Below are 72,089 nucleotides of genomic sequence, written 5' to 3'. Positions count from 1 at the left end.
CAGAAAAATCGGCTTTGAGCAGCGAATGCTAAGCATGATAAAAATAACTAGGCTTACATAGAGCTGCGCTTGCGGTGTATAGCACTGCCCCAAATTTTGTAATGAATAGATGAATTGCATCACGTAGCTGTGATAAAAATACAACGTGGTCCTCATGGCAAGACGCTTCTTAGTCGAATTGCACATTAAGGAAAGTAATGTGTTTCTTCTGTATATATTCAGCAGTGAAAATGGTACTGTGCCTTTAATTGTACATTGAGCAATGAACAAAAAAATTTCTCATCCACCCGAATATAGCCTGAAACTGCAAAGGAATCCCATGCAGGTGTCATTTGGAGCTTCGCAGTTGAGAAATTCTACCAGGACGAATTTTTTCTAAACAGCGAAGTTTCCTTTTTGCAAAGCCAGTTTGGGTTTTATTCATAGCTTTGTGCTACATCGGGTGAACCCCACAAATGTTTATCAGAAAGGTAGCTTCCCAGTTACAAAGAAATTCGTCTTCCACGAATTTTTCCTGAAGCACTAAACTTCTTTTCTGATAATCTTTAATTAGTTATATTTGTGACTTCATGCTACATCGGGTGAAATCCATACAAGATTCTCAGAAAGGAAGCTTCTCAATTTCAAAAACACGCACCTAATACCAATCTTTCCTAATGTAGAAGCTTGCTTTCTAAGAAACCAATATGGGTTTTCTCTGTAGCTAAGTGGGGAATTCGTGTACATGACAATTTTCGCTGTCGTTACCTTTCCTGCGCCTTACGGCATTCCGCAGGACTTGTTTGCCACCGAGAAATAATTGATTAATAAAATATTTTTTTGGTTCTCTTAAATTGCTCCAGGGGGTGCTTATTCCTATAATCACATTAGCATGCCATACAGAACTCACCATCTTTGTTCGCTCCTGATTTTGATGATGCTCGGCAAATCGCTGGAAGAAAATACCGTTTGCAGCAGCGGTAAATTTGACAGGAATCAATTCACGCAAGTGGAAAGAGGCATGTGGTTTCCAAAGTTATATGCCATGATCATGTCAGGTTCTTTGCGACTGTTGTCGCCACTATAAGCAAGGGTATATTTGTCTGCGTTTATTTTACTTCTAAAGCAGCAGAGAATTTTATGCAGACAACCACACAGCAAGGGCTTTAGTGTCTCTTTTGTCCGCATCTGTTTTTCCTGTCTCTCAGTGTATTAAATAGAGACGTTAATTTTCTATGAAAGCGTTGCTGCCCGTGTTTGCTAGACGATAAAGTCTAAGGACGGCAGTTGCAAACAGTGTCCGACATCTGTGCCGTCGCAAAAACATTCTCAGCTTTTCCTTTCTTGCACAAGATGGGCAATCGTTAGAATATGAGAAGAAAACTTTATAATAAGGTACCTGTCCGTGAGTAACAAAAATAGATCACCGATGCTGCCGTACTACCGCAAATCTACACTTTTATCATGCGCTAACATATCAGGAGTTGTGCAAACCATAGTTTGCGAATGGAAGCGCTCGAGCAGGTAAGCGTGCTGCTTGTTCCAAATGGCTCGAGAAGAAAATTCCATATACAATCAGCGCGCATACAACAGAACTACGTAAGTGGATAATTACCAATATTTTCTAACTTTACCCTTAAGAACAATGGTCGTAGACCACTTCCCGATGCCATTTATTGTGCCACTTCTAATTTAAATAACTTAAAACGAACGTGCATGCGTCACTTTCTTAATTGAGCTTTCGCAACTAATACACCAGTAAATAGAACATGCAACGAATTCCGATGTGAGGGAACTCGCAAATCATTATGTCTACATGATGGTCAAATGCTTTGGTTAGGAACAAGTTTAGCGCAGGTGTTCATAGGTTTGGTTGACTGTTCCAATACATTTTACATAGGCTGTCATATATTAATTTGGCCTCGATACGGCTAAGTACCTTTAGTAATATATCAGTTGAACATTAAATAACGAACACTATGTTAAATGTGGGAAATATAGTGTCTGTGTAGAGCAAATAATCGAATACGACTTGAAACTGTATATCGGGCAAAATAACAGTCACTTTTCCTGCCTCGAAACTACTGTCATGAGCGCTGATCGACGTTCGTATATAGGTTGAGACACACAAAATTTAAAACGAATTTTAGCTGTTCTGTAATCAGAAGTGCAAATTATCGCCATTGAAAGTGAAACGTTCGTATTTTTAGGTATTTGAATAAATTAGGATGCGCAGATAAAGCAGAAAAGCACTTAGGAGGGTTTGGAGGTGAGCTCCTTGGTATGCATCTGCGGCAAAAAAAACGAGCCTAAAGGCATGGGCTCGTACGGCGAAGACCCCCAGGAAAGCGCTTGTCTTCTATTCCTCTTTCTACTCCGTGCCTCTATCGCTGTTTTCTATGAGGTAATCACAAACTTGGAGTTCCGGTTTCGGTAAAATTTTGACACTGCTATACCCTGGTTATATGTTTCCTAAACGGCCTTCTTGCAATTATAGCGCAGAAGATTTACATGCTACCGCTACATGCTACCACAGAACGCTCTGCAATGGCACTGCACCGATAATGAGATTTGCATCCTTCGGATACTTTGCGAACTTTTGTGTAGCTTTCTATAGGCGTATCCAACCTCTTTCACGCCAATCAGTCTCACCTGGTAGCTGATTTCCTAGTGAGCAGAGAATCGGATCGCTAACCGGAGCGAACCTGGACGCTCAGCTGAGGAGACTAACCATTGAAAAACGTGCGACAGTACGTATGTGGCACTGATAATCGTCCACCGGTCTTCAGTAAACCTAGTTTACGATAACGTGGATAATTGGAGGCATGCGGTATGTGCCGGTCTTTAATAAATAAAGGTAAAGCGACCCCAATGTTTGGCAAGGTGTCTCTTAGTCGCACTCACGCCTCGTCGTCGCTTTGTTTAGGCTAAGACAGCGAACGTGTTACCCCTGGCACGATATGCGGGCGAGGAGCGAGTGAGGGCGACGAGAAAGAGCAGCGTGCGCCACCTGGTGGGGCGTAGCCCCCTAGCGAGCGGAAGACGAAGCGCACCTTACGGTGCCGACGTCAGAGCATGTAACGAGTGCGCGCGCAGCTGTTGTGAGCAAGCGAGCGAGCAGATGAACGCCGCGAGAGAAGGGAAAAAGGAGGGGCTGACGTCACCACCTCTCTGCTAGCCATATGTTTAGTTTTTGCCAGGCAATTATTTTCAATGAATTAGCGTGTAAATGTCATGACACCTTCGTGTGTAAGACGTCGCTGGCGACGTCATTACGTCTGCTTTCTACTTGCGGGGTTCCAGGAATTTCTCCAAAGTCGGGCTCACGTGGCGCGTCTTTAACATCTAAGATTCTGTGATTTGGCGTGCGATAATCAGGAACTTCTAAATGATAAGAATTATTCCAGACACTTCAGTAACTCACTTTGTAACGTATGTTCTGATATCATATATGTAATGAAACACATGAACTTCGTACTGTGGTATTCCTTGCTTCTTTTTATTTGCTTTTGAATATCATCCCTGGTCTTCTCAGGAGATGGACCGAAAGTATTGCGCGTGTAACAACAGCTTCACTCGATCCTGCTGCTTCTAAGAAAAAAAAATATTTAAAATGTCGTCACCGCTGGGCAGAATTCAGTATGCCTTCTTTGTGTTCATATCGTGCTTTCAGAATATATACTCGCACATGTGCCATGCTAGATGGCGCATTGTGTCCAGTGGGATGCACCTGAGGTGAAACCGGATGTACGAACCTCTTTATACATGGCGGGTTTCAGCAATGGGAGTACGGTGTGCCGCTGCGTCGCTTCCATATATATTACGTACAATAACGTGTATATTAATGGTGAAATGGGCTCGGCCATGTGTTTAAAAGACAGGTGTGTGTGCGATGCACCCCCAACTACCATGGCACGAGGCACTACTGTTTAAAAGCCTTTTAGTATATTCACGTAAAGGAAACACTTAAAAGAAAACACCCAAGAAAAAACAAAGAGAAAAGACCCATTCTCGTAAAAGAAAGATACAACGTTAATCACTTAACGCTGCCACTTATTCTGCCTGAAACGGACACCCTTTGTGTGGCCAGCAGCTTGCGATTGCATGATTAACAAACTTGGGTGGCGTTTTTTTTTCTTTTACTCTATATTCTACTTTGCTCAAGGATGTTCAATAACGAAGAAAATCGTGAACGTAATGGTCTCTCTGCCACAATAACTCAATTTATTTTGATATTAAGCTTTTATTTTTAATGTGGGGTCAGATCCGTGCCAGCAGATCTACAACAAAACTAAATGTGCTCATGCTAATAATGCTATGTTATACACGGTGTCTCTGAAATCCCTTAGTCATCACTGTCTCTCTCTTCACAGCGTAATAGCATCTGTAGCACAAGAAATATCGCGAAGCCTCGCTTTCTTTCTATCCCATCCGGATTTTCCGGACAATATCTGATGAAGGCTTGTGCTGTCTTGCTTATTGCCTCATCTCGCGGATAGCACATATTTCACTGAAGAAGCTGCCAATTAAGCTTCTCGAAGAACCAGCAAGACTGAATCGGCTCATGCAGCCTGGAACAATAATGCTATTAGGGCTTTGTTTATTGCAATTATTTTGCCGTTTCTTAGCTGCTTTTCTCAGCACACATAGGAAACAGTGCTTCCATAAAAAAAAGTTCTTTTTTTTTTGCTGCCTAGGGAGCTGGACAGAAAAACTACTGAATGAAACACTTGGTAAACACACAAACAAGAAGACTGCTTTAGCAATCAGAACCAACGCGTCAAGTAAAATTGGCCCTTGCGGACTGGGCCAGGCACACACGGCGGGCAGTGAGATAAACATCCTTCTCAAAACGATCCTAAATGCGCATTACATTGTTTGTGCCCCGCCAAATGAAACGCTTGTGTGATGGTACGGTGAGCCACACATAACAAGTTGTGTGTTTGAACAGAAAATCGTGCGAGTGACTTTTGGAAAATTCCCGCTCGGAAGTAATGCAAATTCTCGTCCGGAAAGGTGGGTACAAGCGGGTGGCGACACGGTAAACGCGGGTTACGGCTCAGATTATTTGCTACCCGTGCAAAATACGCTCACCCAGCCTAACAAACGTCTTGCGAACAATGTTCTTAACGCAAGAAACGGCAAACTTATCTCTGCAGAGAAAAAGAAACACCTTACTGCACGAACGAGGGGGCGCGTGGAAGGCGCGGTGCGATGGGAGTAACCAGCGGCCGGTGACCGGAGCAGCATCAACGTCTCGATGGGAACGGGATGCGCGGATGTAACCCCGCAGACGTATGATAAGCTGTCTACGTTTGAGGTAAAGTGGAAGCGCAAATCGCTACGCAGCCTGGCGGGCGGTCACATCCTTACTGGCTCGTCCGCGAAACAGCTCGAGTGTCCGGTCCTTACGTATGTTTCTCTATGCGTATACTCCTATTGTGCCAACGTCAACTCTCTCTTCAAGATGATGGCCGCGGCCATCGCATAGCGCAGAACAGGTGCAGAAGAACGCACGCGTGGCCGCCAGTTATTTTTTTAGTCACGTCGCAGACGCCAGACTAAAACGAGCAAATTTATAGCATACCATTAGACGATCCACGGTTTCTTCACTTCAAACTGACTGTAACGTGTGCACTCTATCTGCTTAAGCTTTTTTTTACGTTGTCATTGGTTCATGGCTGCCATATTTAGCCCAGCGTGACCGCGATGCAGTGTTTGCTACGTCCCTGCCTGGAGCATGGTCGTTGCTGCTCACATCACGCATATTCACGTCTGCTTTATAGTACTTTTTTTGTAATTGGTCTTGCACGGTGACATCGCTGTTACGTAGAGTTGAGACGACCAGAAGTAACACCTAATAAATATTCGGACACAGCTCGTCTACGAAGACAATGCAAGTGCACGCAAATGCTGTTACCATACGAGCTATAGTGACGTATGGCACTGCCAACGATTCGTGTGTGAAGACTTTGTTGCACTCTGGCCGCTCTCTCGAACTCTTCCCTTGACTTCCTGCGAATTCCGGTTGTGCCTGAAGTTATGTGTGAACATACTTAGTGGTACGTGGCTAGTGAATCACGAGAACGGATCACATTTGAGAGCGCACAACCTTCAAGGTCGGTACACATTTTTTACTGCACAATCTTCACGATGATCTCACATTTTTCGTGTTGATTGCTGGTAGATAGGCCGAAAGAAAATGTGGTCGGATATTGCCAACAACACTTTTCACAGTAATAGTTACCACGCTGTTCTGTTACCTGTTTCGTCATTACTATGTATTTGTTCCCTTTCGTAGCCTACGCTTATGTGCTTGCCACCATGGTTTTCCATATTTTGGGGCGCGTACTCAGTCAAGCCTTCTCAGATTCATTGTTCGTGCCCGAACATTAGTATCATCATCATCATCATCATCATCAGCCTGGTTACGCCCACTGCAGGGCAAAGGCCTCTCCCATACTTCTCCAACAACCCCGGTCATGTACTAATTGTGGCCATGCCGTCCCTGCAAACTTCTTAATCTCATCCGCCCACCTGACTTTCTGCCGCCCCCTGCTACGCTTCCCTTCTCTTGGGATCCAGTCCGTAACCCTTAATGACCATCGGTTATCTTCCCTCCTCATTACATGTCCTGCCCATGCCCATTTCTTTTTCTTGATTTCAACTAAGATGTCATTAACTCGCGTTTGTTCCCTCACCCAATCTGCTCTTTTCTTATCCCTTAACGTTACACCTATCATTCTTCTTTCCATAGCTCGTTGTGTCGTCCTCAATTTGAGTAGAACCCTTTTCGTAAGCCTCCAGGTTTCTGCCCCGTAGGTGAGTACTGGTAAGACACAGCTATTATATATTTTTCTCTTGAGGGATAACGGCAACCTGCTGTTCATGATTTGGGAATGCCTGCCAAACGCACTCCAGCCCATTCTTATTCTTCTGATTATTTCCGTCTCATGATCCGGATCCGCCGTCACTACCTGCCCTAAGTAAATGTATTCCCTTACGACTTCCAGTGCCTCGCTGCCTATTGTAAATTGCTGTTCTCTCCCGAGACTGTTAAGCATTACTTTAGTTTTCTGCATATTAATTTTTAGACCCACTCTTCTGCTTTGCCTCTCCAGGTCAGTGAGCATGCATTGCAATTGGTCCCCTGAGTTACTAAGCAAGGCAATATCATCAGCGAATCGCAAGTTACTAAGGTATTCTCCATTAACTTTTATCCCCAATTCTTCCCAATCCAGGTCTCTGAATACCTCCTGTAAACACGCTGTGAATAGCATTGGAGATATCGTATCTCCCTGCCTGACGCCTTTCTTTATTGGGATTTTGTTGCTTGCTTTATGGAGGACTACGGTGGCTGTGGAGCCGCTATAGATATCTTCCAGTATTTTTACATATGGCTCATCTACACCCTGATTCCGTAATGCCTCCATGACTGCTGAGGTTTCGACTGAATCAAACGCTTTCTCGTAATCAATGAAAGCTATATACAACGGTTGCTTATATTCTGCACATTTCTCTATCACTTGATTGATAGTGTGAATGTGGTCTATTGTTGAGTAGCCTTTACGGAATCCTGCCTGGTCCTTTGGTTGACAGAAGTCTAAGGTGTTCCTGATTCTATTTGCAATTACCTTAGTAAATACTTTGTAGGCAACGGACAGTAAGCTGATCGGTCTATAATTTTTCAACTCTTTGGCGTCCCCTTTCTTATGGATTAGGATTATGTTAGCGTTCTTCCAAGATTCCGGTACGCTCGAGGTGATGAGGCATTGCGTATACAGGGTGGCCAGTTTCTCTAGAACAATCTGTCCACCATCCTTCAACAAATCTGCTGTTACCTGATCCTCCCCAGCTGCCTTCCCCCTTTGCATATCTCCTAAGGCTTTCTTTACTTCTTCCGGCGTTACCTTCGTGATTTCGAATTCCTCTAGGCTATTTTCTCTTCCATTATCGTCGTGGGTGCCACTGGTACTGTATAAATCTCTATAGAACTCCTCAGCCACTTGAACTATCTCATCCATATTAGTAATGATATTGCCGGCTTTGTCTCTTAACGCATACATCTGATTCTTGCCAATTCCTAGTTTCTTCTTCACTGTTTTTAGGCTTCCTCCGCTCCTGAGAGCATGTTCAATTCTATCCATATTATACTTCCTTATGTCAGCATATGACATACATGTCAGCTGACATGTATGTCATACATGTCAGCAGAACATTAGTATGGTAGGGAATAAAGATTTATGAATTAATTACTAGTTGCACGCGCACAGTGTTCCAGTTCTGCGACTGGCAGCAAGGCTTCCTTTATGAAGGTTGGAATCGTGTGGATGAGCGCATTGACTTTAGATTCCAGTGAACCAATCAGGATGCATAATTATACGGCCATGCGAAAAGGTCATAATGCAAGAACTCTTGGTATTGTCCCCCCCAATAGCCTAGATCACAACAGCGAACCTGATTCCTATGCTTAACAAGGCTTACAGATAAATCAATATTATGTCATCTAAAACTGCAATTCAAACTGGCATAACCAAGCTCTTTATTTCAAGAGCCAACTTATAGAGATTTCGAAGTTTCCGATGATGTCGTGTCGCTGGCAGGTAAAGTGAAATCAGCTGATAATTCTTAAAACAGAAGTGGTACGTACGCGGCGAAGTCCTTTAAAAGATGCTTGTGAGAATGAACAAAGCACACGCTATTTAAACTGAACACTTTTGTTATAGGAAGACTCATTCCCATAACCAGTAATTGTTTTCACAAACCGCATGGCTCAAAATTTAGAGATGATTCTATTTTCAGATTAGTTCAGATTTTCTCAGTTGCTTTGCCTTTGTTCCACAACATGGTGGATTTGCTGTTAAGTTTCCTAAGAAGCAGAGTAGTGGCAAAGGTAATCACATGAATAAAAGTACAGACCAGAGGAGCACCAAAATTGCTTTCGTCTTGTCTATCTTTCCCTGTACTTGTTCATATGAACCAGTAATAAAACAATGTGATGTAAAAACAGCGCGAGCACACTGGAACGGGTCTCATTTCTTTTGTTTAAATATTTCATGTTCTACTCCAACTAAGACTTAGAAAATCCTTGTTCCGTACACGCTACGGTTCATTAGAAATTAAAAATTAAGTTCGAAACTATAGTGAGTGCAGTAAATTATGAACATAATGTAAATGAAACTATGATAAATGTTATTTACCAATGGCTATGTTCCAATAACAAAGCTTCGGTAGAAGGCTTCCCATGTTCAAGTGACAGACTCCTATAAAGCAACGAAAAGTAAGCCGTTGTAACGATCTAGGTTAATAATTTTGCAGTTGGTTGAAAGAAGTCAGAAAGTGACGATCCAATTATTGGTGAAAACAATAATCATGTGTGTCACTTGTATGGGCTTACGTCAAATGAATTTACTAAGGTTGTGTATGGTGGTTCATTCATTGTAAATGATATATTTCACTAGTTGCTTAAAATTAATAATTGAAAATTAGGAAACATGCGACTTAGGCACGAGAAAGAAACTAGCATTGAACGGAACATCCTTGTTGATCAACTTTTAGGCCTACAAAAATGTCAAGTGCCTTCATTTCGCAACTCCGTCAGCATATATGTGGCTGTCGGAGAGACATTCCTTAAAATCTTGGACGCATCTGACCGAGACATCAATGGCGAACTTATATAAAAAGAGTTGCGAATACGAAGTGCGGTTCACATTTTTCACAGGAAATATTGTTTTGTTAATTGATTTAAGATGAATTTACTAGCACCATTGCTGCGCGATACAAGTAAAAAAATCTGATCGAACCGTCAGAGAGGACCTAGCATTGCTGCTCCGAAGTCGGGATAACGGCAGTTCCAACACGAAAAAAATATTGCAGTGCATTTACATTGCTAACGTGTAGACAAAGCACACTTGCGTATGCCACTTGTCAGGAAGTTATACAAGCGACAGTTAAAAAAACATAAAACTGCAAAGCGAAATATACAATCAACAAGATTTCGTACAAACGTAAATGAGTTTATGGTAAAATGTTATTACCTGTAACTCTCTCTGTAGCGCAGTGAAAGAAAGTAATGTGCGTAGCAAGAACTGTAGCATTATTTTGCCATAGTTTTTACGCACATGTAAACATTTGTGCTGCACTGTGGTGGGCACAATCAATAATGACAAAGTCAGGATCCTAGGATAAGGCATTTAGGTTAACGAAAATGTTCAAATAAAAGCACTTCGATACATTTACCCTGTTTGAAACCAACTTCCTAAGTTACCAGAAAAATGGCGCTTGCCTTATAAAGCTAAGGTGATTCGCGGCTATTCAAGTAATTAAGCATTCATATAGACACGGAAAGTAGCTTAACAATTTTTGATAACATACATCGGGGGTGTCGTTGACAAGTGAGGCGCTGAGGTAAATGCGATGTACTAATAAATATATAACAAAATAGACTCAGCGTACGTGACATGTATGCTGAATAGTCGACCTAAAAGAAGAATATTTTGAGAAAACTCGAAAGGTAAACATTATTACATTTCTGTCATAAGATTGCAATGGCAAAGTAGCGTTAACATATTTTATGAAACGTTTCTATTATGCTGAAGACTGCGTTCGATACCCGTGAAATTTCTAAAGGGAGGTATGCTCAATAAAGGCAGTGTTGCTGGACATAGCCCATTATATTTCACGAAAACAATTCTTCGGCTGTGTGAATACAGGATCGAGCGATATGTTTCGGTAGCGGAAGATAAAAGCTTCACGGTGTCATTGTTGCCCAAATGTGCTGTTTAAGGTGCATTTCTTGCTCTTACGTATATTCTAGCAGCCAGCGTCATCTTCCCCGGCCGCCTTTTGTATGCGGCGCTTTCCAGCTCCTTGTTTCGTGCCACAAATGCATTGGCCAGCCACAAGGTATCTTTGCATCTGATACCCCCGCGCTTGTTGAAAACCCGGCGGACGATGCGGCCCACGTGGTCCCTCGCCTTCCTGAGCTTCCCTATTTCTGTCTCGGACCGGCAGTGTTGGCGGATGAAAAGTCCGAGGACTCTAATTTCAGGCATTCAGGCATTGGATCACACTCCAGGGAGAGCAATTTTGGACGTGCATCTGGGTGAGCGGCGGAGATGTACGAATTCAGAATTTTAGGGGGAGCTCCGGAGGCTGCAATCGTTGGCATGTCTCTTCACTATGACCGCCGCTTGTTACGTGTTGGCCTGCATGTCTCCCAAAGAGCCTTGCGTGGCCCAGATGCTGATGTCGTCCGCATAGAGTGCATTTTGCACCCCGGGGACAGCCTCCAGCTGGGCAGGCAAGTTCTTCATAGCCAGATTCAACATTAGGGTGAGAGGACAGCGCCTTGTGGTGTAACCCTGGAACCTACAGTGTATGGGACGTGCTCGTTGTCCCGTATGCGCAAGTATACGTGTCTTTGTGTTAGAAATTGTAAGACGTACTGAAGAGTGCTACGCCCTCAGTTGGTTTGAGAGAGATGAGTTAAGATGATTTCAAAAGTTACATTGTCTAATTCTACCTTAAGATCAAGGCCAGGACCACCTTGCCGGTATGGGGACATTCAATGGGGTGTAGGATTTCACGATTAAGTTAGAAGAGTATATCCTGTGCGGATTTGTGTGGGCGAACCTAGAACATGATATAGGCGAATGTGTTACGGTCTTCCATGAAAATAGACAACCGGTACCGCACTATCGTCTCCATTAACTTACCCACACAAGAGGTGACAGAGATTGGATGGAGGTTGTCCATATTCATGGCTTTGCCAGGTTCGGGAATAAGTGTGACAAGTGCTGTTTTCCAATCAATAGGGATGGGCACTTCTCGCAGCCAGATAGAAGTGAAGTATGCCAATAGTGAAATGTACGTTGACTCTGGCAGGTTTGCCAGGAGTTTGACTGTAATTTCGTCCCGTCCTTGTGCAGTCCCACGTTTCATTTTGGCCAGGGCTGCCTTCAGATCGTGGAGCTGGGAATGTTGATTCAGCTCGGCTTTCTCAGAGCCTGCATATCACTATGCCGGCCCTCGGGCATCCTAGGTAGTGCACAGGTATTCGTCTCTGACCAATACCTGTGCGTTTTGCGTTTCTGCGTCTCTGTGTTTCAGTGCGGGTTTGCGTGGGTTCAAGAAGGGCGCGAAAGAGACGTCATGTGTTTCAGCTGTACATTTGTCGCGCAACTGTTTTACAGCGGCTAAACCAGTTGGAGTCGGTGGTTAAGACCGCATAGTCTGCCGCCTTCTGGGCAAGCTCTGCTATGCGAGATTTTAGCTTCCTATGGTGTTTATGGTGGCGCCAGGGGCGGACGAGATCGTGCCAGGCTTCCCAAAGGTTTAAGCGATGGTTGTCCACATCGGAGACTGCCTCTAAGAGCTGGATCTCTGTTTCCGCAGAACGTAAGCTAGCATCGATTGCTGGGACAAGGCCTCGTAGCCTTGGATGTTTATAGGAACAGTGTCCTAATAATTTTGCCTGAATTTCTTCCTGTCTGAGATTCGGACTTGTTTGATGGGTCGTGCCATGGGGCGTGTGCGAATGGTTGTGTTAATGATGTAGTGGTCGCTCCCGAGGGTGTCTTCAGAATTGACCGAATGAGCGAACTGAATGTTGCGTGTAAAAGTGAAATCCAGACAGGTGTCTCTGGTAATGGAGTTACCAATCCGAGTTGAGTGAACAGAGTCAGTGTGAAGAATAAGGCCTAGCGTGGACATAAGCTCGGTCAACTTGCAGCCACGCTTCACTTCACGGCGGTACCCCGGACCACACTGGAGGCGTCGAATTCGCCCACAATCAGGAGGGGATTCCGGCCCGCAACTCTAAGCGCCCGAATAATGAGGTCCGCGAATGAGACATTTTGGAGCTTGGGGGAGAGTATAGGTTGAGGATGGTGAATGAGTGGGTCCTCCTTCCGGAGTGGGACGAAAGTTAGCATCACGTAGGGATACTCGGTTTGGAGGTCAAGATCCACGTGGTTAGCTGTATAATTTCGATGGACGCAGAGACAAGACGAGGGGCCCTGTTGGAACGTTGAATAATTTGTGAGGAGGGCTCCCTTCGCTGGCTCTTGGAGGGCAACCACTGCGGGCAGATGCTGAAATGTTGAGAGGAAAAGTCGAAAGTCCGCTCTCTTAGTGAGAGGGCGGAGGCCGCGGCATTTCTACTGGGTTATGGTGGTAATAGAGGCCGATTTGGATAATTAACTTGAGCGTCAAGAGTTAGTGGAGCTGCGCCAGAGCCAGAAGGCATGAGCAGATATTTGACTTCCAGGCCTGCCAGAGCGCAGTCTTCATCATTGTCAATGTCGACGATGCGATGCGAATACTTGGATGGGCGGCCAGATACGTTCTTAAGGAGACCCGCTTTGCGCAGCGTGCGGAGCTGCGCAGCGATGGCTTGGTTAACTTTAGTCGTGATCAGGTCATCAGTTTTCGCGAACATCTGGGCCATCTCGGGGCTGATGACCCGAGATGAAACACATGGCGTCTCTTTCGCGCCCTTCTTGAGCCCACGCAAACCCGCAATGAAACATCCATCCGGACCTCCATTTCTGCGCTAAGGCACGCCTCCATGCCCTCAAAAGGGTCATGGCCCAACGGCTTCGGCAGCGTAACCTAACTATCCATGGACTCCGCATTGGAGGTGGAGGGGGAGGTAGCCGCAGACGGTGAGTTGGAGAGTTGAGTCTCAAGGCTCGCAATTTTAGCGCGGAGAGGCTCCATGTGCTTTCAGATCTCCTCAGCAGCAAGAACAGGAGAGGGAGGGGAATTACAGAGGAGAGGCTGCTCCACCCTGACCGCTCACCTGTTGGCCATATTTCACTGCGTTCGCCCAGGCACCGGCTTCCGCATCGTGACGCTGCTGTTGCTGTTGGCCGCATTTCCCCTTGGCGTCGAGTAGTGACGCTTGCTGCACCACTTGGCCATTGACGTCACTTCCACGTGGTGGCGTCTGCTGCGCTGCGACGTCGATTTGGCGTCATCGTTCACGCTACAATGCCGTGTGATCACGTGTCTTCTTGCTCGCACCCCCTCCACTACCTCAGCCTGCTGTCCACACAGGGGGCACTTTGAACTGGCAGGGTTGAGACCGAAACCAGCCCACTGTCCAGCGGCACCACACATTCCGCAAACCCGGGCGGTCCGTTAATAAGGTTGACCGAAGGGGATTTCCGAGTTGCACTTACTGTAGCGAACCTTGTTCGATGTGCCGAATTTGCGGATATCCAAGAGTTCACCTGTGCGCCACTGCAGAACCTGGCGTAAGGTGTCGATCGTCTCTTGTTTGGCGAGCGTGACCACGCCGTAGCAGACTTCCTCACCATGTTGCTTCAAGTGGCCGTGGGCGGCCACCTTGCCTTTGTCGGTTTGGAGCTCGAAGTCGCCAAGCAGCTGGTCCGCCGTCTGGGCCTCCCTATGAGATTTTGCTCCGTCGAGAGAAGCAGGCTCAGTTTCGCCGTCTTTTGTACTCCTAGGAGAGGGACGAGGTGTCGCCGAGCGCGCCAGGTTCAAAGAAATCCCGAAGTGGCACAGGCTCACGAGGCTTGATGATGAGGACGAAGTGATCTGGGTGTGGTATCAATTCTCCAGACAGAGGCTTAGGCTTCCATGTCGTTGCAGGCTTCCTACACTTCGCGGAGGATCCTTTTGCAGCGCGCGTGGCCGATCCTGTCTGGGTTGAAGGCGACTCGCCGACGGGCGGTGCCGATGGAGCCACCTTCGTATATTTGCGCTGGGATCGGCGCTCAACCAAGCGAAAGGGTTCTTCATTACGGATGGAGTCTACAGCCGCAGATTGCTCTCCCTCGGGGACCGGGATTGTCGCCCACGCCATGGCGTCAGGATCGCAACCGTGTTGAGCAGAGATATCCGCGATCTTGCAGGCCGAGCGGTTCGCTCTTGCCCGTGCGCTGGGTTAGCCGTTAGGCTTAGTATCGGAGCCGCGAGGCCCGAACGGACAATCGCAAAGTTTGCGAAAAATGGGCACACTTGCATGAGACTTGTGTCCTCGGATGCCGGGCAGCTTTAGGAGTCAGACGGAAGCACAACTCATGGCCCCATGGCTCTCGTCAATAGTTGACGGAGCCGAAGCTCCGCACCACGCAAGAGGCAAATGCCAACCGCGTTCCCGCCACACGAAGGCTTCGGCGCCGGGGGGTAACATGGCGCTGAGTGTTCTCACCGAAGCGAGAAAGAGGAATCACGTTGCAGTAAACGGTTCATATATAGGCCGTTTCTACAGTGGTAATATGTTGTCTCCGAGCATTAATCCAATGCTAAACACATTAGCGTCGAAAGTCAGCGTGGGATGGGTTCGGACGTTTTTTTTCTTATGATTTGCCTCCACGAAAATAGAACCACTGTGGTTTGGGTCGAACGAACCAGCTCGTACTAAGCAACGCGACCACACAGTAATTAAGCTAATGTAGACTGTTATACCCAATCTCTAGATTCTAAGATAGTTTTCTACCGAAAGTAGAAGTACTTACTTGTCGTGCGTCTGAAAACAGGAATATGACTTGCAGATTGGCACACAGCTACATCTTTTAATTGGCAGTCTAGGAATGTAAATTTTCCATTCAGAAAGTGGGAGAGGTGGTTGTGAAAACGCCGTAAATACGTCAAAGACGCTCTGGAACAGCTGTAACGGCTAACAAACACGCCTAATGAGTACGTTTTGACATGCAGCATTCTTGAAAGGACGCGCGTGGTATGGTTTATGAGCAGATTAGTGCAGTGCTGCTGAATTCGCTCTTGAGCTTCACATCCCAAGTGGACGTCCAAAAGGCAGAGGAAAACATCGCCTGAGTGAACCCCTTCGTGGTTTTATGCAACATGATCAGGCGGCAAAGCCTGATCTCCAAATCGATTCTCCTTGATCTCCTCATCAAAGCTCATCAATTTTTACCGCCTGGTATCCTTTAACGTCCATCCAGTAAAGGGTACCCACGCGTTTTTGCCTTTCGCCTCCATCGAAATTCTGGCTTCGCGGGTGAAATCTGATCCCGCGACTTCGTGCTTAAGAGGACAATGCCACAGCCACTTGGACACCATGAATGATGAACGATGTGACCTAATATGAATTCTACTCGTCCTATTGTAAATTGAAACTACATGGCAAGCGATGAGAGATGCATTGAAGTCACACAATAAACTGATGTTTTTTAGGCAATACGCATCAAACGTGTTCGCGAATAAGCACCCATTTCCGTTTCGGCTTAGTAGATTTCAAAATAACATCGGCTGCACAGTGGCGGTAGGACGTGGTGGCAGTGGCAGCACTATCAGTAATATTAATAGCAATGCGTTTTGCAGCGACTATGGAAAACCCGTTGCTTGCGAAAGGCCCTGGAATGTCATTAAGGGCCAGTGCGGCGTTCTGCTAACACAAGAAACCCAATTCAAACGCCACTCTGCGGCGTTCTCGCTTGTAGCTTAGATTAGTGCAAGGGAATGTAAAAATTGTCTAAATATGGCGTAGTAAAATGTGTTTTAAAGAGCAAGCCAACGATTCGGGTTAACGTCAGTGCCCATTATCGGTTTTCTCTGGAGTTTCTGAGAGGTCGTGCCATGCTGTGCTTTAAAAAAGCGCTAGGATAGGCTATCGGTTATACGACAGCCTATCCGGCATATCACAATTTTGACGCGACCTGTCTGCTAGAATTCTTGCATAGCAAACGGCAAGTGCCCAGCCATATGCAATTTTCATAAATGCAAACCGCATGTACATAAGTAGAAATCAACAGGATTATGATGTGTAGGAACTATTAGTGATCATTAGCGCTAATTAGTTTACCTACTACACTTGTAGCGATTTGTGATCGACTATTAAGGGACCTGATTTCGAACTTTTATAGCACATATAGCTCACCAAAACAAGGTGGTAATTTCTGCTTTCGGAGAAGCAACGTCTGGTAGCACAGTCTCAGATATAGGTTGAAGTTTTGTAACGAAACATAATTGCCTATTCAACGATTCACGTCACTAAAACATAAAGTGACGCACTAGCTACCTGTCAGAGTGGATTGATAGACCTCGCCGCTATCGTAAGCTATATGTATTTCGAGACGCTCATTTGCGCAAACTTCCTGAACTTTTCAAGCTCCACTGTAGTTCGTGTGAGTGGCAGTGTAGCAATAGCAGATTCAAGTAAATTCCTATTTGACGTCGATGATATTGCGCTCGTTTTCAACAAAAATACTGGATTTTTGACGATTTTACTGAAGAAAGGCTTCGAATCCTGATCATAATACTCCTGAGAACTTACCGCTAGCGCAAAAAATTACAGTGAATGCTTATAACTCTCTAAGTATGTGAAGTCGAGAGCCTAGTTGGACCATCTGGCGTTCTGCTGTTGAACTTTCTGTTGAACTTTCAGATGAACACTCTGCCTATGTGCTCGTCGGCCGCTGCCGCATTTTCATTCATAGCCGCTTCCTCCCGACGGCGGTTACGAGGAGCGGCATTTAGAACTTTTCTGGCCTCTTCCACCGTGGCATACCTTCTCGGTCATCCCCTCCCGTTACTAGGGCCGGGCGCGTCGTCAGGCCTAGCGATGTGGAATCAAGCTCTGAGCCCACGCAGCGTCGTATACAAGGCGCTCGAGCGTGTTGCCACCGTTCCAAAAGTTCTACAGGCGCCGTCACTGGCATTTCCCTCCTCCTCCATCATATCACCTCTCTTGTTATTGGGGATCAATTATGTGGACATGGAAAGCGCAATTTTGCCGTCGCCGTCGCCGTGGGGTTCGTATAAACTCCAAGGGCGATAACATTGCCGCGCGCCGTATACTGTATGTGTGGGCGAAAGCGTGTGAGAGTGAGCCGGCTATCGCGGCTCAATACCGAGCATGAAGGAGAGGAAGTATGAGGAAGGGAGAGAGGAAGAGGAAGGGAGAGCAAGTATGCAGCGTTCCGTAACGCCCAATGCACCAGGAGAAGGTGGGTTCGGGGCGCTTCGCCTCTGGCAGACACATGCACCCGCGTGTGACCGCTGTATCCTGAAAGAGATCTGCGACGGGGACGACGTCCGCAGTGGGTAGGGCAGAGGGTGGGGGGGGGTGTTTTCCTAGTAGCGGCGCGCCGAGCCTGGCCCGCTGTGTCTTGAAAGCCAACTGTGACGCGTAGAGTCCGCCGCGCGCGAGCACAACTGACAATAGCGGCTCAACTTTGCGAGCCATATACGCAGGAAAGCGGGAATGTAACACGGAAGGGAGAAGGGGCCGCTTCGATCCCGCCAACAAGGGTGCGATCGGAGATCGTTGTTCGGCGCGTTCGTTAGGCTAGTGGCGCGCGCGATTGGCCTACTATGGGCCGACGCTGCCAGTTGCGGGGCGCGGCCACGTTTTTAGTGACGTCGAAATGACGACATGCTCCTGTCAATCCTCTTTAAACCGACCACGGCGTCTGCTAGGCGCCGAACGCGGCGGGAGTTGGGAAGTTTGAGGCTGTCATACGCTCTTTACCAGACCGGCTTCTCATGGCACGTCGGGTGGATTTGATTAGGCCCAAACGGCGGCTTCGGCCGCGGAATGAAACTTTCTTATAGAATCCATACCCAGCATCGGGAACTCCATCGCTTCCATGGCAAAGGTAACTCCGCCTTCCATCAAGAGGGCAGGAAAGTAAAGCCCGCGCCCCTCCTCTCAAATCGTCTCCCCTTGTCCTCCCACAGAACCCTCTCACCTTCAGCTGTCTCCGCGCGCGCGCGCCTGCGCAGCAGGCCCGAACACTGTCAAGTTCGACAAATTTGCACAGAGGGCGAAAAAATCGACCGCGCGGCGCTGCTAGAAAAACGGGCATAGTAGACCAATTAAGTAGGTCCCATCGTGAACCCAATATCTCCCGCTAGAGGCACCGTAAGCCAAATTTCACCCACACACTTCCTTCAGCAATAAAGGAAGCGTTTTTATTACATGACAAACAGTACAAAATTCTCATTCCTAATTATGCATTCTACTCTTTATTACTAAGTTTGCTGCTTTTTTGCCATTATAAACGCAAAATAGTTCAGCATCATCGATTTTCTACGTTACCTCTGTCTTGGATTTAAATGTTTACCCGTGTGTTCATGCGCACTGCAGGTGCGGATTAGTTGTTTCTTACATCGGTTGCTTATTTTATGCTAAAAGAAGCTTAATGTGCTTCGATACCTTCTATTATTTACCATGGGGTGTAAGCAGAGCCGGATTAAGAAAAACAGGTGCCCTCGGCTAATGCGCATGCAGTCCCCCTTTCCATATACTGACCCCCCGCCCTCCTTGTCACCTTCTACGCTACTGGAAATATTTCATGTTTAATCTTAAGTCCACCAAATTGAAAAGAACGAAGTGCGATCAACAGGATTATTATCATTGTTTTTATTATAAGGAAAACAACAAAACATTCTTGGAACGCGTGATGTGGTAAACACGAGCACGTATGTTCACTTTGTGATTAATCCGGGCTGTGTTTTGAGCAAACGCTAGGTTTAAGGAAAATTTTAGTGCACTCAAGATGAACAAGAACGCAGAAAAGACAACACAGCTCAGATGTAGATCGTTCTGAAGCTAGGCTTTGTTTGCATCACTCAGTTTAATCCCATGAGGAGACACATGGTTGTATCCAAAACATTATTAAAATTCAAGCATCAGACTGCAGTAATCGTTATCCATATTACTCTATAAATATGCAATAGATGCATACAATACTTAAGGGAATCCAAACACCATAAAATGCACTAGAATACAGATGAAAATTAGCAACTAATTACAAAACATTATTTGAAAATACTTTCATTGTAAGACAAGCAAGGACGGCACCAAATAAACATGGCACTATAAAAAACAACAGAAATACAGTTCTTTATAAGCACGCTAAATATCACCAGAAGAACAAACAAGAGACGAACAACGATGATTTGCATATCTTGAATTACACTGCTCAGCATTTCATCGGCAACGTGGATGCTGGGAGGTGACACAACGAACTTATTGGAACTATTCATGATTAGCGCAAACACCCGTCCTTTAAAATGTAATCTTTCGCACCTTCGCTTTGGCGAAGTCAGATATAGTCTGATTTCCTTGTCCTCACCTTGTCGTCAAGTAGGCTCGAACGAAAGTGATTTTTATCAGCGACAACATGGAAAACTATCGTTCGGTCTCACAGTTTGCCACGGGTATGATTAAGCACATTCGCAAAGCAATACAAAGGTTCGGAAACACATCAATATGCTTTCTATCGTGAAGCAACTTCATTATTCCTAGGGGACTGGTGTCCTGACACACTGAGTTGTGCAGAAAGTTCGCAAACTGAACGATTTCCGCAGAAACTGCTGGCTCGAAATAAGTTTTGTAGGTTTTCACCAGCTGCTCAGCCTGCTGTGCCAGAGAGGCCTCGCTCCTAACTTCTGTCAGCAATTTTAAGAATCCGAACCTTTCGCAGAGTTCACTGTAGGCAGCCTTTCGCACTCGCAAAGCAGACCTTAGACTGTCAAGTACAGCATTGTAGGCCTCTAAGATAAACTCAAAACGATGCGTTTGCCTTCATCCTGATAACATTGATTGGTACCTTAACGTGCGTGCTCTCTCTTCGAAGGTATCAAAGAGAGGTCGCAAATAAATACCAAGCCTTCTAAAGAGTTCATCACGTGTACAGCAGTTGAAATGTCTAGGCCTGGTTTCTGAAGTGCTACGCTCGTTTTGTCAAAGCGCTCCAAGATTTCACTCCAGAAATCGCCATGAATGCCCTCTCTAGTTTTGTCATTTTCTTGAAGAGAGAGTGCGCTTCGTTCCTAGTGCCACCGTTTTCTTCCTCGTTCTTTGATATAGTTTCAAGGCAACACAAGACTGCATTGAAATTTTTCAGAACGGGCTTACATGATTCAACGTGTCTTGACCACCTGTTCTCGGAGAGACTTTACAAAACATGCTGCTGGCCAGTTTCGCCCAAACTGTCCAAAAGATACCTCCATTGCTTAGGTGAGGCAGCAAAGAACACATACAGTCTCAGAATTACAGTGAAAAATTTTACTGCCTCAAGCCAACTGTCAACGCTGCACGCACCAACTTAGTTCAGTGAATGACCAGCACACGGGACGTAGACTGCCAAATCATTCAGGTGTTTTAATTGAACGTGCAGTCCTTTGTATTTGCCGGACGTATAGTCGCATTATCACAAGCTTGGCCTGATCAATTGGACTCATCAGCTTGGACTCATCAATTGAGATGACATTGGTTGTCACGAGCGACATCACAGTATCAAAGAGATACATGCCGGTATGCGATTCAATTGCAACAAATGCAAAAAAGCGTTCGTACACTTTCCCATTTAACTAGTATTGTAACACAACTGACAGCTGATCAACGCGAGTAAGGTTTGGAGTCGAATCAACAATTAAAGAGAAGTATTTTGCGCGTTTCACTTCGTCAACGAGACGTTCCTGGACAGCCTTTGCCATATGATTGATGAATTCATCACAAATGGTTTTTGACAGATACGATGGGTGACCTTTTCCTTTGTTCGCGTAGCGTTTGATGTGCTCCTCCAGAAAGGAATCAAACTTGGCATTGGCAACTCCCGCGTATTTTCTGTAGAGGGCTATCCTCTTTCTGTCTGGGAGGAAGTGTCCTCTACAAGAGAAACTTCGAGAACAGCGAGACAAAGTTTTCACTGGTCGTACCCACATCTATGCGAGAAAAAATTTTGCGTGCATGTCACGATGAACCGGCATCTGGACACATGGGCGTGAGCCGTACATTCGCCAGGATTCGTCTGAAATGCTACTGGCCCAAGTTATTAGCGTCAGTGCAGCCCTATGTCAAGATTTCGCGCGAGTGTCAAAGGCGCAAGACTCCAGCTGTAAAACCGGCAGGCCTTCTCCAGCAAATAGAGCCACGAAAAGCCCCATTCCAACAACTCGGTATGGACCTCCCTGGACTCATTCCAACATCATCTTTAGACAAAATGGATAGTTGTGGCCACGGACTGTCTAACCCATTACGCAAAAACTGATTCCCTGTAGAATGCAACGGCTGTCCAAGTTGCAAAATTCTTTGTCCACAATATCTTGCTCCGGCATGGCGCTCCCACAGTTATTACCGATCGTGGAACGGCCTTTACTGCAGACCTAATCAAATGCTTGTTGCAAATGACGCATACAGATCACAGGAGAACTACGGCGTACCACCCTCAGACAAACGTTTTAACTGAACGCCTCAACAGAAGACTGACTGACATGCTTTCGATCTATGTCGACGTTGAACATAGGCTATGGGACGAAATTTTGCCGTACATCACCTTCGCATATAATACGGCTGTTCAAGAAAAAACACGAGTCGCCCCGTTTCAAGTTGTATTCGCCCCAGAAGCAAAGAATAACTCATCTGACCTAGACCATTTTTTGCAAAGAACCAAGGACGCACGACAGATGGCAATGTACCGAATACGCCGCCAACAACGCATCGACTCCGGCCGGTACCACCAGCACCACAGTGAAGCTCATTACCAGCCCGGTGACAAGGTGTGGGTATGGACCCCAGTGCGACGCCGTGGACTGTCTGAAAAGCTTCTGTGCCGATACTCCGGTTCGGCCCTTACGAAATACTTCGTCGTATAGGCGACGTCACTACGAAGTGAAATCCGCTGGACACGAGAGCCTAAGCGGGCGCAACTCCGCGGAAGTGGTGCATGTTGTCCGCATTAAAGCCTACCAGGAAAGATCATGAACAAAAAAGTGAGAGCACACAGGAACCCTTACTTGCTCTCACGCATCGGACCGATGCGGTAAGGAGGGGGATAATGCCGCGACAAACTTGGTCACATTCAAGTTGCGCGCCCTTTGTATGGGACACTGTGCACGCCGTACCGTGGTGCTGTTCAGCAACAACAGGCAGCAATCCTCGTGGCACGGGCACCCGGTTGGACCCGGCTCGCATACGCTACGCGCACGTGGTGTCATACGCCACGCGCACGAGGTGTCACGCGAGAAGAAAGAGGAAGACGGTTCGAGGCCAGTTTTGAGAACGCGACTGCCGGGGATTTCTTCACGACCGGAGCGACCTTTACTTGTGGACGCAAGTTCGCCCTTAATAAATATCGTTGTTTCGTTAATATCGTTACAATACTCCATGCTCTAAAGAGAAGGTGCTGCCTTCTACAAGGCTATTGTGCGCATTTTGGCTGTTACTACAAGATAAACAACACCTGGTTCCGAAATAAATATGTTTCATATATGCTGTATTGGCTTGCTAGTATTGAAATACATGTCATTTGTTCGCAGCAGATGATGTGAACGTTTCTTCATATTTACAGTGCAGCATAATTGGTTAGAACATAAAAGAAAACACTACATGAGTTTGGCTAATTTCTGTTCTATATCATGTGTCACTGTTCTGCCTCAGCAAAGTCTGTGCCAAGCACATCTTGGTCAGCAAAGGAGCCTTCATCTACACCAAGAGGAAGGGGCTGAAGCAAAATTCGCGGGGCCTTACAGCACAAACAAAGAAGCCGTTAAAAAAGCATTTCGATGACATAAAGTCTTTGGACAACTCTGTTAAGAGTGAAAAGAGCCTCCGCCATCATTTCATTAGCACGGATATTATCCCGGGTCATCATGGCGCCTCAACATCTCTCACCATAGCACCATGCAAGAGGCCATTCTCAAGGGACTGAACGACATCAGCTGCGAGGAGCGCATCTTTAATTACGTCAAATCGTTTCTGACGGGCAGGACGGCAACCATCGGAATAGGCCAGACTCGATCGAATACGATCGACGTGCAGAACAAAGGAACGCCGCAAAAAGCGATAGTCTCTCCGATTTCCTTGAACGTAGCCATGCTAGCACTAACCAAAGAGTTGCGATAGATCCGGGACTTCGGTTACGCCCTGTACACAGGCTACCTCACGCTCTGGGCCAGGAAGGGTTCCCTCGTACTAAAAGAGGTGACCCTTGAGGAGGCCGCGACGGCCGTGGAGAGATTTGACGCAGCGAGCTGGATGCGTTGCGCGCTCGAGAAGTACGAGGCGATTCGGGTGCACCCAGGCTGAATCTGGAAGTCTCCCGACCCTATCTACATCTATCTAGAGGGCCAGAAGACCATGGAAAGCAATGACTAGGATTCTGGGGTTTTGCATACAGAGCAAACTGAAAGCCTCCCACACCATGCAAACCCAAAGGTCCGCCACCAACCAGATCTCGCGGATCATCAAACAAATAACAAGAAGCCGCAAGGGCTTGCTAGAAGACGACACGCTTCGCCTCTTCCTGGCTCTGGTGATCAGCAGAGTAACATATAGCATACCATATCACTACCACTCGCATAAACAAACATGACCATGAACAAGTCGATGCCACTATCAGAGGCGCGTACAAAACGGCCCTGGGTCTCCCTGTCACCCCCCCCCCCTAACGAGAGGTTAGAGGCCCTGTAGATACGCAACACCTTCGCTGAACTGTCGGACGGGGTTATAGCTTCGCAAAAAGCCAGACTACAGAACACGGTGGCGGGCCGAGCCATCCTCCACCGAACCGGAACGGCAACGGAGCTCGGTGCCCTCGATGGGCAGCTATCACTCCCGCCCGGGGTAAGACGCAAGATCTAAGCCAACCCCATACCGAAACACATGAGTCGTGAAGTCCATGAAGGACGACATAAGGCTCGCTTCGACAGACCGCGCCGAAAATTCAAAGGTGACCCGTACGTAACGTACGTGGACGTGGCGGTGTACCTTGTAGGGGGCCTCTTCGCGGTAGCCACCATGAACGGGAGAGACAACTCATTGTTCCTCGCGGCCTCCTTAAGGGCAGAGACCCCAGCTGCGGCGTAGACCATAGCCCTGGCACTAGTAATAAAGCAACGAGACAGGGTGTGATGATGATGTGTGGTGTGCTATAGCACAAGGGCAAGGAATGTCCAAAGAGCGCCAAGCCAATGGTAATGAAATGAAAGTGAAGCAATAAATCACGAGCAATGGTTGTAATATTGCTCGTGATTTATATGAAATATTTATGGCAATCTCACTGTCATTCGATTATCTATTACGCAACAAAAGGACCTAGGGTCCTTGTTAAATACGATTCCAAACACAATACTGCCTGTGAGGCTACAGTGAATTTCAGTTGGAACCCCCAGGCAACAACAAAAAGCACATTGAACTTGCTGGTACGCTTCTGCATACAGATATTATTGCGTCAAAGACATAAGCCATGGAATACCGTGTAACCGGAACCTTCATTTTTAAAGAAATATTTGCCAAATCTTTCAGGTGTTGCTTTGGGTGACTTGGCGGAACAGGTTGATTCTTGGTCATGCATGAATACTGAACTAAACATTTCAACAAGCAGGAAACGTGACTGCAGTAAAGTTACTTTTTACGAACATGCGTCCCGTACTTCGTGTACATACTAGAATAATTGCAGATGTCGCTGTACTGTACACTCAAGACACGCACGAAAGCCGATCCCATATTACACGCATCTAAAAAAATTGCATGGCTATAATTTACTTATGTTGAGGCCACGAGTGATACCTTAATTGCATAACAAATTTCTTACTATATAAGATCTCAGGTTAGGTAGCACTAAAGCTGGCTCTGTCGGTCGTAGAAGACATGTGCTGCAGTTATCCGCGGCCTCCAATGAAAAAAAAATCGGCTGCCTACATCAACCGCCGACTCCACGTCGGGATATGAACTACAAATAATGACTTGGCATCTGCCCTTAGCGAGCTTCGGGGAGAACGCGTGTGAGTAGAGCTGAGCGCCCTTCTGCACGGCAGCGAAGGCCCCATGCAGAAGCAGTAAAGCCTGTACTCCGTCTCTCTCTCATCGTCCGGGGCCAACAGGCAGGTGCAGACGAATGGTCCGACTATCCTGGTGCAAAATCCTACTACGTGTCTGCGCCGCATATTGTTCAACACATGGCCAAAAAGAGTGCTGTGGTTCCCAGCTATATGGTCCATACGATAATGTACACGCGGCTGCATCACGCGTAGCACCATCAGGAAGCAGTGTGTCCGGGCCATACGCGCCAGACGAGTCTTCACGACGGCTAAAGCTTCCAGGTGGAGCCGGATAGCGTTGACGCCCTCTGCGACGGACATTCCTGTGACTTTCGGAAGATTAGCGCTTTCCTCATCCAAACGATGCAGTGTATCTGCTGACATGCTAGAAAGGTATGAACACAACATGTCCAAGTCTACAGATGCCATTGCGAATACTGCAAACGGCTTGGGGATGCTCTAATTCAGGTAGTGCGTTGGTCGGTGGCTTGGGTAAAAACGATGCTGTTGGACAGAGCCGCGGAGGCGAAAGCCGTGAGCATCTTGTTCGCTTTCTCACTGGCGCTGGGGTGTCCTTGTAGAAATGGCAGGCGTAGCTGCTTTTAAGTTGAGCTGGTCAGACGGGCAGACGGGGCTCCAGAAGCGTCTCGGTAGCTGTTGCGGCCGGAAATACTTGGTGCAGCGTCGCGGTGAAAGTCTGCGCTACATGAAAGGACACGGTTACACTAACTGGCGTTCCTTCACCACGGGAACTATAATGCGCACCTTAACATTGCGGATGGTCACGTGCTTGATAACGCAGTTAGCTTGAAGTATATTCACTCAGCAAGCAAAAAGAAAAGAGGTCCACCGACGCGCATTCTTAACACCCATCAGATACTGTCAAAAAGTGGGCTCTCTTGACCTTGCCTATTAAGTTTTCCATTTCATGAATAAGTAAATCTGATGGGCACACTACAAATAAAGCTTTTGAATATTTTACGTTAGAAATGATCAAATGATAGGTACATCCTGCGGAGTACTGAATGGGAACAATCATTGTGGCTAGACAACGGTCATACACAACCGTTCGTAGAAGGCAATTCCCAGTCGTTATGCCTGCTTACCGATCACACCAAAAATTAAAAAAAAACAGGTAACTGGTGCATTTCGCCAATATACATCTTGTGACTACATCTTGCTGGACAGTGATACCAAGAGAGAGAAAGAGGAAATGTTAACAAGATAACCATAGCCTTTACATGTGAGCTATACCCTGCACTTGATTGGTAAAGGGGAATATAATAACTTTATGCTAGAAAGAGTATGTCAGCGCATAAAAATAAAAAGACAGTCGCACTAGTACGCCACTGTCGGGAAGCTCAATACGGCGTGAACCTTATCAATGCCACCGGCAATTAGATAGGAATTATATGCTGGCCTGGTACATGGACAAAGATAGTCGTTCCTCAAAAAAGTTTCATGAGGTGATATGTAAATCAGAGCAACAGGTTCGCAGTTCGTCGAAGGGTTGTAGTTCTTAAAGTTAATTTTTAAAGAAAGCGCGTTGTACCAATTCGACTGTGTTTAAGCATAAACACTCGTTCACTGAAGAAACCTTGTCTAAGGTTTGCTTGAATTATTGCTGCTTCACTTGTGCTCTAAAATTTGCAGGCACCAAAAATGATAGTCTTGCCTAAACAGTTCGCTTACGTGGATGCGCGGACGCACCGTGACTGATACATTAGCGGCTGTATTCCATTGAACATGCGCAGAATAAATTTTGCCTTCCTTCTTGTCTGCCATTGTTCAACCTTTCTTCTGGTTCTTGCGCATTGATGTTTTATTGTTGCTCTTTTGGGCGTGTCTGCCTGCCAGCCAAACCCTGTATGTACAGTCGAGCGCGATCTGAAGTTTATCACGCGGGCGTCGACCAGCCTAGCACTCCAGGCACCTGGCGGCCGTGTACAGGAAAAATCATTTTTTCGCACTCTTCTCTCCCTCATTCGCTGTTCCATACAACAACCATGACCCGCACGACAAACTCACCGCCCTTCCTCTCTATTCTATGCTTTCCATTCGTTGAGACAAAGTGTGGGCTTGGTTAACTCGTATCTTTGCGGGCGAAAACAAAATTGGTGGGAAAGATCTGGTAAAGCCAGTGCTTGGCACTTCTTGATTTTAACGACTTTGAAGTTGGAAAAAATATATCAACGCAGCATCGCCTCGTCATATTGCCTTTGCTCACCAATAAGTTTCTGCAAAACATCTTTTCATAAGGGTACGTAACTGCTGCAGTGATCGATGCGATCCCAGACCACTTGTCGCAAGAAAAATGCCACGACGACTTACGGCAGAGGAGCGCCAAGAAATTGTTTCATTGGGAAAGTTCATGTCCGAGCGAGAGATATCTAGGCAGGTGAGCCGTCCTCAGAAGACAGTAAACCGAATTCTTCGAGCGTTTCACCGAGAGAACCGCTTGGAAGCTGCCCCGCATCAAAGGAGGCCTAGAAGAACAACTGAGGAGCAAGACACTCTGATAATAGCTGCCACCGTCAACGATCAATTGATGAAAGCGAAGAAAATCATAGAAGAACTTGGCCTTCGCCTAAGCCTTTCGTCCATCCGAAAGAGACGTTTTAACGCTGGGGGTCTTAAAAGCCGCGTGGCTGCGAGAAAGACACTTTTGACCAGCGAACATCGCAGGAAGCGTCCGGAATTTGCGCATCGGCACTAAACATGGCGCGCTGAGGACGGGCAACACATCATGTTTAGTGACGAATCGACATACACTACCTGCTGGAAGCAGCGACTCCAGGTTTGGAGAGTCGATGGCTGCCGGTGAGAATTTTTTTTCTTGCATATCATTCCACACCTAACTTTCCACCTAACTTTCGGCTTCCCCGCTGCTACGCTTTCCTTCTCTGAAGATCCAGCCCGTTACCCTCCCCTAATGACCATTGGTTGTCTTGCCTTCTCGTTACCTGCCTTGCTCATGCCCATTTCTTCTTGATTTCGACTGAAATGTCCTTAACTCGTGTTTGTTGCAGAATAAGGGAGATTTTGAAAAGTTGGTGCGGTGTTGTCTTTGAATTTACCAGACTGAAAGACAGGAACATGAAGTTTACTGACGCAAACAGAGATTGAGTAACCGCATAAGCATGCACCAAGCGTGGATTGTCTTCGTTCACGCTTCAAAACAACCTACTCGTGAAGAAGAACTTCTCACCAGTCCGCGCCAACTACCTTCTTGTTTTTCCATCGGCGCTGCGTCAAGAACTGCACGCCCTACATGACGATCCGATTGCTGGGCACCTCGGTTTCTCCCGGACGCCATCGAGGATACAAGCAAGGTATTATTGGCCGCACCTAACCGCCGATGTCACCAGCTACGTCAAGACATGCCGAGAATGTCAGCGACGCAAGACACCACCGACAAGGCCAACGGCATTACTACAGCCGATCAAGCCTCCTTAACGACCTTTTCAGCAGATTGGGATGTACTTGTTGGGACCGTTTCCGACATCAATAACCGGAAATAAGTGGATCGTCGTGGCGACGGACTATCTCACCCGCTTCGCTGAAACTAAAGCTCTACCGAAAGGCAGCGCAGCCTAAGTGGCGAAATTTTTCGTCGAGTACATCCTGCTGCGACATGGTGCTCCAGAAGTCCTCATCACCGACAGAGGAACGGCTTTTACAGCAGAGCTCACGCAAGCCATTCTACAATACAGCCAGACAAGTCACAGGAGGACAAATGCCTACCATCCGCAGACGAATAGACTCACGGAGCGCCTGAACCAAACCCTCGCCGACATGCTAGCAATGTACGTCGACGTCGAGCACAAGACGTGGGATGCGGTCCTGCCGTACGTAACATTCGCTTACCACACGGCGGTGAAAGAAACAACACAGATCACGCCGTTTAAGCTGGTTTAGGGCAGTAACCCGACGACGACGCTCGACGCCATGCTACCGCACGTCAGTGACGAGGAAAATCTTGACGTCGCTACCTGTCTCCAGCTCGCCGAAGAAGCCCGACAGCTCGCCCGCCTGTGCATGAAGAACCAGCAGAGGACCGACAGTCGACACTACAACCTCCGACGATGCTTCGTCGAGTACCAGCCCGGCGACCGTGTTTAGTTATGGACCGCGATACGCCGACAAGGACTCAGTGAGAAACTACTGCGACGCTATTTCGGACCCTACAAGGTCATCCGACGTATTGGCGCACTAGACTATGAGGTCGTGCCAGACGGCATTTCGCATTCACAGCGGCGCCGCGCATGATCTGAAGTGGTCCACGTGGTGCGCCTCAAACCATTTTACGTACGCTGACGAACTCCCTTATTTTGTTGTTTTCTTTGCTACGAGTGCATTTCTTTATTACTTTCGTTTGTTTGCAGCATCGGGTCGATGCTTTTTTAAGAGGGGGGGTAATGACACGTGTATTTTATAGGGCAACCACGTTTCGCCACCTAACAAATGTTATCGCACAGCGCGAGACGCGCCTGCATGTATCCGAAGTTTCTGGAAAGTTATCGATGCTTCTATCCGCCTTCTGTTGTCGCCGAACCTTATGTTATCTGATTTCATCGCCTGACGCTAATGGTGTAGAACTTTGTGGAAGGCACGCGGTCCCAACGATTAATCTGGAACATTCGACGATTGATGTATAAAAGCCGACGTGCTTGACCCGTTGATTAGATTTTTCGACGATCGCCGACCGTGTTCGCCGCTATGGTTGTGCTATAAGTGTAGCCTGTTTTTTGGGAACAGGTTCGCCCAATAAACGTTAGTTTTGTCTTTCACAGTATTACTACTGTGTGCTTGAACGACACCACCACGTGACAATATCTTAGGAATTACGCACTTACTATACTGCTTCATATAGCCTGAGGATTGGCACCAAGTGGTTTATGGGTTGCACAGAAGTCTTCTGAAGCACTTGACAAGAAAGGAGAAAATATTTCTTTGTTTATTCAAAACATCTGGAGATTGTGTATACCAAACTCGGCACCTGCATTCGAAGGCATTCGTAATTTTTCTTACTGGCATATTCCTCTGTTGCATCTCTGGAATGAAAACAAGAGGTATTCAGTACTACCGCGCATGCCTCAAGACGCCACACGGGCGACAAATTCTGGAGCTCCCGCTAAAATTATTGTTCTAATGTTGTGTAAATTCAGTGGCTGATTCTGATACAATGGTAAACCTAAATGTTTGTTATGCCTCCGCATTCTTGATTAGGTGATTTGGTTTTACAGCACCGAGATGGGCACGATTTCGTTTAGTTCATTTCTAGGTATTTTCTTGTTCTTGTTTTTAGGAAAGCTCTATGACTTCATATTAGCTGACATTGTGTAAGCATCATAATTGCTTTTTCCTTTAAAAAAATGCATTTATATCACATGAATAACAACTACAGTTATCACGACGACAAGATACTGTTAACCGAATATGTCGCAGTTACCGTATTATGGCCCTGTTGGAGATAGGTTCCTATTGCTATTGTGTCAACCGAATATGTCGCTGTTCCCGTATTATGGTCTTGCTGGAGATTCTCTTGACTTAAATATGGATAGATAGGAGGAGAGGCAAAAATTTTTCGTACACTTGAAAGAAGACGCATGGGATTAGATCCAGAATGTGACATCCTTGCTCTAAATGCACTGCAAGGAAATGCGGGGAGGTGAATAAACTTATCCAAAAAGGTCCCCAACCGGTCAATTCTTGGTGGAAGTATAGGATCCGCCACTTTTGGTGGTGAAACTCTTGGAGGTGCAGTGAAAAATTGTGTTGAATTGCGCTACGAAATTGTTTGCAGGATCAAGAAAATGTATTTTACTGAGAAATTCGCTTGGTAAGCACATCTTTAACACTACGCTAAGCAGTTTCGGTGCTCTGGTATTTTGTGTGGTATATTGCATTGGTATTATTCACTCTGCGGGCCTTCGCCGCTTGTACGTCATAATACACAGTAAGAAGTTTAAAACTTGTGCGTGGCAAGTACTGTCTAATTTTGTTATAATTTGAAACACAAATCATTTATTTATTTATTTATTTATTTATTTATTATTTATTTATTTATCTATTTCCAATACCCTCATGGTACAAATACCATACAGAGGGGAGAGGCATACATAGTAAAAGTAAACATAATATATAGTACCACAAGGAGCGAAGCATTATACACAGATGCGAAGTATTACACAGAATAATTACATACTGCCGTAGAGTAACCTACACACGTTATGATGTGCACACGGAATGAAGGCAGTTAAGTGATTCCACTCCTTTGCGGTTATGGGGACAAATGATTCCGAGCTTGCAGTAGTTGAAGAATGTGGTATTTTAATATATGGGGATGATCAAGTCGGTGTGAGCGAAATGGCGCTGGTGGGATGAACAAGGATCCAAGAGCGGTGGGACGGTTGCACATTTTGTGAAAAAGACATCTGCGTGCCTACTTCCTACGGTTGGCTAGCGAAGGAAGACCGAGAGTTGTTTTCATTTCCGTGACGCTGGCACTGCCAACATGGCGGAAATAAAGCGAGTGGTGTGATTTTGCGCTGCTTCAATGCCCTGTATCAATGTAGAGTGAAAGTAGGTTGTATAGAGTAACAGTATGAGTGACAGTGGGGTAAGGTAAAAGTCTCTTTTCAAGTAACCTGGCAAAGATGCATCGCGGACTACCTTCAGGCCTCCTTGAACTCCTTACCTTTCGACGACCCGTTCTTGATCCGCATCTCTGACGAAGTTATTGCAACACTAAAGAGTAGCCCGCCGACGTCTTCTTTTACAATAGGCGTGAAGGACCTGTTCTACAGTGTCTCGAGGCCAGCGGTGGTACAAGCAGTAGAAGAAGCCATTGGCACGTTGGGCTACACCAAATTTCAGGACGTATTTCAGGGGTATTTCTAGTTTTGTAAACATGTTAAAACTGTATCTACATGATGCATTTATCGAATATGGTGACAGTGTGTATGAGCAGAAGGACGGTATCGCTATTGGTTCTTATATACCTCCCGTGCTTTCCGACTTATTTTTGAGTGAAAGAGACAGAAAACTTGTCGCCTTGTTTGAAGCAACTAACATAAATACCTGTTTCAGATATGTTGACGATTATTTGGTGCGCATGAAAGAAAACCAAACCGATCCATTTAGCATGGAAACTGTCATCAGCATGTTCAAAAAAGCGCATGAAGGTTTAGAGTTCACGTACGAGACTCCTAGCGAAGGTCGATTGCAGTACCTTGACACAAACATTAGGCTAAGAGGCTCCCACATCTGCAGGTGCTACAAAACTAGTGAAGAAAAAGAAATCCTGAGGTATGACTCTTGCCATTCCAAAATCATAAAAAGAGGCATCGCCAAGGCTTGCATCAGTCAAGCAATTGAAAAATAATGCCGCCATGCTGTGAGGGAGAGCAACGATTTGCAAGTAAGCCGTTTAACAAACAGTGGGTACCCCCACAGCATGGTGGTACAAATCTGTGAAAACTTATTGCCCGAAATCAGAACCAACAGGAAAACGCAGAAAACACCGGAAAAAGAAAAAACCGAAAAAACACTTGGTGTTGCCTTACATCCATGGCTTTTCACATAGGATAAAGAAGACAGCGCAACGCCATGATGCTCAAGTTATGTTCTCCGCCCCGCAAAAACTGAAAGGCATGTGCAAGAGGGTGAACGCAGGATCCAAAGAGGCCAATCCTAGTGCTACGGTCTGTCAGACTAAGCACGTGAATAAGTACGCGGAATGTGCTACTTCAGTTGTTTATCAAATCCCACTTAATTGCGGGAAAGTATACATCGGGCAAACTGGACGCTGTCTAAATGATAGGTTGCAGGAGCACAAATACACGTTCCAGCTAATGACAGCACATAGCAACTTGGCTGCGCATTGCAAACAAGGCAAATGCTCTCCACTACTAGAGTGCACCACAGTCATTGGCACATCAAAAACAAAAACGGAGCGAGAAATATGGGAATCACTTGCGATAGCTAAAGAAAAAGAGATGTGCGTAAGCACTCCGTCCATCGCGCTTATCAAAGCTGAGGTCGAGTTTGCCAGGGCGAATGGGTGCAAGTGAACGATGTATGCCTGACTCGAACTATGATGACATGTCGTCACATTGTCATATCTTTTTGTACCTCCCCCCCCCCCCCGCGCTATTTCTCCTTGTATACAAGCGCGTTTTTCAACAGTATTACACAGTTGGCAGTTTGCGCTACGTCCGTCCACGTCCTGTCCTTCATTAATATCGTCTGCGTAAAACTGAGCGCAATATAACCATGAACGTTCACCAACTAGCCCCTTTCATTGCTGTACTAAAGGTAGCCTAAAGTTTGGTTTGTTTTAGCTATTGCATAATCAACGTGATGTTCCCACGATAAGTCACTCTATATGAGAGCACCAAGATAGCGATAGGAAGCTGTGGTTCGCAGGGAGGTAAGGAGGGTGGACGGGGGATGACGTCACGCCAAGTTACGTGCATGCTTTCGCATTTAGCAGCATTTATTTCCAGGTGCGACTTTCCTTACCACCCTATTACCATATTTAGACCATGCTAAAGTGAGGTTACGTCTGAATTGTTGGCTATTTGCCGGTAAAGGACACAGTCGTCGGCGAATAAACAAGCTTGGGAAGAAACGTTGCCCAATATATTGCTGATTTAAGAGAGATAAAAGAGGACCAAGGGCTGACATTTGAAGTACGCCGGAACCAACTGGAGCCACGGAGAATCTTTGCCGTTACCTCTAACATACTGGACACGGCAGGAAAAAAACTCGCGAATTCAATTAAGTAGTTGCGGATCAATATTTAACGCCCTTATTTTTTGTAACAAGAAGTAGTGATTAACTTTATCAAAAGCCTTGGCCAAATCTAAAATAATACAGTCTGCAATAAAGCCAGGGACAATATATGCATGTAAGATGTTTGTGAAGGCTATAGTTGTGTTTCACACGAGAAAAACTAACAGAAGCCATGTTGAGAAGTCGAGAAAGAACTATTATTCTCGAAATAGTCGACACGATGAGTCAAAATAATGAAAGAGACGACATTTGCGCAAGAGGCTTGTTGACGACGACTGGCCGGTACATCACATAATATCTGAAGACACGCCCCCCTGCTTGGGCAGGCTATTTATACTGTAATGGTGGCGCGGGAGAGCCCACAAGCGTGGCCCTCTGCTGGTGACAAAATACAACACCTTTCTTCTCTTTATTTGGCTACTGGTACCCGTACCTTTCGGGCACTCGCCGGATACTAGTAGATCGCGGCAGGGGCACTGGTCCGATTGGTTGCTGTGGGAGAGTTTGTTCGGTTGCTTGGCCCTCTGTTAATGGCACCGCCTATTGAGTGGACGTGACTGTGTTTAATGCCCCCTCCGTTGGTAAAATTTCGGGGAGTACCTCGCTTCGGGTATCTGCGTTTTCCGACAGCGTTATTTCGGACCAGGGAGCCGTTTGTGATTCCACTTTCCATCTTAAGTGATCGGCATGGCAATACCTAAGAACCCCACCTACGCGTACCAGGAACGTCGCTTTTGACACCACAATTTTCCCTGGCCAAAAATTCACCCTTTCGTTGCGAACAGTACGGACATATACCCCTTCACCTTGCGTAAAGTCACGGCTGTTACCCCTTCTTGCATGTGCCGTGAGCCTATTTTTTCCCTTCTGTTTTTGCACACTTTCATCCTGCACATTATCAGTATGGACAGTCTGGTTCGAAGTTTTCGTCCGAGAAACAACTCACAGGGCGCTGATTCTGTGAACGAGTGCGGCGTCTCCTGTATGAAAACAATAAATTGTCAATGCGGTGTTGAAACGAGCGCGTCCGGCCGGCTCTTTCACCTACTAGCTGTAATTTCAAGGTCTACCGCTTCGTGGTCTGCACCAACCTTTCCACTGCACCGTTTGACTGGCAGTGATACGGGGGCGTGAAAAGTGACCTTACACCACTTTGTTCCAAGGGTTGAAATTTCCTGTATCTAAATTGCGGACTGTTTTCGGTCACAACGACACTGGGCAGGCCATACGTCGCAAAGCTTCTCCTAACCCACTCCACCGTGGCCACGGCTTATATGCCATGCGTTAGTCTTACCTCGAGCCATTTTGAATACGCATCTACCATGAGCAGCAATGATGTAGTAAGTGCTCTCATTTCCAATAAACAACATACATTTGAATATGGACAGGTCTTGAGCAAAAAAGCTGGGTCAGCAGCTTGACTAAGTCCTAATATCTATTTTATGGCTTTTAGGACTTAGTCAAGCTGTCCTCTCACTTCTGCAAAATCTAAATGAACACTCTCCCAAGCGTTTCTACCTATTGGCCATGGTTGCACCGGTACTGATTGCGCTGAATTCCGTACACTTTGACATACCTCGCATGCTCGTACCATGTCTTATTGTTGTGGATCAAGATTTGGCCACCGACTCCAACAGCGCGCGTGCATTTAGACTTTCGTCCTTCCTTGGTCGCTCTTGTGTAATAAAGACAGAACACTTTGGCTGAGAGCTTTCGGGATAACAACTCGAATGTTCCGCAACAAACAACCCTACTCTATCGACAACTATTGTCGATGATTAAAATACGGGCGTTATTGCTCTTCTGTTTCTTGAGGCCAACCGCACCACGTCATGCCTACTACCGCTCTCAGAAGCTCATCCCTGCTTGTTGCTACAGCTACTTGTTGGGATGTAAAGGGGACCTCTGGTAGGGCGAAAAAAAATGATATCTTGTTCTTTCGCCATAGCTGTTTCCACCGGAAGCCTCGATAAGCCATCTGCGTGCCCACTTGCTGGCCCTTCTTGTACTTCATGACATACTGGTAACAAGCCAAGAAATTTTTCCATCGCTGCACTCTTGCCATCGCTACTTGGCCGCTGTGTCTCTTCGGATCAAACAAGTGCATCAGCGGCTGATGATCAGTCAATATTTCGAGCTGCCGACCGAACAAGTACTTATGAAACTTTTTTGAAAAAAATAATGGCTAGAGCATTGCGCTCAATTTGTGCAGTTTCTTTCGGCCGCTGTAAGCGTGCGTGACGTGAATGTGATAGCTCTCTCGCCGTGAACTTCTGTGTGCGTGAGCACCGCTCCAAGGCCCGTATGCCGATGTGTCACATGTCAGGCACAGCGGTTTACTTCCATCGCACGAAGCTAGCACTGAGTGTTCGCTCAGGAGCAGCTTATATTTCTGAAAGCTAGTTTCACTCTTTTGTCTGTTCCCAGGGAAAATCTTTTCTGAAGAGCTTGTAGAGCGGTTCTAAGGTCGTGGCTGTTTGGGAAAGGAACCTAGCGTAAAAATTCACCAACCCTAGGCAAGCCTTCAGTTCGGAGACACCAGTCAGAGTTGGAGCCCTCAATATGGCTTCTACTTTATCTTTCGCAGGATGCATGCCGACCGCGTCAATTCGTGGCGAAGATAGCGGACGCCGTTTTTAAGAAATTAACACTTATCAGCGTTGGCACGTATCCCATGCTTCTGCAATCTCTGCAGCACCTGTTCGGTACCTCTCAGGCACTCGTGTTCGGTCTTTCCTGCTATGATAACATCATCGCGATAGCACACTGTGCCCTCCAGGCCAGCCAATACCCGTTCGATTACAGACTGGAAAATGGCAGATGCGCTAGCGACACCAAAGGGTAAACGCATGAAACGGAAAAGCCCAAGGTATATATTTATGGTTAGCAACTCTTCCGAAGGGTGTTTCCTGCAAAACCTTCCACCATAAAGATTTGACTATCTCACCAGACTACATCGACTACCGTGGAGCTTGCTGCTATTCGCTGTGCACTTCGTGTAATTTCTGAAGAACTACCCAAGAAATGGAGCGTGTTCACTGACTCCAAGGCTGCTCTTCATTGTTTGGTTTCTGCCTTACGCCGAAGACCACACGAACAACCAGTTCTGGAAATGAGACTGCTGCTTCACTGCCTCGTCGACCAAGGACACGACATCATATTGCAGTGGATTCCAAGCCACTGTGGCATAATGGGCAATGAATATGCCGACGCAGCAGCACGATCTGCACATGAGGAGGGCTTGCAAGACTCCATTCCATTCTCAAGAACATACGCTGCAACCAAAATTTGTGTGGTTGCAAATGAAGCCATCAAAACTTTATGGAACACACCAAGCTTAAAGCGTACACGTCTAGACCGATTGGACCCATGCCTTCGACTTCGACCCCCATCTGGACTTTCTCGACTCGAAACAGCAGTAGTTTGCCGACTGTGGCTTGGTGTCACCTACACAAGATCCTTCGCCTTCCGAGTCGGTATTGACGACAGCGCGGCTTGCAGACACTGCGGTGGCGAGAAGACCATCGAACACGTGCTCTGCCGCTGTCCTAAATACAGCGCGCACTGGCTGTCACTAGCGACCGCGTCGGCACGCCTTGACGACAGGTCACTTTCAGAACAATCACTTTTGGAATGCCGACATGAACTGTCGTCACAGCAAAAGTCGTTCAAGGCTTTGTTGACTTTTCGACGTGACAGTGGCCTATTAGAAAGACTATAATTAGCCCATTTCGTCCCTTTTCATATTTTACTGCGAAAAAAATACTGCTCGCACTTTCGGCCCATCGGTGATCGTGGCGCCTCCTTACACAGCTGCGCGTCACGTGACCGTGTGACGTCACGCCAGACCGAGAGACGGGGCCCCAGCTCGCGGCATCGATGGTGAAGGCCAAGCCTTGCGCGCCGCTGCTGCGGCGCTACCGAGAGAGGGCGCTCGCTGGTATGACGTCACGCTAGGAGGATAAATGGGGCTACAGCTCGGCTGCTCGCAGTGGTCGGCGCGCTGCCTTGCGCTATGTCGGATGATGTATAGCCATAAGTTTAACAAAGGGCAACGATGTCCACACCATCAGCCGAACCAAGGCGCAGCCAAGGGTATTGCTTTAGCAATCTTCCAGGCTTAACCAAGCTAAGCCTTCAGCCAATTTTTTTTTCTCACGCTGTTATTTTTGTCACGCTCTTCTTTCCGTCTTTACTTCCCCTTCCCCTTTCCCTAGTGCAGGGTAGCAAACCGGAGATTTTAAGTCTGGTTTACCTCCCTGCCTATCTCTCATTTGCATCTATCTCTCTCTCTCTTCCGAAGGGTCATACATCCGAAGTTGCAAGTACGCTTTCGAGAAATCAAGCACACTGAAAGAAGTTCCACCTGCCAACGAAGTAACACATCTTCCGACTTTGGTAGCGGGTAGTGGGCAACCGCAATGCAAGGGTTTAAAGGCAGATGGTAGTTCTCCGTTTCTCGTCAGAACTGCTACGACAGTTGCCCATTCACTTCCATGCATCCTGTATAGCACACTGGCCGATTCCAACTCCTTCAATGCTTTTTCAACTTTGCCTTTCAGGGCGTACGGCACTGGCCTGGCTTTACAGAATAGAGGTTGCACTCCCTGCTTCAAAACAATGGAGCCCACAAACCACTTAGTAGTACCACTTGGGCCGCTGAACACATCCTTTTGCTTGTCTAGCAAGCCCTCCTGTTAAGCGATTGTGTTCACTCGCAAAACATGTGACCAGTTTAGGGGAATATGCTTCAACCTGTCTAGGCCAAGCAATACCGGTACCGTGCGGTCCTGTTCATTCGCTGCTATGACGAGGGGCAGTCTAAAATAATCGCCTTCATGAGCTACATTTACAGTGACACTGCCGTTCAAGGGAAAGCTTGAGCCATTCTATATCTTTAAGCGAAACTGCACAGGCTGATATGGCAGATGTCCAAAATATTTCACAAATTCACTTACAGGCATAATAGATACCTCTGAGCCAGTGTCTATTTCCATGGCAATCGTTTGCCCTGTTACATTCATATCAACTTTGTGCAGCTTAGCTCTTTCTCCTAGCGATACAATTCTAAGCAAGACACGTCCTCTTCCGCGGTGAAATTTCTCTGCCTTCTCTTACACATAATAGCTAAATGTCCCGTCTGGGAAGAGCTGTAGCGCCTTGCCTTTATGCGCCGACAGTCCTGCTGGTGGTGGCGAGCCCCTAAACGAAAACACGACCGCATCCTGTTCTTATCGACGGACCATTTCCTCGCAGTCGCTCTACCACGTCGCTGACAGTCGCTGCTCGAGCGCAATGCCGCGGCACTGTCGCCCCGTTGCCACTTGACGTCATCTTCTTCTCTGGTCACGTCTCGTCCCGGTAGCACATCCCTCGCACGGTCGTATAGTCACTGCACTGTCGCCTAGTCGTTGCGCTGTCGCCACGTTGTCACTTGACGTCGTCGTCCACTTCTTCTAGGGTCAGCCTCGTCCCGGTAGCATCTCGCTCGCGTGGTTTTCCGCGGCTGCCATGGACGAGGTGATAACACACGCCTTGTCCCATGTTAGGCCTTTGTCGTCTTCAGCGGCCAAAAACTTGCATCGAATAGCCTCGCTGCGCACACACACGACGAGCTGATCTCTGAGCGCCTCAGTTGAAAACGCTCCAAAGGAGCAGTTCGTTGCCAACCGCTTTAATTTCACGATGAAGGCGTCAACTGCCTCCCAAGATCCTTATGTGCTTTTATGGAGGTTGTGGCTCTCCGTGACAATCGACCGTTTTGCCGCGCAATGGTTCAGAAGCGCCTGTTTTATCTCTTAATACGTCTTCCTTTCAGGAGTCTCCGGAAACATCAAGTTCCGCAATGTTACGTACGCGCTGTCACCCACTATTGTGATAACAACGTCCTTCTTGCTTTGTTGGTCCAGCTTATTCACTCTCGCAAAAACGTCGAACCGCTCGAAGTAGATAGCCATGTTACTTCTCGTGGCGCAGAATTCCATCAGGCGCCCGACGAACGGTTGGTGGCTAGGGGACGGTGGCCCACCGTTGTCCATGATATCTACTCCTGCTTGCTTCTTCAATCAGGGTCCGCGATTCATCCCATCCTCGTCGCCTTTGCTAAGGAGACGGCAGTTGCGCAAGGAGGTCATTGACGACGACTGGCCGGTGCATCACATGATAACTGAAGGCACGCCCCCTGCTAGGTGTGTGGGCACGCCAGCTGGGTGTGTGAAGGCACACCACAGGTGGCCCAAATTTCCGGAGTCCCCCACTACGGCATGCCTTATGGTTTTGGCAAGTAAAACTCCATAATTAATTAAATGTTCAAATATCTGCTGTACACCTCATTTCACTGGTGAGCCCGTCTTACTCACAAAACTGAAGGGAAACTTGAAAAAGAAATAGTTACAGCGAAGCAAGCATTTCTGTTTAGTAAAGAACTAGGCATTCGCCATTCCACAATAATAGGCGAGGGAAAACGTATAAATTTACGAAGCTAATAATTTTACCTGCCTGGTTAGCGCCTGATTTGGGTAACAGGAAAAACACTGACGGTTACGAGGGCTTGGCGGGGCTTCACTGCAGACTTGAGGTGTATCCGAGTATAGCAGCGTTTCTTGAATTAGCTCAGGAAGAATTATTGAGGAATATATATTTGCGGAACATTAACAGTTCTTTTGGATCCCTCGTTTACTGCTCTACGAAGTTATGTGCTACAGCCGACTCGTATTGTTATCTGGGAAGTTGCGCAGCGATGCGTGGCCGCCAGGCCCGTGCAACCGCGTAGAGCGCAGGACGATGCGGTTCAAGGCGCACTGCGCCCAACTCAGAAGGTTACGTAAGCACCTATGCATAAGCACCGCAGAGAAGTACCTACGTCAAACGGTTAGACTGATAACTGCAGAAGCATCCTTCAAAACACACGGAAAAGTCCTCCATTTCGGTCGGCGTTTTCTCTACTTCCTTTTTAAATAAATATATGTTGATATATACTGATTTTCACGAACAATGGTTAAATTGTCAATAGGAGCTTTTACTTCCTGTTTGGCTGTCACCTTAGCTCTCTCCATTAGTATATCGCCTAATTTCTCAGCGCCTTGCAGCTCTATTTGCAGTTGACAATTTTGCACGGAAAGCGTTGTACAATTAGGAAAAAAAGACAGACGAGTTAACGAGTAACAGTCACGTTGCTTATTGGATTAAAAGGAAGCTTTAGCTCGGGTGCTTGTATTTAAATACATGTAAAAGGAGAATTCGTTTTCTCGGCCACCAGTGCACCAAATTTGACGAGATTTGTTGCATTTAAAAGAGAAATTTACAATCTGGCGACGTTTGTTTTGAATTTTTGATTTAGATTGTTACATTCTTATTAAAAATTGTAAAGAATCGAAAATTTCCATAGAACGACACTATAAAAGTCACAGCTCTCTAACTCATCAAGAAAAACTGATATCACCCTGTGACGAATTGCATCTGATAGTACATCTAAAGCGGACAAAATTGATATGTTATAGATCAATATAAAAGAAAATTCAGTAATATGGAAGTGCAGCTTTTGCAGAACTTCTGTACATAACGTAACAAATTCATGTAAGGTATATATTGACGTACCGAATTTGTCTGCTTTGAATGATTTAATGGATGCCAGTTAGAGAACCGCGATATCTGGTTTAGATGCAGAGCTATTATATAATAAACTTCGTGCGCAAAATTTTTTTTGAACTTTGGAATGCTTGGAAATCTTTTTCAGAAAATTCAGACATAAATCGAAATTGCGCTTCCAACAGGCTCTATAATTTAACTTTTTTCTCTCAAGTGCAACACACTTAATTAAAATCTGTCAAGGGGTTATCTCAGAAAAGCACTTTTGCCTTTTACATGTATTTGAATAGGCCACGTAGGAGTTTGGCACCAGCTAAAGCTTCATCTTAAGAGTTATTGCAGGGTGTGATGAGGCACGCTGTTTCGCATTCTTATATTTTCTGCCTTATCTAAGGCGTTTCGTGGGTATATGGTTACGAGTATCTGCCACCGCCGTGACGAGCCACCATTGGAGGAAATAAATAAGCAAAAAGACAACTTGAACGCCACTGTCGTTTTGTCCGGCCACAATTCTTTTCACAAACATACAGATCAGCTGACTACAAACCGAATCCGTTTCGATGTCCCTGGATCCGTCTAAACAAAGAAGGTTGAACTAACGACGCAACAGCGATGCGCGCGACCGTTGAACAGGCGGTGACAACTGAACGCCGCACGGGTTTCGAATTTGAGAAAACTAGCTTTCACACCCCATGAGATGCCGATAACTACCGCCATTGATAAGGAGTGAAAAAGGCAGCAAACTGTTGACAGCCAAATAGCTGTCGAATCTCAACATTGATTTGGCGGCGCTTTAGGAATGTGTGCGAGGAGTGGTGGCGTGGGCGTCTGCGGGGGTATTGCGCCTAATTTCGGCGAAGGGCGGAAGCCCAGCCCCTCACCCCCCCCCCCCCTTCTGCGTAGGTGCCTGTTTTGCCTCCAAACTCATTTGAACAGGTGCATCGAATCGGTATTTTTCAAATACCAAGTGACCTCCAGTTACAATGAAACTATCGATCTTTAAAATTAGGGAGCGCATACTTTCGTCGCGCAGCCAGCTCACAAGGCTCGCTAAAAAACGAGCTTCTCGAATTTGACAAAAGACAGCCTAACTGTCTCATTTAAACTTCGTTTTAAGAAGCTTTTCATTCATAAGCAATGTTTCACATATGATCCAAAAAGTGACAGCGTGAGTTAAAAGTGGTGTTCCAGATCAAGCAAGCGTACGTGACAATCTGCGTCATCACGCTACTACAGAGCAATGTCCGAGAGGCAATGGCATATCTTTCACACCACAAGCCTCCGGGCCTGTTGCTAACGCTAGAAGGGTGTTTCGCAAACGCGAGGAACTTGAATCACTCATCGATAGCTGTGATACTGGTATTATTGCATTAACGCAAACGTCGCTACAACCTCATGTACAAGATTGTGAGATCTTTGACTGGTCTTAATTTTCTACCTTCCATTGAGATCGCACTGCTCGCAAAAGTGGAGGCGTACTGCTCGCTGTTTCGAAGTCTCTGCAGTGTTATCAAGTCCGCATTCACTGTAACCTGGAATTTGTGTGCGCACGCGCAGATATCGGTTACCGTAAAATTAAGATCGTTGTTTCCTGCAGCGCTGTATCCTACCTATCTACATTAACTGCTGGGCCTCACGATGTGTTTAATACCTTTACTTTGTGCCATCCTTCAAACCCCATCATATTATAGGGGATTTTAACTTCCCCAGCATAAGCTGGACTACTGGTCTTCCGCACTGTTATCCAGTTTCTTCGCAAAGTAATGCATTTCTTAATGTCTGCTCGATGTTTCCCTAGCGCAATTAGTATTGGAACCAACTAGGATCTCAGGCAGCGCTGCTAACATCCTTGACATGATCGTATCCTTTCATCCTGACATCTTTCAGCATATTATCTCCTGTGTGAAAACCATTTGTTGAAAAAAATACTTTACCACTGCGATAAGGCAAATTTTGACGCTAACAATGTTGAGATAGCTAATTTTCTTGATCATTTCGTAAGCCAATTTGATGATCGCACGGTTGATGAGAACTGGATCGCTTTCAAAAATAATACACGTGAGCTCACCAACAAGTTTATTCCGTCATGTGTTATAACATGCAATGATGAGCCGCCTTGGTTCACCTCAAAGTTAAAAAGGCTTTCCAACAAAAAAATGACTGTATCGAATAGCGAATAAAAGAGCAGAGGTATCGAAATGGGATGCTTAAAGGACGCGAACAATATTTACACAGAAGCTATAAAACATGCCCAAAACACGTTCCAAGTACGCACTTTGCCCACAATGCTTGCGAATGAACCTAAAATGTTTTGGCTATTATTAACCCTTCCAAAGATAATTCGGTCACGCTTATCGATTCCAGTGGTTCACCGGAGCCGTTGATGTATGTCCCCATATTCTTAATTCTGTGTTCTGTAATAACTATGTCGTATGTAATAGTCCTCAGCTTCCTACACTTGAATGTTGCAATTACACACTTATGGACTTACCACTTATTCAGACTCTGGGGTGCCCCAAGGATGAGGTATAGGCCCTCTTTTTTTCTTAATTTAGATTACAAATTTACCCAATGATGGTGTTTTTTAGTATTGACCTTTTCGCAGATGGCTGTATTATCCTCCGTGAAATCTCAGACAAATGTGATAACAAATTCTTACAAGACGATATAAACGCTATCTCTAACTAGTGTGACGTATGGTTAATGCAACTTATTGCACTTATTGAACCTCTTGGGGTCGAAAATGTAATTAAACATCTGAAGTTGTCATCAAGCCCTGGTTCTGATTTGGTTAATGCGAAATTTCTGATGAATTCTGTTGTTTATTTATCTGTTCTGCTTTCAAAAATTTTTCAGCAATCTTTACATACCTATCAGCTACCTGCAGATTGGAAGGTCGGGAAGGTGGTCCCAGTTCACAAGTCCGGTAGCGAAAATTCGCCCGTCAACTACCGCCCCATTTCCCTCACCAGCATTCCTTGTAACGTTCTTGAACATATTTTGTACTCACATTTAGCAAAGCACTTAGACAATAATTCATGTTTCACAAAATCACAACAGGGTTTCCGAAAAAAACTTGTTTTGCGAAACTCAGCTTCTTTCTTTTATTCAAAGCCTTCATCGTTCTCTCGTGAAGGGTTGATTGCCAGACCGTATTTTCTTTGACTTTGCCATGGTCTCCGACAAAACGTGTCATAAATTGCTTCTACTTAAACTCAGTAAACTTAATCTTGCTTCTAACCTGTTTGCATGGCTTGAGAATTTTCTCCTTAATGGGTCACAGTATGTTGTCTTAAATAATTATATGTCCCCATTTGGTCCCGCAGACTCTGGGGTGCCCCAAGGATGAGGTATAGGTCCTCTTTTTTTCTTAATTTACATTACAAAGTTACCCAATGATGGTTTCTTTAGTATTGACCTTTTCGCAGATGACTGTGTTATCCTCCGTGAAATCTCAGACAAATGTGATAACAAATTCTTACAAGACGATATAAACGCTATCTCTAACTAGTGTGACGTATGGTTAATGCAACTTAACCTAACAAAATTTAAATGTATGCGTCTAGCTCGCAGCAATATTCTTCCGCCAAACTATTTCCTAATTGATACTCCCCTATAAGTCGTAACATGATATAGATACCTAGGCGTCCACATAACCTCGTCACTTTCCTGGTCGTTGCACATCAATAAGCTAATTAACAATACTAAGCGCATGCTAGGTTATCTTCGCTGAAATGTTTCTTCTGCTCCTACATCATGAATATTATTCTTACACAAAACACTTATTAGGAGTAAAATGCAGTAGCCTCATCCATTTGGGACCCGCACCTCGACACCATTATTCAATCACTTGAACTGATCCAAAACAGTGGCGCGCGTTTCATTTAGAGCGATTATAGGCGCACATGAAGCGTAACTACCATGAAAAGCACTTTTATACTTGCTCCTCTCTCAACCCGACGTAAGTGCATACGCCTTGTTTATTTTGAAAAATATATTTCCACAATTACTACCTGCGCGATGGCCTTACATCATCTCCTACCAATATTTCCCCTCACATTGATCATAACCATATGAATGGAATAATTCAAACCCACACCAGAACCTCTCACGAATCATCTATCCCTAGAACCTTTTAGGAATGGAACGACCTTCCCGGCGCAGTTATCGAAATCAAGCACAACTCAGTTTCATTCGGCCTTATCAGACATCATCAATCCCGTATACAATTAACTAATAGATGGTGCTGTAATAAGTAATCACATTCTGCTGCTTTATTTAATAACGTATAGGCATTTTGCCCACTACCCTCTGTATTAATTGGGCCTTGAGGGCACAGTAAAACAAAAGTAAATGAAATGAATAAGAGATCGTTCTTTTTATAACGAATATATACTCTTAATAGGCTACCAAAACGAGGAATAGAACTGTTTCAAAACTGCAAGTTATCCTGCTTATAAAATTCGGTTGGGCTTCAGAGCAATTCATCGCGTATGCTTCTTCAAAGCGCTAGACGCTTGCAAAGGTCCCTTTTTTGCTTTTTAGATGACGTCGCATAACAGATAACCTTCTTTCATTAGAATTTTGAATATTCATCCAAAATGGCTTCGCTCACCGTTTGCGGCGGCTTCATTATTTGAATAGCAGCGATTGTGTTTATCGCAGTTCACATTCTCAGAATTGTTCAAAACTAGCCAAGTGCGCGTACTCATACAGAATACTAAAAAAAGCTGGAATGTTGCCTTTTTTTCAAGCAAGCAAAAAAGTGCACATCTTACGAAAATTGGAGAGCTATCTCGTGTTCACATGTGGACGCCTTGGTCACGAGGCGGGCCCCATGATTACTCTCAGTGTCTCGCTCATATGCTCAAAGGCAACCTAACAGAAATGCTAGAGTAAACGTGAGGAAGGAGTATTCGAGGGAATGCCGGATACATTATGCTGGAAATGATGTCCTGTACCGTTTTAGGCTTAATGTTTCAGAAAGGAACACCTAAGCAAGATTGCTTGAAAAGAGGGCTTTTCGCTTTAAAAAGTAACAATATCTGTTCTACTTATAAAAATTTTGCTGTGAAGTATTTCCAACAATTTTATAGCCTGTAATGCATATACTGAACTAAAGCAGTAATTTTGCCTGATTTGGTTTGTCTTAAATAAATATATCTCTTAGCATAATGCACTAATAATGGGATGTCAATGTTGAAAAGGGTACTTCGAAGAATGTTGCATGTATTTATATATTTCCCACATGTTGTTGTACTTTAAAGTAAGACTTTGTATGGTTGATACGATATTACATTGCTAATTAGGCGCAAGTTTTTTCAAACCTTAGTTTCGCAAGAAGAAAAAAATTGTGAAACTGTCAGAAGTTCCACGTGTGCCCACCATACCACCTAAACATCTGAAAGGAACATTCAATGTAACATGCGACATGGGATAAGCACATTCACATAACACGAGGCTCATCGCTTTCAGTACTTCAGTAAGCGTATGCTCTGCCGATGAATCACTGCTCAATTGACACTCTTTGGCCACTTCTGGCCCTTGCACCTATAAACCCCTATCATCGCCGCTCGCTACGCTTCTATATTATTTTCTTTGTTCAAAATGAAACTTACCTGGAAGGAATTTTTATTGTTACAGGGCGTATAGTCTTGGTCATAGATGGAATATTCACCTTCAACTGAGTTTGTGTCATTGGAGCAAACGGTGCATCTAAATTGGCAGGGTGCTAGGGGCTAAATGACAAAAAAGGAAAGGCAGAAATTATACAAATGTTGACTGATAGGTAGTGCGGCACTATTTACCTATGCGTATAGACAGTAGCCAAAAGTTAGCGAGAAAACAACTTCAATACAAATGTGTGTGTATTTGGCACCTCAGCAAAATAAATTTTGGATGTCGACTATCGCCAACTTTCGACGCGAACGCATTAACGTTTAACCAATATAACGACACTCCGTATTGCCACCGTCCAAACGAGGCATGCATAAGGCGTGTACGGCAGCTGGACTATAGTCTTTTGCGCGAGCCTAAGATCACGCTATTCTAAAATTTAGGCTGACCCCGAGAATAAAGCACTGAAAAAATATAAGCGATCCGACGCTCCATGTACTCTTCTCATACTAGGGGTGGCATCATAAAGTTCTTGGCGCAGTACTTCATTCTGCGTATTTTGCTCTTGAAACTCCGCATTGTTTCTGCGGGTATGTGTTCTCTATGAAAGTGGGACGATCCCTACGATAGTTCAGTCTAAAAACTTAAGCTGTGTGATGCTTCTCCTATTCTCCTAACGTAAGAGTTAACGCGATTGACTGCTGCGTGCAGTCCTTCCGCCCAATTTCGACCCCCAAATATAGCTGACAAAAACATTAACTTTTGGTTGACGCCAGTATGAGCTTGAATTATCATACTCTTTTGTTTGAATTTTCAGAACGGCGAAAATTTAGTGCACTGCACCAGTGACAGAAACAAGGCTGAGGCCATATCATTGAAGGGTCTCGCTACAGTTCGAGTGGACGAGTTTTGTGAAGTGATATACACAGGATATTTGGAGCCCCCCCACCTTCATATAACTTCTACATAACGAATCAACGTACCTCAATTTGGCAGATTGACTGTCCCTCAGTCATAAGTTTTTTACATGCTTCAGACCTTAAATGAATAACGTGTGGATTGTTCTCAAGGCTTGTGCTACACAGAAATTGTTTGAAGGATGCCAGTTCAAACAAGCAGGTAGCTTGGGGTTTCCTGCGCAAGTAGAAAATACTAGAGGTACAAAAATGAGCAGTTGCAAAAGTAGGAGATCTGTATTGAGATTATAAAGAGGTTGAACAGAAATTTTGGCAAAAAACTAAAAGTACTTGATTAAACCTAAAAGTACCCCTCACATGGGACGATATGAGGCACATATCATCTTCATTGTGCATCCAAGCTTGTGTGTACAAGTCGACGATGATTCTGAAGCCAATAAACGGTCGCTTCACAAAATCCACTATATCTGGCAAGCGCTTGTGCTGTCGTTGCGCGGGTAGCAAAGATCACAAACGTAACCTTTCCCAACCATCTTTCGTTATATTACCACAATAATAAGGGAACCTGTAAGAAGCGCCATGAGAAAAACAACTTACATCAAAAATGTATTGGCGGATTTTAGGGTGCACTTTGAGTACGTTTCTTTTCTCCTATCTGTATTGGTGCTCATTAGGTGACGATCACTCGCTGGACAGTCTTTGGACGTTTCTTGTCCATCGTGAGGAGACCCGAGCCTGAAAGCATATAGTTATTATTGTGCATGTAGTCCACATGACGATATATATAATCAGATTATCGCCCACTATAAACCACAGCTGGGGACCCCGCTACATATACGAGCAGGCGTTCTTAGTGATGAGGTACGGGTCCAAATATGTATTTTTCTTCACTGATAAAAATCTGTGAGCTATTCTTTGGATAACAACCTCGCTCATGCACATCGCTCTTGCTCAAGCCCAAGAAAAAGGAATTTTGTCGCCCATCAACAACGAAATACTGCACCATAGGAGAAAATATTGTTGCTCTTCCAGGAGGTACAATCACAGGACGCATCACTTTTGATTATATTTCAATTTTTATGTGTTGTACGCACTTTTCACCGCTATTCATGCGATTCTTGTTGATTAGCAGCGCTCAGTAAACGTGGTTTCTTTGTTGGTGGTTTCGATACAAATATTCGCAGGTACATAACCTATCACAGCATACTTCTGCTGACAGCAGGACTCAAAACAAGAACAGTAGCGTACAATTGAGTTCAGGTCATTGGTCTTGCCCTCCGACAGTCTTAGATCCTCGATCACCCCAAGTCTCCTCTCAGGAACAAGAGCTGCCCACCCCTCACCTAAGACATGCACTATTTTTGCAGCTGTCCGTGCCGCTCGCGTACTTAAACCAGAGTGAAGCAAACGTCAACACGTCGATAACCTACCGCAGCATGGTCTTCATGGCAAGGTCCGATATGCATTTATTGGCGCACGGTGATTATTCATTCTTATATTCTGAACTTGTCTACAATGGCAAGCGCAGGTAGGCATCGGAGTGTGGCCTTGCGTTTCTCGGTTCATTCAATGTATCTAGATGATCGACCGAGAGCCAATAAACTACTTTCCTCTGGACCTTGTTTTCTGGGGGGCAGGGGGGGAGGACGCTGCTAGGAATTTGCCTGTTGTGGTCTGTTGCTACTACACCAGTTCACTTGTTTCACTATACAGAATGAAATGTCGTCGCTGGGCCTTGCCTGTGCAGATAGGGCTGACAAAGCCTAATTCTATGCACTTGCAGCATCCTTGTATTCGGTTACAAAAGGACGCTGCAGGTGACTAACGCAGCCTTACTTCACTTTAACAGGTAGCGTGGCTCCCTCGAATACTCTCTTGACCCTCGTCAAGCCAACGAAACGATAAAACTCGCGGCCTTTCACTGTTGGTGACAAAATCGTTTAGGTTTCTACGTCGCTGCAGTGATATATCACATCGAAAATGACGCCTGTCTCAGTGTGATCAGCGTCCAGGATAAATGAGGGGGCTTCTATATGCTGTACGTCAGGTTCTCCGCAAAACATACGGCAGGATCTGCGTCCAGCAGCTCTCTTCAAAGGCGATCGGGCAAGCGCTGCTCCGGGCACACGTTTCTAACAAACGTATAGAAGAGTTTGTAAGTGCTGAATTAATAAGAGAAAAAATATAGACAAAATTGTACGACAACCGCACCCTAGTTGGCCTTCGGAAACGCAGACATACCAAACTTCAACCGGCACATGGTTTATCAGTTACCAGTTAGCGGTTAATAATGAAAGTATCGACGTCGGGAAATCTGGAACGACGTCGGGAAGGCCTTAATTCACGACAATACAGAAACCCTGTATATATATATATATATATATATATACCACATGTAGCAGCTAAGTTTTGGAGTATTCGGACTTACTAAACTTACACACAGCTGTGCTAACTCGGGCTCCAATTCATCTTAATACTAGTTAACCGCGCTTAGTCACACACAGCAAAACTTCACGTAGCCGCGCACATTCAGTATTAGATATTGCTAAATTCTAGTCAGACGGGCTAACTGTGACTCTGGCGCACCACTGTTCTACTAAGTTGTGGTAACTCACTCCGACTAAATAGAAATTTGCATAAACATCCGTACTCAAACAGAAACATGCCAAAATTCTACACAGCCTAGCTCGCTCGGACACAACCAGGAGAGTCCTACCCTAGTAGGCCCACTTAGACTACCGTTTTTCCTACGCGAGTCTTGCTCGTGATTTGATCGCATCAAATGTTGAAAGACATTGAAACTCCATACGAGATTATTATCTAGCAAGTCCAGGGTCTTACGACACCTCTTCCTCAAACTTCACAGTTGGCGCCAGACGTTAGCATGGTGACTGGCCATGGGGGTACGAACTTGATAAAGCGCGTCAAACCTTCAGGCATTTTAAACAGGAAGATCACAGTGCTCAAAAGGGACAAATAAGCACCATTTTCTTTGTTTTCGGCGTCTTGCCCGTTTCTTCCGTTTTTTCGCCGCTCTATAACACGTTCGTAATACATTACCAATTAGCCCAACTTTTATCACAAGTGGCCATCGGTGTCAGTACACGAGGCAGCGAGGCAAGGACGTTAGGTACGGTTTTCTAGACCTAACATTTATTTCCGTGTTCAGTCAGTGAACTATGAAAGAAAATGCAGCTCAAACTATAGGCCTATATGCGCCTTGACGCCTACAATGGGCCACACGAAGCGGCCTTTACGCCGGTGGAAGCAGACTATTTCCTCTGGGCGACCTCGTTAGTCCACCTTGTAGTGACGGACCATTCTTGTCAGACAACTTAGCATGCGCCACAAACGTGCGGCTCTTGACGACTGTAGGCAGCATGTGACACCACTTCCGATCACTGACCTCTGAGATATTACCCTGCTGTCGGTAGCCGCAAGTCTCTTCTGTAGGAAAAGCCGAAAGGCAGTGTAAACGCCCCTAAGTGTTTGGCAGTGGACGCCAGTGGCTGAGCACCATGCACACCAAACACCCCAAGCACTAGTTCACTCGTAGTACCTAGCTTTGATAGAATTGGAACCAAATTAGTGAAATGAAGTTGCTTCAACATCCTTGATGTGGCAGGTCGTGCAGCACCTCATGTCAAAGATCAGCACGTGCAGTGGCAAGCACCTACTTTGCTTACGGATCGGCAGTTCACCTTTGATGTTCCGCCTCTTGTGGCGTGCGCTCGGTCCACGATTGGTGGATTGTAAAGGGTGCCAAGGTGTAGCCATCTAGCCGAGGTTGCATTGCTGTTGTCTCGGTTGCTTCTCTCCTTTGTAAATTCTCAGTGAACGTGCGCTGGCTGGCCGCTTTAGCAACTTCTTTTTACTCATCTTCTGCAAGCAGTCGGTCATTACCAACGCGGAAACCACAAGCGCAAAGCGCAGGGGCACGAAAGACCACTTCTGCATGAGTTATATGAGTGGTAAGATTGGTTGCTACGGCCATCCTACCCTTTTAGGGTAGGCGCCTCTCGTAACCGAGAAAACGAGCACAACGAAGGACGAAAGAGCGAACGCAGAGCGTACCGCGGCATGGGAGACTGCGATAGCGAAGAGAGCGCGAGGAAGAAAGCGGAGAGTGAGGCTGCAATGGAAACCGTGAGGATTAAAGCAGAGTAGAGCGGTATGACGAAAGCGTTAGAAGGTAAGCGTAGTGCTGCGCAAGTCGGACTCTGTAGCTACGATGGCCACAATATGGCGGCAGAGTAGCCCCCGTTGCCTGTATCGAAACAAAGCGCTGCATGAGCGGAGGTCTGTCTGCGGCGTCTGATGTTAACCGCACTCACGCGTCACACACGTGTCGCCACAACGATCTCCCAATAAGCGAGGCAGTCTTGACAGACTATTCGCTCCGTTTGGAACCTGCCGCAGGAGACTGGCGGTGAAATAGCATGTGTAGTGACGCGCTCTAACATTGCATTAAGTAGCGTCGTATTGGCCGGTAAATCTTTTGGTGCGTCTCCTCCTCCATAAGGCTAAAAACAACCATTGCCAGGTGTCGAAGAAATGATCGACATAGTACACTAAAATACACTACACAAATAGGCGAAAATAGAAACAAAAAAGGGCATTAACCAGAAGTTTGCACACAGACAACGCAGAGGGTTCAGTATTCAAACAAGATTATAGCACTCTGGGGTGCAGATTTTCTTACGAATGGTAATTACGACCACGGTGCCTAATATTACCGCCAAATGTTCTGCGATTCTTTTATATTCCAGGGATATACTAGTGCAGTCCCTCAGCAAATCATAAAAGTGGAGACAGGTATCTTTCAACAATCTAAAATCAGACGACCGGGTAACCCATGTTTTGCGTTTAGGTATTCTTCCCAACATGACGCATATGCGCTTTTTAAAGACCAAGCGACAACGTACGCTCGCTGACTACCGTCTCAAATAACCACAATTATTCAAATTGGCCGGTTTGGTAGAGGGAGATTCGTTTATTTCACCTTTGTTCTTGTGCGTGTATTAGAAGTGAGAGAAGGCTTAATAATGAAATCTAGCACATTCCGCGATAGGCCACTCCACTAACAAGTTCTACTCGTTTCTCTAAAAACTAGCGACGGATCAGGAACTGTCACGTGGAGTCCTACTTTTTATCCGATTCGCCAGGTTATCTCTCTTAGCTGCGCTTTTGTATGGTAAACTCGCTCGAGGAGCAGGTGCTTGCAGCGCCACGGCAAACCCGTGTTTATTCAGATGTCCTCGCGCGCCACTACCCGCTTGCTGGTGCTGCTTGTTCATACATTTGAGCTTTCTTTGGAAGCCTGTGTGACTGCTCTGTAGGAATTACGACAGTCAACGCTTTTCTTACATTTGCCTATTTTCAGGCAGCAATAATATTTTTCGTGGCCTGTGCAAGATTCACCCGGGTTAATTTGTTCAGCTCTTTCGGCTGCCTTTATAAATTGCCACTCGTTTACTTCAAGCGTTCGGCAGGTCTCTTTGAAAGAAGGTACAACTACTTGAGCATGTAGCGCCCATCCGACGGCGCAATGCGGGGCAGCTAAGGTTGACGTTTTCTCTTCGAAGAATGAGAATGTTGGGTAGCGCTTGCTCGATGCGCAAGGGCAGCACTAGCTGCGTTGTTTAAGAAGCCTACTACGCTGGTACTCTTGGTCATGTGCTCCGCCACAACCCCTCGGTTCCCGACAAGAAAAACGTCCCACCACACAGCTGCTTTCTTCACTGCGGTACCAAATGTGTCCTACATTATTACGTTATAGACGACGAGCAAATACTATATTTATAAACCACCTGCTTTGTGTAATTCCTCCATTTGGTCAGCTTAGGCGGTATTTGCAAAGATGCTATCGTATGGACGTGCTAAACATCATCTTCGTAGTTCTACTACGTACGCTACAACCAAGCTATTGACGAGATTTTTCCAACTCTACTTGGTTTTTACATTCTGAGCGGCCAAGAGATTCCTACCCTAGGCTGCTAACTCTTATAATCTTGAGGGCACTTTACTGTGAAGCTGTCCAATAGTTCAAGCAAAGCAGCACAGTGGCCCAGTTGCCGCAATAACCCTTGAACAATGGTGAGTCTGGCGAAACATTTTTGCAAGAGTAGCAGCCTACTGTGCATCATTTATGCGGTATAAGCTGAGACTGTTTCAGATTTTATTGTGGACCATTTTCAGGCACTTACGCATGTCCTATTTCGTGGGCAGCGGTCAAGCAAGTAGTGTACCAGTCACCAGTGTCCGACACAATCACCGCCTTCGAATTACCGCAGGCTGCAAACCTCGAAGTAATTCCTGTCAATATAAAACCAGAGCAAGTATTAAGTTTGCGGAGACGCTGTACTCAAGGTGCATGAGGCTCTTGAGTATGCATTCATAAAACTAAGTGCTGAAGACCTTTCTTTTGACGTAAGCGTGTGATAAGTAAAACGATTGATGACGTAATAAATTACCAGTTTATGTGTAAGTATGTCATGTCTACAAGTTGCGAATAATTATCTTCTTGGCAAATGATTCCATAATAAAATGCGCGAAGCACGAAACGTGTACCCAAGCTGGGCTGCTGTGACACACTCCACTGCGTTTTTGATGCGATAACATCACTAGACACATTGTGCGACCCCGCGCATAATCAGTAAGCGGTGGCAAAAAGTCGCAACACAAATTACGTCATCTTCATCTAACTAAAAAGAAGTGGCCATGGTGACGATTCGATCCATGGCCCCACCGCTACCGCTGCGTAGCTGATTGCGCTAACTACAGTGCCATCGTTGCAGCAGGCGACAATGATGAATATCTTCATCGCTGTTCTCGTGGCTAGGCTCTGCCTGGTGGGCGTTTCTTTATACGGCGCATGATAGGAATGGTGCCACTGTCAGCGCTGTGGTTCGATGTTGAATCACTTCGAACGGAAACGTGGCCGGAGGCATCACTTTTCTTCCGACGAATTACGAGACCATCGCAAAGCAGCGAAACGTGCCAAGCTTCCTGCTACAGCGAAACAACGTTCGCCGGCTAAGTGCCCGACGACCCGAAAGGCGGAGCGAGTGGCTTGAGACGCCCACGGTCGTCGGCGCCATGCGTGCCGGTCTCAACTTCAAGCTCGCCTATCCAGTAGATGCAGCAGAATCAACTTGGTGTTAGAGAATTCCGATCACAAGTCCATGCCACGGTTAGTCTATTGAACCCACATACACCGTCACCGAAGCTCCAATGAAGGGCTAAGTTCACAAGCACCGACGAAAGCTTCACCCAAGTAGTTTGCCAACGCGCGTGCATTGTACAAATTATCTTCTCAGACGCACACTTATCTGCACCTTTTTAACGTAACAGTGTGAACGAGCTCATGTCAACAGTAAAGCCGGTGTCTACAGGGTCGGCGTCGGTGTCGGCGGCGTTGGCCATGAGCGAAAAATCCCGGAAGGCAATTCATAAATAAAAATTGGAGGACTCTTGAGCTTCGCCTTCAAGAGTGAAACGCGACAGCGTTCCCGTCGACACGCCAAGGGGTGTAAGACAATGGGCTACGGCGCAGCGATCATTTACGAGGCCCCGCATCAGACGCAGTGAGCGCCGAGCACCGCAGCGTTCGGCGCGGCAACGAAACCTGCGCCTGAGCAAGCGGAACGAACCAAGGAACTCGGTGTCTCGGAGGGGGAAACGATGCGCGCCAGCCAAACGTCGTGATTGGCATGGGCAGAGAGATAGACAGATAGTGATCTAAAGGAAGGAAGGACGCTTGATTCTGCAACCCTTGAGGGAGCAAGGCGAAGCGTCGTCAGGGGAGAGGGAGTCAGGGCCACGACACGCCTCGCACCGGTCCCCGCACAGCCCCAATGCGCGCGTGGCGCGCCACCTGTCGGGGCAGTGCCGTACATTGAGAGGAGGCGGTCTTCTGTGTTTGCCGCAAGATGGCTCTGCGTGTGCGGAAAGCGCAGAAGAAATGTAGCGGAAACGCACTTCGCTACTCGTGTAACTGCAACTTCTGTAAGTTAGATGTGCATAATTACTGATATACACCGCAGTATAACTTTCTACGGCTCGTTTCTAAGGCAACACCGCATTCACTAGAGGCGCTTTTGTACCGCTTTGAAGCATCGAACTCGTCGCTGAGTGGTAGCGTTTCCGTCTCACACTCCGGAGACCCTGGTTCGATTCCCACCCAGCCCATCTTGCAAGGTGTTTTTCATTCATGAAGTGCCTGCCTGGATTTATCGCTCACGGCCAACGCCGCCGACACCGACTTTTCTGCGACACGAGCTCCTTAACGCTGTCGCGTTAAACAGAACTCGCAAGATGGGAATCGAACCAGGTTCTTCGGAGTGTGAGGAGGAGACGCTACCAATCAGCCATGTGTTCGATCGTTCAAAGCTCGACAAAAGCGCCTCTAGTGAATGCGGTGTTGCCTTACCAACGAGCCGTAGAAAGTTATACCGCTGTGTATACCGGTAATTATGAGCATGTAAATTACAGAAGTCGCAGTTAACGCGTAGCGAAGTAAGTTTCCATTACATTTCTTCTGCGCTTTGCGCACACGCAGAGCCATCTTGCGGAAAACACAGAACACCCCCTCCTCGGAATGTACGGCGCTGCCCCGACAGGTGGCGAGCCACGCGTGCATTGGGGCTGTGCGGGGGCCGGTGCAAGGCGCCTCGCCGCCCGGCTGGCTGTCCGTGCCGATCACGACGTTCCGAGACACCGAGTTCTTCGGCTCGTTCCGCTTGCTCAGGCGCACGTTTCGTTGCCGCTCCGAACGCTGCGTTGCTCGACGCTCACCGCGTGATTGGTGGGTGCAAAGTCCGATGCGGGGCTCCTCGTAAGTGATCGCTGCGCCGTAGCGCATTGTCTTACACCCCTTGGGGGGCCGACGGGAACGCTGTCGCGTTCCACTCTTGAAGCCGAAGTTTAAGCGTGCTCCAATTTTTTAAAGAAAACTTTCCTTCACTACTTGACCCAGTTTTGCTCGTTGTTTATGTGTCTTTACAGGGTGTGAATTTGGACCGTATGTGTACTGCAGGAAATTTAGATCGCAAATTATTGGCAGCAAACACACCTCTATTGGGCTTGTTGAGTCAGTACGTAAAAATGTGCTTGTATTGTAGCATCAGACAGAACATTAAAAACAGGTTTAGTAAAATTGCACATTATGCTGAACAGCATCGTGACATATCGCATTGCTTACATTTGCGCTGCGCCATTTGTTGGCCATTTCCGGTACACAGTGCCTAATTTAGGCTTATATAGGTTCCAATAAATCAATTTATTTTGTGTAAACTCCTTTCCGCGCGCCGTTGTTGCTTAGTGGCTCTGGTGTCAGGCTGCTGAGCACAAGGTCGCGGGATCGAATCCCGGCCACGGCGGCCGCATTTCGATGAGAGCGAATGCGAAAACACCCGTGTACTTAGATTTAGGTGCACGTTAAAGAATCCCAGGTAGTCGAAATTTCCAGAGTCCTCCACTACGGCGTGCCTCATAATCATAAAATGGTTTTGGCACGTAAAACCTCATAATTTTAAGCATCTTTCCCTAATATCATCGTGTTTGCATCAACACTGAAGCGTGTACTCTGGCCGGAGACGGAAGCAACACTGCGTGAGCCATTGCTTTATCGTTGTATTCCGTTGTCGTTCTCGTGGTACAGTTGGGACCAGCATGAATCATTCAGTTGGGATAGTCTCATGCGGCACACTGATTGCGATGTTGCTGTTTTTTGTCTGTTAACAAATATACGCATGTCGTCATTGGGTGGTAGTGTAATTTTTTTTTGTGGCGAGCGTAACACTTGTAACCGTAGGAGAAATATGCTTCATAAGCTTCACTCTGTTTCAAAGATTTGAAACAAGGAAGACGATGAAAGAAAGGAGTACAAAAACGCACTTGGCTAGTATTGTTTTTTGTTGTTTTTGTTTCAGATGATTTTTTGGCGCTGTTGCGAGCATTTTACCGCATTGGCTGCTAATGGTGGCAAACCTCCAGTTGTATGAATGCGGCCTACATTGCGAAAGAAGGCGATTCACCACGACGTTCCCGACATTGCAAGTCAAGAAAACACACTGATAGTTCTGAGGAAGTGCGTGGCCGTCAATCGCTGACGTCATGCATTACCGGCGTAGAAGAGAGGAGGATACCAACCATCGCTGTCTCAAGAGAAGCATGGTCACCTCTACCGAAGCCACGCTAACTTTCCGAAGTAGGAGGCGCGAATCATCTAGTACCAACCACGAATAGGCTTGCAACAGGCCCTGCAGCCGGCCGCGTAGCTTTTAGGCCTTCTAGAAAGTATACAAAATGCGAAGGGGAATTGGAAATGCTTCGAGGGATTTGCCGAAGAGCAGAAAGAAGATACGGTCGCACCAAATGTATTCAAATCTGAGGGTGGTGAGGCGGATCCAAAAAAAAATCCAACTCCGCATTGATACATTTCAATGACAAAAATGGACGTGAACATGCAATGATGTACCGTCGGTGGCTAGGCGTTGCACTTACGAACTCATATGCTTTCCTTATTGGAATGGCGAACAGCCCGATTGTCGACACATTCAACAGCGATGAGACGCTTGCACTTATTATCTGTCTCTGCCCGCGATATAGTGCCCAGAGACAAGTGATGTGCAGAGTGCAGGACTAGTTGGACAATCGTCCACTATCAGAAGTCAAAAGCTTTAAGGTCAGTGCTCCCATAGACCATCTGCGCTGAAGGCCTTATTCGCGTTATTAGGGTTCTTGCGGTTTATGGGGCTAAACGATTGACTTTCAGAATGCCGCAACTTACCATTCTGTTCGTGCTCGTCTCTCTTTCTGTCTCCCTCTTCCACACTCTTTCTCTTTTTACCACCCTTAACTCTTCATAATTTCATAATTCACAATTTATTTTTTGGTAAAAATACTGAAAAAATACATGTGCGTGGTATACATAAGGAGGTCCCATTGTCGAAGACTGCTTCGGAACGCCGTTGAAGGTAGCCAACCGGGACTACCTCTGGTTAACCTCCCTACCTTTCTGTCCATCCTTTTTTCTCTCTGTGTCTCTCAGAAGTGGAAATCCTCTTGAGATTATTTGGATCATCGTAAGCCTATTTCCTATATTGAGAACACTGTGTGGTCTACTATCGTCTCCGCAACAGCGCCACCCTTTTAAGTCTCTTTCCCTGCATCAAGGACGACGTGATATCGATGTGGCTGACGACTTCGCAAGAATTGCTGGCTTGCCGTCATTGCCAGTATAAACACCAAGCGATGTTTTTGTATCCAAGGACTCCCGCATGGATTTAATGTTCGCTATGGAGGAGCTAGAAGCTGCACTGGCGACTTGTAGGAAGTCATCATTGCCTAGGGCCTGCGGGATCTGATACAAGGAACTTGGAAACCTTCACCAAAAACCCTGCAGTGCACTCTTAAAGAGATACAACGAATCAAGGCGTGAAGGATTGATTCCTTGTTAGCGGAAGGTCAACCGCCTTGTACACTTACTCAAGAGCTCTAAATCTCCATTAGACTTGGCATAGTGCCGTGTCATCGCTATTCTCACTAGCATTGAGAAACTAATTGAAAGGATAGTGTTGACGCACCTTGAAAGGTACTTAGAGCAAGATGAGGTATATCCGAATACAGTGTCGGGCTTCCGGCGCTGTCGATCATCTAGCAATCACGTACTTAACTTGGTAACATCCATTCGACATCAAAAGAGCATCAAACGATTAATGGTGGCGATGTTTCTTGGAGTAAAAGGCGCATATGATAATGCAGCACAACAAGTAATACTGGAGGCTTTGAGTGATGTGGGAGTTTGTGGCCGTGCACTGCGCTTCATTTACACCTATTCGGAGGGCGGATACTTCGTGCTTTCGTGAAAGTTACAAAGATGATCCAATACAGCGCCAAAACCACCTTGAAATCACCCCCAAAGCAGCTGCAAAGTTTCATGATATGATTAGACAAGAACAGAGGATAAGCATCGATGAACAGGCAGAGCGTGTGTACTTCAGACACAGTTCGGTACATACCATAGTTCATTAAAATCTTGGCATCGGATCTTGTGTGCGCAACAGACTCCCAAGATATTGAGCCACAGCAAGAAAACCGAGATGTTCGGCGGTGCCTAGACTCAACTGATCCGGTATATAACAATGGGGGTGACGACTTCTTGTCTGCCATTGTTACCGGGAACAAATCATGGTGCCACTACTACGAGCCTGAAACAGGATGGCAAATCCTAGAGTGGAAACATTCGAATTGACCACCCCCAAAAAAGCAAAGACTGTCATTTACGCCAGAAAGGTGTTGAATTTTTTTAATGGTCAGGCGCCATTACTGAAAGAATTAGCTAAACTTGGAGAGACTATCAATCATTTCCGATATTGTGTAACGTGGATATGCTGCATGTCACAATCAAGAATAAACGACGTGGAAAATTGACGAATGGGGTCATGTTGCTGCTTCAGATAATGTACCGCGCCGGCAGCCAGCGTCCGAGCGTTAAACTACTCAATACCTGCTCACCTAGGGACAAATGCGTTCACGCAATCTCCTCCGTATTGCCTAGGCAGGTCATCTATTCAAGGAGCAAAAGCCCCCAAATTTTCTCTCTCGCGCCTGCTCTTACTCACGCCTGCGCACAAATGGCTGGCGATCCCTCAGATGAACGGCTCGTCCGAGGAGATAGCGCCAGATTTGTGCACGCCACCGATACCATATATGGAAACAAAGCACTGCATGAGCGGAGGTCTGTCTGCAGCGGCTGCAGTGAATCGCGCCCACGCGACACCTACGCGCTTCCTCTCGCGATCTTGCAATTCGCGAGGCCGTCGCGCCACACTTCGCTCTGTTTTCAATGTGCCACACGAGAGAGATCGTCCGCGCCAGTGAGTGAATCGCGAAATCAAAAAACGTATTCAGCTGCGCTCAAATTTCGTATTACGGTGAGTATTGTGTTTTCGTATCGTATTTTCGTGAATTTCGCATAGTTGATGCATTTTTGCAGCACCTACAATTTAACGTGCGTTTTAGCGTAGATAATGTATAAGTATTGGTCGAATTAAGGGAACTTACCTCTTGTGGAGACTAGGCTCTTTTCGGGACCCAAGCGGGCCATGTTGCGTCTGAAATTATAATTCGAACTGATACAATGCATAATTAACAGTAGACTCACGAATATGAAAGATGAGTTACCAAAAAGGAATTTTTTTTTACGGAATGCAATAACTTACAGTGAAAAGTTCTTCCTTTTACTATCACCAGCGCAAGGCAATTCTACAATAACGCACTCTCTCAATGCTGGGACCACCAACTGCTTCCTTGCCTTCAAGGTAAGCCATTTCCTGGCCATGGCTGCGTAAACTTTGGTTTAGAATGCTCTTCTAAGGCTGGTATGTCACTCACTGTGAGTATTCGCAAGAAAATATATTTGCTTTGATAGTGAAAAGCCCCCCGAATTTTCTCGAACTGAGCCCAAGTTCACTAATGAGCTTCACTGATGGCATCTGAAACATGTACAAATCTTATAATTCTTCTTCGAAGCACGGTATTGCCAACGACAATACATTTTAAGCTATTTACAAGCGCTCAGGACCACATCGTTTCCGATTGTGCATAAGTGTCTTGCTGTAGCATCGCGCGTCAATACTTTGTTAACGGTAATTACTCTGCGGTTCGTCTGGCATTGCAGCTCGAAGTTTTCAGTAGAAACACCGTTGGAGCAATTGCGAAAAACACTTTTCGCTCTTTAGAAATCCTAGTCAGTGTCTGATCACATATTGGTAAGTGAGGCACAATCATTTACCCCTCTTTGGCTACTACGCGTGCGTTACTACGGCTTCTTCGATGAGATGATAATCGCGTCGAATGGAATGTGCTATGCAGCGGGATGATTAGTTATTTTACTGCCGTCGGCGCAGCATAACGTTTGTTGCATTACCGCGCCACTATTCCTTTACCGTCCAGTTTAAACACTAGTGCCACTGATATACCACTCTTTTGTTTAGTTGTCATGGTCTTTTTTGTGCATCATTTCCGTTTGTCCGAGGCACCTGCATAAGTTATGTTTATTAGCTGTGTTTTCTATTTGCACATCCTTTTTTGCTATATTCCTGCAGGGGCCTCAGTTGCACTTACGCCGTTTTGAGTCTGTTCACTGTTCTATATGTTTTTACAGAAGCTCGAGGCTTCAAAAAAGAGGAAAGCCTTCGAAGCACTGCTTCATTCACATATTTCATTCATTCATCAGCATTATTATTATCATCATCATCATCAACCTATTTTATGTCCACTGCAGGACGAAGGCTTCTTCCTGCAATCTCCAATTACCTTTGTCTTGCACCAAGCGATTCTACCTATAGCCCCCAAATTCCCTAATTTCATCGCCCCTTCTAGCTTTCTGCCGCCCTCGACTTAGCTTCCCGTCTATTGGCACCCATTCTGTAACCCTAATCTAATGTTCCGCCGGTTATCTAACCTACGCATTACATATATCGGCTATACCCGTTTGCTCTCTTACCCTAACCGCTTTCTTTCTGTCTCTTTACGTCATGCATAGCATTCTTCCTTCCATCAGTCCTTGGGCCGTCCATAAGTTATTCTCGAGCTTCTTTGTCAGTGTTTAAGTTTCCGTTCTATATGTCAGCACTTTTGAAATGCAGTTATTGTGTACTTTGCTTTTCAATTATAAGTTCGAGTTTAGTACAATGATAATTGTAGGTTTCCAGTCAGGAGCTGACAATCTGTGCCGTATGCACTCCAACCAATTTTTGTCGTTCTCTAAATTTCCTTCTCATGATCAGGTTTCCCTATGCACATTCACTTACGTAAACGTACACTTTCACAGACTCTAGAAGATGACTGGTGATCCTGAACTCTTGTTCTCTTGTCCGGCTATTGGTCAATATCTTTATTTGCATATAATCTTCAGCTCCACTGTTACACATTCTCGGCCAAGGTCCTCATTCATTTCTTGTAACAGGACAATGTCATCTGCAAACCGAAGGTTGCTGAGATAGTCCCCGTTGATCCTTGCTCCTAAGCCTACCCAGTTTAAATGTTTGAATACTTCGTCTAAGCACGCAGTAAATAGCATTGGAGAAATTGTGCCTCCATGTCTTACCCCTTCTTTATATGTATCTTCCTACTTCTCTTGTGGAAAATTAAGGTTGCTGTGGAATCTGTGTAGATATTTTCCAAGATAGTTACGTCAATGTCCTGTACTACTTGATTATATAATGCCTCTATGACTGCTGGTATCTTTACGGAATCAAATGTCTTTTTGTAATATATGAAAGCCATATAGAGAGGCTGATTGTAGTCTGCTAATTTCTCGATCACCTGAATAATGACATGCAGATTATGCATTGTAGAGTATCCCTTACTGAAGACAGCCTTTTCCCTCGGTTGACTAAGGTCCAGTGTTGCGCTTATTCTATTGGAAATTAACTTGGAGAATATTTTATAATGTACTGGGAGTAAGCTAATAGGTCTATGATTTTTCAATTCTTTATCGTCTTTCATTTTGTGGATTAGTAAATTGTTTGCGTTCTTTCAGCTCTCTGGCACCCTTGATGCCGATAGACACTTTGTACAGAGAGCTGTCAGTGTTTCAAGCATTGTGTCTCTTCCATTTTGATTAAATCGACTTTAATTCCATGTTCTCAAGCAGCTTTTCGGCGTTTAGTGTCTTCTGAACCCCTTCAAACTTCATCGCAAGGTATATAGGGATCGTATGCAACGCGTTTATTACTGCTCCGAATGGAGGTATCGTGGCTCGTCTGGGTACTGTACAGGTTAGTATAGACAGGCAAAAAATAAAAGTGGCGAGACGGGCTGACAGAACAATATGGTTTGGAGCCAAGCGTAATACAGGTGGCCTTGACGGCAGCTAGGTGTCTTCAACCTTTCTACAGGTTTGGACAGCCCTTATACCAGAGCTAATGAGAAGAAAGAAGTGGTGGAACGGGCCGCTTAGCTTACCGGGAACGCTTCAGACTGAGATGCTACCAAGTCAGAATTGTTATGTCCCCTTTTAGCTACAACAAGGCAGTCAGCGATCAGTCAGACGTGGTTTGTACAGTTTGCGCGCGGAAGCAATTGGCGACCCTGTGACCACCACGCTCGCCATACATTTCAATCCATTAGTTGTTTATTTTTTGCATTTGCATTCTTTCACAGGAGCAGAAACGGAAACACGAAAAAAGAACGAATAAGTACTAATGTAGAAGAAAGGAATGGACGCAAATACGACCGTTTCGACGCGATGAAAATCTGCGTGTTAACTATACACAGCGGTGTTGCTCCGTACCTTATTTTTAATCTTAGCGTGCATGCTTTAAAGCCTGTCGTCACGTTTGTCTGTTCTTTTTGTGCAGAAATATTGCATCATCTAAGGAAGTACGTTTCGACAGCGTAAGTTGTTGCGGTTGAATTCTTTTGCACTGCTAGGGAGTGTACAGTGCTGACGTCTATTTACGCACAAAGTTCCCCGAATACGGTTGCGAGATATGTATAAGCAAACTTCTGTGTATGCAGGCTTAGAAAAGGGAAATCTCGTCTGTTGTTTTTACATCATCTCGGCATTTACCGCTGTTATGAATTCGTCCATAGTTAAATTTTCTAGGGCTGTCTCTAGAAACAGCAGAAGGTTGATGTGGGCGAGTTGGTATTGGGTACCTGAAGAAGTCAGCGCTACGAGGACGCGGTCTAAAGGGGAAACATGAACGCCTCTACGTTCTGTCCTTCATTCATGTTCCTCCTTTAGTCCGCGTCTTCGTAGCGCTCATTTCTTCAAGTATGTCTCTAGCAAGTTTGCACAAGGTATGCCAGTAGGGCTTTTATTTATATTTATATTTCCTATTTGATTACTGTGCGTAACAGGAAACATGAGCAGTGTTTATAGTCTTATTGATTCTCGAAGAGATTTTGAACAAATTATAATTCCTACTTCACCAGACGAATGACGGAAATTCAAGTTGTCTTCACACGTGCAATGATAGTCATCGTCCTATTTCTTGCTGACTAATCACATCATGGTCCATCTTCTTTATCATAGTGTGCGCTCTCGCTTTAGCTCAAAAATAGCTGTCACCCATCGAGTGCAGTGTTTTCGGCTTTCTTTATTGGCCTAATACAAATCCAGATAGAGGTATTTATTATGAGGGAAAAGCTGAAAGGTCGGCCTTAATCAATCTTCATACCTGCTACTCGGCGTTGGCGGAAGAGAAAAGGGTGTACTTGTGTCCAGATGGTCGAGTTGCTGGTGGAAGAGCTTGACATCTTGTCCTAAAGTGTTCTCATTGACACTTTTCATCTGATTATAATAATTCAGAAGTTGATAAATCATTAAAGTAATTCTGTGATTGGGTGGAATGCAAAAGATCATCTATATTTAAGGGACGGCAAACAACATTGCTTTTGTTTTGTCTAGCTACGTAGCATTTGCATATTTTTGAAGTTTAACACAAGCTCGATTAAACAGCCTCTAAAAAGCGCAGTTGCTGCCAGTCTCTCGGGTGTGAGAGCTCAATGCGACTGCTTATAGAGAACTTCTGCTTCTCTCTCATGTGAGCGATGGTGCCACGGTGCTTCCCCTTCTCTTCTCGACACATGTATCTACCGACGAGGAAACGACCGAGAAGGTCGACCATGCTTTCCAATGCTGGCTGCTCCGCATGATACCTCCTAGACATTTTGTCTTCTTCTCCTACATGCTTCTAGACTTCTCTCCCTCCTTAGTGTCGTTCTCTTGGACAAACTCTCCTGCTAGCGCCAGTCGATTGGCTTAACTCAATCCCAACCTCATCACTTCCCGAGTTAAGAAGAAGTTGGCACGTTGCCTGCGGCGGCAGCGGCGGTAGAGGGTGCCACTGGAGTTCCAATAGGCTCGAAGGAAACCCATAAATCAACCGAAAATGCACGAGAATTAAAATAACTTTTTGCATGGTGTTGCTTCCTTTTCTTCTTGAGAGTTTTGACCGTGAGCAGGTCATTGATGTCATCCTCCTCGTTCTCGATATAGGTTACACCAAAGCGCCCGCTGGTACATCGGCGTGGCGGTATGCGGGAAGTAATGACAGTGCCGGTACCAGTGTACACGTTAGGTCGACTTTGGCTGCAGCCGTAGAACTTAGAGTGATGCCGAATCCATGCCGGTGTGAAGCTTGCTGGTTATCTCTGCCCACAGGGGAGTTATGTCTGCATATATTTTTTCCGTTGCGCTTTTGGAGCTGGCAATTTTATATCTCACTCTCCCGCAAACCAGAAGCTATGTATCATGAGCGGGCAGGAGGGTAGCGATTCTTGCCCATTCTACCGCGCATCTCGTCTTTGGAGCCTTTTTTCACACACTTTCCATGACAAAAGTTTCAGCCTCGCAAAAGACAGCAAGATTTGGGTGGTTGACGTTGATGTCTCGACGTGTCTCGTCGAGCGATCAACTGGTCGTTAATTTCTCGATGCGCCAGCAGCTGCTCTCGTGATACTTATATCAGCCGACCACCTACATGCACCACGTGTGTGGCTAGTCAAGGTGCCCTGGAGCGTCGTTGCAGGTGAGTGGTCCTGCCTTGGATTCCGAGCCTGGGCTGCGTTACGAGTGTAGAGTCACTTAGTCGGTGAGAGGGCCACCTGAAGTACTGGGTCCTGTAAATATGGCTTCGTGACGCTTTCGGAGGACTTAAAGGTGTGCTCTTAGTGTGGATTACTTATACGTTGATCCCGTTTACTCACTGCTTGCTCTTCACGTCGTCTCCATCAGAATCTTCCAACCCGAAGACGATGACGAGTGAGCTCTTCGTCTTGCTGGGCCACATATGCTGATATTGTTCAACACGCAACGCCCTACGCGTCAGTGAGTCTATTCTTTCGCGAGGCATCTTCTGGAGGTACAGTCGCTTACAAAAGTCTAGAGGCTACGTCATATGCGAAACAAAATTCTTCTAACGCTGCCGTGCCACCTGTAATTGTATAAAAGTATGGCGCTGGTCAAGGAGGCGCGCGTGGGCAATACGCTTGGCTTCAGCCTTTATGGCTAGGCTGAGAATAAAAAAGAAATTTGGAGGCAACTCTGGTATGTAAAGTTTTGCACTCGACTGTACACGAGGTTTTTCTTGCGCATTTTGTTGGAGACCTTGTTGTAGGCCGCGTAGTGCAAATATTCGGTGCGTTGTCTATTCCTTGAATTGACGGCTGCAAGGATATTTGCTTTGGTTTTGTTTTCTGCGACCTCAACTTTTCAAGCGCTGGTCCTGGTGGTGACGAAAGGGTCCGTATCGGCGATCGCCCTGTCGTTGTTATGTGAGCTGGCGCGGCACTCGCGGACTAGGCTTGGTTGAGTTCGTCTTCACTGTGGTCGTTTTTTTCCCATGACAGTAGTAGTCTCACTGGGCACACTAGTTGGCTATTGCACCTGCTTATCGGTTGATACGGGAGAAGATACGGGTGAGGAACGCGTGCTCCATCACCTTGCCAACGCTGGATGTGAGGGAAATGGACCGCAAGTGATCGAGCTTGGACGGCGTGCCTGGCTTCGGTATCAGCATCATCATCATCATCATCAGCCAGGTTACGCCCACTGCAGGGCAAACGCCTCTCCCATGCTTCTCCAACAACCCCGGTCATGTACTAATTGTGGCCATGCCGTCCCTGCAAACTTCTTATAGCATCAAATACAGCGCTAAAGAATTGTAAGCAAGTGTTCCAGAAATGTCGCGCTGCTGCTGTCAGCTAGGTTTCCCGATATCCCAAGAGAACTGTGCGTTTAAGATATTTTACGCTTTGATGCAATAGGCGGTATTTCAGGTGCAATGCATCGCGTAGCTTTAACCTGTCTAGCTTACTTAAAAGAGTTACGAATAATTATTGAATGCTCATCTGTTTTCTTTTTTACTTTTTGAAGCCTTAGAGTTGGGCCTGGGGTGCTTTAACGTGAAACTATTCTTAACTTTTCTATTCCAATTCTGCAATCAGCCCTCCGCGATTGGTCAAAAACTTTTTCGGACCACTGCCACTTTATCTCTCTGTCACGCGACGTCACAAAACCGCAAAAACTCACGGCGTCAAAGTGACGTGTACGCGTTAAATATGCAATAATATGCCAAACAAAACTGAGTTTTCTTTTGACTAGCCACCGGCTGCCCCGTTCCGAAGGGAATAAAATATGGCTACCACCAATCGCTCAGGCACTGGGTACTCCCAACTGCCGGAGACTATGGGTTTATTTACGTGTAATAAAACTTTTTGCGTGACCGTGTAACGTTTCCGAGCACTTTCGGCACATTTGCCACCTCGTTCTGCCAACTATTATTTGCTGAGGATCTGTTTTAGCGTCATTTTTAAGCTTCCGTTGCATGCCGCCGCGATTGTAGACGAGCCACCGCAAGCTAAGTAAGAAAAAGCGGACCAATGGCAGACGCCGGCACCACCCTCTTCATCCAGTTATCGTTTTTCACTGCAGTGGCTCGGCAGTGGCTCCACTTGAGCGTGCTCCTCGCCTCTTGTGAGCCAATTAGATAAGACAAGCCGCTCAGTGTAGGCAATGTTAGTCGTTTTTCAAGCAAACAAAAGTGATCTCCTATGAACGAGGAAAGCGTTTGATTGGTCAGTTGAGACAAAACTGCGGGTGACCGCCTGATGCTTGCGTCAGCGGCTACGTAAATTTGACGTGAGGAGATTGGAATAAAAACATATTGGAATAGTTTCACGTTATAGGGCCCTTGGTGTCCTCACTGAACTAAAGGAGGTTTGGTAACTGCAAAAATATGTTAATGGGTGATGTGTAGGTGAAGTGCAAAACATATGCGTAATTGGTGTATCTCGAAAAAAAAAATACGCGTGCAAGCACTCCACAGTGTTGGAGCTTGTATGACGAACGGGGAAGAAAAGAGCCCACTGGCCTGGCAGAAATGTCAGTTCCGCCAGGACTAAATTTAGCGAGAATTGGCGCTGGGCTACGAAAAATCTGCTCAAAGTTAGACGCGGTGGGATGAAACACAGACTTTGTAAGAAAATGTTCTATTCAAGCATGAGAGCGTGACATATGGCCGCTATCAGGTATGCTTTCCAGCGTCTCGACATCACTGAAGGTTACAACAGGTTTATATTTTTTTTAGTCATCCTATTTCTTTCCCTATTTTTCCAGCGTCAGAACACGTTCCGCCTTGGTTTCAGCGTTCTCCTCCGTCAACTAAAGGAGACATTTTGTTTATGTTTGCCGAAAATAAAGAGCGCCTTATGGGCAATATCTAGGAAAGTGCAAATAAAGTGGACTAATTATAACATTTGCACTAAATTACACCTGCAAGCGGTCGGGAGTTTTATGAATGTGTCTTGCGAATAAAAAAGTCATCCCGTTGACCTCAGAGAACAGCTAACTCATCGATATCAAAACTAGCAGAACTAGAGGGGGCTGTGCAGGGAGGGAGGACCCCACGGAAAATTTTATGGCAAAGTAACATGTGTATTTGAGATTTTTCAATATTTAAGTATGGTGATGACAGAAAGAAATTGGCATTTTATATTTTTAGAAATAAAAGGAAGCGCAGAGTGCTAGAGTTAACATATCGTTATCTTTATTATAATACACTGACGTAAATCAGATAACTTTTAATTTGAAGCTGTTGCTTGTATATGGAAATAAAAATAACAGAAATGTGTCGCCTGAGCCATTAGGACATATTTAAATGTCAATTGGTGACGCTGCATTTCGGTCGGAGGCACGGAAATGTCGCCATGACAACGAGTGACGACATTACAGTCAGATGAGGGATCGAAAATAGCAGGCCTGGATTGACGTATTTGCCATGGTTGAGAAAAGTGTTTAGTGTTATATTTATGAGATTCTCGCGCTGATAGCTAAGAAGCAGACCATGCGACTTCCTAGGTGACGACTGCGTGCTCAATAAGCGCTATCTCCCCATGATCACTCTTATTTTTCAACCCTGAAAGCTCATCTTCGCGTTCCTTAAACGCTGTATCGACTACTTTTTCCGGCTTAACCCTATCTCATATAATTGTGATAAGATTTAATCGGATAGTTCAAGAAAATTTCCGTCATGGTCTTCGTGATGCTCCATATTTATTGCTATTCATGTATTCTACGTGTCTATTTTAGAGCTATGTACAAAGTAGGTGTTGTAGTATTCAAATGACAAACTTCTTCAGCTTACGTTTTATTGGAGTCCGGAAACATTCGCATAATTTTTTTGACAACAGCAGTTTGCAAACAGCAGTCACGAAACATGTGGTCCGCTGCCTATGACTTGTATCTTAATTATTTTGACACGATTAATAAAGTGCAACCGAACTTTATTGCTTAGAATCTGAAACTAATGTATTCCCATTGGCGCTGCTTATTAGGACCAACGCAGTGGGGCCGCAGCGATGCCGCTGCAGTTCCTACACGGTTTGTTAAAGTGTTCAAGGTTGCCAGAAATTTTGGCGCGTCATGTTTATCCCACACCCGTATAGATAACGCGTCGTCCGAGGAATCCAAGCGCAACCTTAAACATTGCGATAGCTGCCAATGTTTCGCCTTCACTGCCAAACTCCAAGGTTGCTTATGTCACACATCTCTTATTTATAGCGCGATGTGATATAGACGAAGTCTAGAAGCTGACAGGACTAGGACTGCGTCTCTGTTGACGGAGAGCCTTTGTCGGTGTCCCTTCGAGCTATAAACGAGAACTATGTGAACCTAGCAACTCCCCCAACATTCCATGCTTTTCCTAATGTCAGTCGGGTGGTGCGGAATACCAGACCATGTCTTCTTTGCGAACAGGCAAGCACCGACCACGCTGTAAAAACGCAGTCGACAAAATAAGTCGTTACATGGCATTGAAATAACAAATCCACGAAAGCTTCGATGCCCAGTTGTTCTGACAAGAGCAGTGAATGTGATGAACTTTTGCCTTTTGAGCTGTATTAAGGTGAATGCAAACGACGTACGCAGGGGCTGTGTAACGTAAAATCATTCCAATCTGTTTTTATTTCAACATACTGGCGCCAAATTCACGTAATCACCGACGTAAGCATCCGGCGATGACCCGCAGCATTGTCAGCATAGCCCAATGGAACGCTCTCCTCGTTGATAGGACGTCACCTTTGTTCGCTTTCGAAACGAATAACGTTGGCTACACGCTGCGGTTCTTCCTGTCTGATTGGCTGACAAGGGGCGAGGAGGACGCTCAAGTCGAGAGAGTTTCGATGGGGCCGATCCAGACACTGGAAATGGATAGCCGGATGAAGAGGGTGGGGCCGACATCTGCGATTGGCCCACTTCCCCTTAGTTATCTTGCGGTGGCTGGTCGAAAATCGCAGCGGCGTCGAACGGAAGGCGAAGAATGCCGCTAAAACAGACCCTCAGCAAGAAAGAGTTGGCAGAGCGATGTCGTTTGCGTGTCCAAAGGGTTGCAGAAAGTTTTACCGCCACGCAAA

At 45.9% G+C, this 72,089-nt stretch overlaps 1 protein-coding gene across 1 annotated transcript; it reads right to left on the bottom strand.

The window, feature by feature from the left end:
* Window positions 1-30,719: 30,719 nt before the first annotated feature.
* Window positions 30,720-61,770, bottom strand: LOC142563266 (venom metalloproteinase antarease-like TtrivMP_A). Its single transcript, XM_075673819.1, has 6 exons — window positions 61,728-61,770; window positions 54,866-54,974; window positions 49,257-49,394; window positions 48,726-48,876; window positions 47,745-47,864; window positions 30,720-30,794 (listed from the first exon to the last, which is right to left on the bottom strand). Exons 1-6 carry the CDS (start codon window positions 61,768-61,770, stop codon window positions 30,768-30,770), a joined length of 588 nt encoding a protein of 195 aa, XP_075529934.1. The 3' UTR covers window positions 30,720-30,767.
* Window positions 61,771-72,089: the final 10,319 nt, after the last annotated feature.

The sequence above is a fragment of the Dermacentor variabilis genome, chromosome 11 (assembly GCF_050947875.1).
Source record: "Dermacentor variabilis isolate Ectoservices chromosome 11, ASM5094787v1, whole genome shotgun sequence".
NCBI classification, from domain to species: Eukaryota; Metazoa; Arthropoda; class Arachnida; order Ixodida; family Ixodidae; genus Dermacentor; species Dermacentor variabilis.
This window is presented reverse-complemented; position numbering and strand designations above follow the sequence as displayed.

What these genes read in the sequence shown, in the direction of transcription:
- LOC142563266 (XM_075673819.1), bottom strand. Translation starts at nt 61,770, where the DNA reads ATGGCCCGCTTGGGTCCCGAAAAGAGCCTAGTCTCCACAAGAG. An exon ending in TCCGCCAATACATTTTTGAT is followed by an intron (nt 48,877 to 49,256) that starts GTAAGTTGTTTT and finishes CTACTTGCGCAG; the next exon opens with GAAACCCCAAGCTACCTGCT. An exon ending in AGTCAATCTGCCAAATTGAG is followed by an intron (nt 47,865 to 48,725) that starts GTACGTTGATTC and finishes TTTGTCATTTAG; the next exon opens with CCCCTAGCACCCTGCCAATT.